Genomic DNA, 57,855 nt, shown 5'->3' with positions numbered 1-57,855 from the left:
TACCATAGCATATACATGGTACTGTATACAACTGGATCAAATTGACATCTACTTTCAAAAAAGGACATTTTCATTTCGGGTAACATTTGATTGGTTCTTGGAAACCCATAGCCATTTCTAGCCACATTTGTTAGTCTTCCCTGTGGTTATTGCAAGCGATTTCATAGCATTTTCAAAGCATTTCCAAAGTATGCACTGCTAATTATACACAGCATGAATAATATTCATCTAATCATTGTGCTTGTATAAATATAATATTTTTTCACTCACACCGCACAAATGAACTGACTAGCTCGGCTTTAAAACAGATGGAAATGATAAAAGCCGTTCCACATGCATCAAATTCACCCTGCTTATACTTGCTGTTGCTGTAAACAATTTTCTCCTTCCTGTGCGTCATTAGAGGCATAGTGTGGTGAGATCCAGTTACTGTATAGACTACTGCACCAGTTTTTTTGTTCAGTGGAAGAAAGGAATTTAAAAAATGGGAAAAAAACTTAAGACCGGGTGAAAAATTACTAATATTTGCATTTTCACCCGGTCTTAAGTTTTTGATCAGCAGTGAATATGCAGAATGTGTGGTGCGGTCCCTTTTCTTACTCATCATCATGTTATAGCTATGTTCAAGTCTTTCTTTGCCCACTGTATACATTTACATGTTTATGTAGCGACCTCTTACTGCTTCATTCAAGTACAATTCATCATTCAATATTCATCTACTATATAATAAGAAGCAGCTGACCTTAGAAAACATGTTTGCATAGCTGTCTCTTCATGTGTCCTCAGCCACAGGGAGGCAGTGTTGATCTGTTGCTGAGGAAAAAATAAGCTTATGGTGTAAGATGCTCCAGTATCAAGATGGTGAAAGCAGTTATAATAACAATGCATTTTATTTCATAGGCGCCTTTCTGTCACCCAAGGACACCAGTTGGACTTAAGTGTAGGGAGGATATAAGTACATGCATACATACAGATAATATGCTATCTTTGGCCACTCTGTATTCAACTCACAGCACAGTATGCATAGAATATAGTGCAGAGAAAGAGGGACCCTGAAACACTTTACAGTCAAAGGAAGAAAATAGTAAGGAGTAAAGTGAATAAAAAGTAATGGCAGCCATTCAGAGATTTATACTGCTAATAATAATAAAAAAAGGACAATTCTGTTAGACTGAGGCAAAAAATATGACCACTCTAGTCTCGCAGACCCATCTCCAGTGTGACCTCCCAAATGCAGGGTGTGAATGCTGCCTTCAGGGCTTTGGTGGAAATCAAAATCGTGATGGAACAACAAATGTGTATACTTCTGTAACACGATGCACTAATTAAAAGTGATGATTAAATGATAATAATTTTATGAAACATGACATTTAGAGAACAGGTAACAGTCGACAGACAGAATAAATGACACTGGGTAGATGCAGCTCTTGCTGATATTTCTTATGACACGCTTTTGTTTGAAATAGCAGTATCATTTGTTAGTCTTTGTTCTGAAAGCTATTCAGCTATTCAGCTAAAGCTTCAGCTATTCTTTCATTATTAGCCTATCTTCTATGACAGGGATGTTCAAAGTACAGCCCGGGGGCCAATCACGACCCACAGTCAGATTTCACGCAGCCCGAATGTTCTTTTTTTTTTGATTATTTTTTTGGCCTTTAATGATAGGACAGCTGAAGACAGGAAGCAGGGGGCAGAGAGAGGGGAAGTGACATGCAGTAAATGGCCGTCCGATGCAGGATTCGAACCGGGGCCAGCTGCAGCAAGGACTATAGCCTCCACACACGGGGCGGCCGCTTAATCCACTACGCTACCGACCGCCCCACCAAATCTTCATTTTTATAATATATTATTTATAGCCTGCTAGGACTGTCAGATACTGTATGGCTGAAAGATTTTTGCTTTGAACCTTTAAGGACATAACTGCTGGTGTTATATATCTGTAGATGTAACACAAAATAGTACTTTCTGAATGATTTTGTTTAAGACAAGAGCAAGAAGAGTGATATGTTTCAACTTAAATGCTAACAGACTTTGCATTACTCATCAAGCCATGTTTAGAATAAACATGATCTTAAGATTTGTATCAACTTGCATGCAAGTGAAACGTTTTCCATACCATTTATTGTTTGTTATCTGACTCTGAGGTGTGAAAGAAAGGAAGATTTGAAATTTGTTCATGCCTGATTGGCTTAGATTTTGTTACATTGTCATTAAAACAGTGCATTTGTATGTTTTTCATTTTTAAAATGTTAGTATTGTCAAATCTGGCCCTCTTCAAGTAAGTCCGGACATTCCTGTTCTACGGAGTGCCACAATTGACAACTGTGGCGGTTTCAATGTTTGTTTAGGAGTTTACGAGCGCACCTGAAGGCACCACGTCACTATGGTAACTCGACGCTGAGACTCGACTGAGTCGGCGAAGTGAAGCAAACTCAACGTGAGAGCTAAAAATACAGACACCCATGATGGACAAACACGAAGACTTCGAGGGTTTTTTGAAGAGTGTTGACGAAATAAGTGAGTGACAGCGATGTGAACTTTATTTACTAACGCTAGCTATTAGCTATAGGTTAAAGTGGCTAAATTTGTGCCATGGGGAGCAAGACTAACATCAGTAGTTATCTTAAAACTAAGCATAAGTAAGTGCCAGCAAATATAGAAACAGTTACAAACTCACTATTTTCATAAAACAAAGGTTAGACATCACCATTTACCAGTTAGCCCCAGCTAACAGATATCTTAATATAAACAACTCCATGTAAGAGAAAATACCTTATATGTGATTATATGTATATGTGAGTGAACACTGTAAACAGGTAAATGTATATCATTCACTCTTTTCAGGTGAGATAGTAAAGGATCTAAAGTCTTCCGAAGCTGGAGTCCAGCAAAAAGCGATGGAGAAAGCTGATTGCTACATTGAGTCGTTGGATAAACCCTGCAGGACAGAAGTCAACAAGACAAGAATCAACACAAACCCACCACTCCGGCCTTCCTCGGTAAAGACATGCACACACACAAGTCAACCAACCAAATACAGTCCTTCTGTTGCTCTCCATCTGTCTCAGTCTTCCTGTTTCTGTGTCTCCAACACAACACACTTGTTGTGTTGTCTATCTTGTCCCTTTTTTGTCAACAGGTACACAACAGGACAAAGCGATTTACCGCAAGTACACACAAGGGAGGTTTTTGTTAACGTTCTTTCAATTGTTCTTTTTCTGTTTTACAGGGTCTGCAGGATGAAAGTCCAGGTGAGCTAGTTATTTTGTTCTCCCTTGCACTAAACTGAAAGAGACTTATATGTCCTCACTGGGTACGGCAAGAAGAGTTTCTTAGGTTATCTAAGAAAACTGTCTGAAAGAACCAACGAGAGCAAGATGTTCACTAAAAATATACAAGCTGTGTGTGGTGAATGACGTGCCTTACTCCACTGCTGTATGTATTTTCCAGTATCCTGCATGAGCAAACGGTGCTGAAAAAGATGCAGTCCTTTCCACTTGCGGCCATGTGAATATCAACAACCTTGACTATGACGCACTCCAAGTTTCGGCTTATGTTAGTCAGTCTTTTTGATCATATAATATAACCTGTAGTCTCTGCAGTACATCTGATTTTGTTCATCATATAATAGCCCGAGTATTTTTTTTTTTTAACATTTGGGGCCTATTATTATGTAACTGCACTGAAGTTTAGTGCACATGTGACATATTCCTGAGGCGCAGTGAGATTTTATAATCAAGTGCGCCTGTTTGGCAGGTTGGTGACTCACCATGTGCCGTAGTAGAAAGAAAGATGTGGTACAAGATGTATTCCTAACATAACAGTGGCCCTCTTCATCTCGAAGGTGACCATGTTTTGCGACTTACCTGCTTAGACCAGTTCAGACGCCCCCACAGGTTTTGTGCTATTTTTGTCTATTTAGTTGGCAGAGGTTTGATACAGCATGCAACTTTCCCCATTGCATACAACTGGCTATGTTTTTTCACCACTTGCCTATGCTTCACCGTGGAAATACTTGTGCGCTGAGAGAAGCCATGCAAATAGGAGTCAGCTTCTCAGTGAGACGTGGCAGTGGTGATCTAAAAAGCTTGTATTACTTTCCCCCCAACATGTCTCTTTTATACATGTCATTTTAATTGCAGTACCTTGAATGTGGCATTCCGTTTAAAACAATTTTTCATCACCTCGACACCTCTTCCTAATTCTTCTGTGGGCAAAACTCAACACTGGCAGTAAAACTGCAAATTCATGTACCTTACACACCTCTGTGTGATACCACTAATAATAAAGTTGACAGATCATGCACTCAATTCACAAAATAAGGAAGAAAAAGTAATTCTGTGCTTGAGGCTAAGGGAGACAGCAAAACAGTTTTCAAATTACCTCCACTGATTTATTACATTGAACTTAGAGAAATACTGTATCTGTTTTTGCAAGAACATTTTTACCATTGACAGTCACAAGAACCCTGTGGAATTTCTATAGTCACCCAATATGACTTTGAACACCTAGTTTAAAAACTGCATTTCTAACACAAACAGTGTTGGGTGCCAGCACATATAGTTCTTAGAACAAAGTTGTTTTTTATGACTCTGATAATGGTGACTGATTAAGAGAGAACTTGAAGTGGAAATTCTGATGCTATGTATTGCCTAATGACAAATAAATCAACCGTTCCTTTGTCCTAGCACTCATATTCAAAAGTTTTTCTTTTTGTTTGATCAGAGAACTTCATGAAGATTATGGAGAAAGATGCTGAGGACAGGAGAGTAAGGAGGGTCGCAAAAGAAAAAAAGGCAACTGGTGTGTGATTAAGATGCTATTGGAAGTGAAGAGAGGCTCTACTTGCTGCTCTGTTGGCCCAGAATATGTCTCTTTAAATGTTGTGTCATATGTGTCACTGCAGCACTCAAAGACAAGGGGAATGAAGCGTATGCCCAAGAAGACTATGAAACTGCTGTAAAGTATTACAGTGATGGCTTGGCTGAAATACGGGACATGCAGCCATTGTACACCAACCGAGCACAAGTGAATATCTTATGTTATTCATACTCTACAATGAAACCACCATGTCATAACAAAGAAATGTTTTTAAGGCAACCTGAGGGTCGCCAGCTATTTTCTTTTCAGTCTGATTATGGACATGTGTGATTAATCATCAAAATATTACCTTTCAAAGACTCTGTGGTATTTTAATAACTAAATAATGCCACACCACTAATCACATTGTTTACTCTGTAAAGCCAGATTTATTGTTACCTCCTGTCTAATGTTTATATCTACTCAGGCCTATATCAAGCTGGGAAAGTACACAGAGGCCATCAGTGACTGTGAATGGGCCCTGAAGGTAAGGCCTGGTTGGGAACTGGGGTCAATCAGTTGCTACTCAAATTTGTCATAGTGTCATCTGAAGCACTGCTCTTCTCAGATCTCAGAGAAGATATGTTTGATAGGAGAATATAATAATAATAATACTAATAACAATACACTCTATAAAGCAACATGTTGAACCATTTACTGTAATCATGTCACTGTACCAGGTTTCCTGGAGTGGCATGTGTCTCGGAAGATCAAATTGAACATTTCTGTCTCGCTGTGCTAGTGTTATCAATGCAGAAACATATATGCAATGCACACCAATGTGTAGATGTGCTAGATACACTCCCATGATCATTTTCTCTCTATCAGTGTAATGAGAGGTGCCTAAAGGCTTATCTACACATGGGGAAAGCATATCTGGCGCTGAAGAGATATAATGAGGTGAGTATAATTATCTCTCATTACGTCTAATCAAACCTGTTTTTTTGCACATTGCTCTTGTATACAGATAGCTACGCTTGGCATTTCATCTAAATATATCATAAACACGAATATATTATGAAGGTCGTATACCTGGAATAGATAACTCATTTATTGATTTGAATGAAGTATAAGCACGTTGTATATAAGCAGTCTTAGTGTCACAGCTCTCTTCTGTCAGATCTGTCTTATAGGCATTTCAATCCATTAAAAAAAGGTCATATTTAACATCAATAACCGGTAACCTTAAATCATACAATTATTACAAGTCTTGCATCATAGTTTTCTATATACCACACTGCTGAAATAGTTCGGTGGAGTGGCCAAAATCATATTGATTCGATGAGTATAAAGAGAGCAGTGAAGCACATAACCTGGGATAAATCGAATCCTTCTCTTTTTCAGTCCAGAAACTGTTTCAAAAAGATGCTGGAAATTGAACCTGGGAAGGAGAAGATGGTGAAAGGTAGTGACAGTTTTCATTTTGTTTCAGAGGTTAGTTTAGAAAATCATTTCTGTGTTTAAGACCTTTTGTTATAATTGCCCTCAATGTCTCATGTTCATGTATAGAAGTTTTGGTACACATGTATTATGTGTTTGTTTTTTTTTTAATTCCATGTGATTCTGTTTTATTTTTTTATTCGTTGAATCATTTATAAATTGTTGAAAAATGTCTTGCCCTGTGTGGCCCAAATTAAAGTTAGGCTGAAGCCCATCAAAAGAATAGATGAGGCTCTCCGTTGTTATTGAGTGGGTTGTCAGTGATGTGTTCTCACTGACTGCAGCCCATTTAAGTGCAAGGCTTTCATGGCTACATAAAGCTTGATGTCACTCTGCTGTTGCCCAGTGTAATTAAGCTAAGCTGCAGTCTCCTTGCTATTGACATATGTGGTGTAGCAGAGAAGTAACTAAAAGCTATTTCTGAGTGCAAGCAATAGGGTGGGTGCAATGGTCATCTCAATATATCTGACTCTTAGTTCACTCTTTTCTGTGACAGTGCAACTACATTTACTGCTATAGAATAACTTTATGTCAGATCATATTGTGTTTTTTCTTCTTCTTCCCTCTTTTATCTTTTTTTGTCTCCAAGCAGAATACCTGACCCAGGTAGATCTGGAAGAGGAGAGAGATAGTCAGGAGATGAATGCGATGCAAAGGTTTGACAAAGGAGATGAGAAAGCCACAACAGTGCTCCACCTGCTGGAGAAGCTGTCAAAGGCCGAACAGATGCCCTTGTATTACTGTGGAGGATTTGAGATTCTGTCACAAGCTGTCACTGACTGTGAGTTTTCTTTTAGGATAATCTTTGCACAATTATCTCTTTCTGTCCACTCTTGACTCAATAACCTGCTTCACTGGTCCACCTTCCTTTCCCCACTTCTGTAGCTAAAATGGCCCTTAGAGCAGGAAGGTTAAGAAAACCTAAAGGACGGGAACAAAAGAGAGTTAATACCGTATACTTAAGTACTCACCAAGAGCATCTTAGGCTATGGCATCAGGTGAAGCAGGGCTGAATTGTTTCTTATCCGGCTCTGTGACAATGGAAGAGAGGGGGAGACCTTATGCTGTCCATCATGGTTTCTTTTCATGCTCCATTTGTTTGTCACAGTGGGCAAATTTCCAATATAGACTATAAAGCCACAGTGAAAGATCAAAACCTCAGTGCTACCTGGTGAACCACTATGCAGTGGGTAGGAATATTTTCCCTAACACGCTAAGATGACACTTAAATACTTTTATAAAAATTACTGTGCAGAACAAACAAATGTTCTTTGTTTTATTATCAGATCAACTTTTTTTTTTATTTATTTTGCAATGGTGATGAGCGAAACCTCCTGCTGGTGTGATTTGTGTCTTGTGTTTCTAATGATCTCAATGAGCAGAATTAGACATTTCCCTGGTGTATAAATGAAATGAAATGGTAATTTGATCGCTAAGCTGCTGAGTGTGCTGTTGCAAGCCAGCAGTGTCAGCTGTTTTGTCAATTAAGTGAAGTTAAAGAATGAACTTTAAGATAAAATAAAGTGTAGGTATAAGATTGTGTAGGCAATGTTAGTCGTATTTAGTGTTGAGAGCATGTATAGAGGGGGGTTGTTGTGGAATGACAGCAAACACTATTAAGCCTTCTGGAACTGTGGGTACAATTTAATAACACCTGTGATAGCAGGTGTCTTTTCTATAACCTCAGTGGTATACCTGCACTCAACACTGTCAGGTTTAGAGAAGGTAGCTAGTGAGTGGCGGTACCTGGCCAATGGTAGATTTATGACAGCCTAGCCTGAGGTCCTCTGTGCCAGGGATTATCAATGTTTATGTATATTTAAAGGCAGGAGTGAGCTGCTGTCAGGGCACCCAGAATGTCTTGCTATGTTCCCCTGTTAAGAAAAACCTGCTCCACACATATGTGTTCATAAAGGTACCACGAAATAAAGAGAGTTTTTCACAGCAGCATGATGGGACAAATGAGATCTAATTGCTTTGGCTTAGTTCTAGCACAGTGCTTGTTGTCAGGCACGAGATGTTTCGTCGCGTGTTCATTTTGTAGTGATGGCATCAGGCTGAAAAAGCAACTGATACCTCTACTGTATGAAAAGGGGCCACTGTAGACAGGCAGCAGCTGTTTTCCACCTGGTTGTTCACCCCTCCTCTGTCAGCTGCTGATATTTTTGTAAATGTTTTTGACCGAAGCAATGACTTTGAAACTCCACACCTCTAATACAACTGTTTTTAGCTATTGCCAAAAGGCAGAAATCGCAATCTTTTTAAAAAGTACAATTCATCAAGGTCAGTGGCACTCTCGGGCATATTTATTTTGTTGTGTTTCAGCTATGATATAAGCTGTTATGGAGTTGTTTTGACATGCCGTATCCCATTGCTGCTCTCTTACAGGCTTTGTATAACTTCATGTACTTTGACCACACAGCCATGGCTGATTAAATTGATGGAGTGAAGCTTGAAGCTTGTCGCACAGCAAACCATACAGCTATATAAAAAAAACCCACATCATAGTTTAGTCACTTTTTGTAGTGCACCATATTCTTTTGTACTGACTGCCTGCTGCAGAATGGCAAACATTTCTTATCATCTTTTTTCTTCATTTAGATGAATAAGAGTCTATTGTCAAATGATATAATGCCTGTCTCACAGTGCCATTCAATGGAAAAGGGCAAAACTTACATAACTCACTACTGAAAAGATCTCAGCAGGGCTGACATTACAGGCTTTCTCCCCTAAAAGTACCCTCTCACTGCTCTGCTCTACTTTCTGTATGCTCCAGCTCATTAATAGCAGAAAACAGACCATTCCTCACTGTACCTTACGCTCAACATATTTTATTTATCCGTTCCTCTACTGCCCTTGACTGTAAACAGTGAACAATACAAGCTAAACTGAAAGAGAGATGTGTTGTGTTTCTCTAAATCCTTGTGCCTACTTGGTGATGATATATAGTTTTCTGTCTTTTTACACTATCTACCGTTCTCGTCTAACAGGTACAGGCCAGACTCTTTTCAGACTGAACAATGGCTTTAGTATCATCAGCAGCAATGACATGGTGAGGAGGTAAGGAGACCAGAGGGAGAGGTAGCTGTCAGCCCTCAGTGGTGCTTTGACAGATGGACCCAGAGACAGGGGCATACAGAGACAATGATGGCCTAAACTAGAGAGATCATTCTCCGCCCTCCCTCTCTCTCTCACACTCTCCCTCTCTGTCTCTCTGTCTCTCTCTGGTTGCGTGATCAACCCAAAGAGGAAAAGACGATCACACTGAAGATTGAGATGAGTGCTGAAATAGGCAAAGGTCCTGTTTTTTGTCCCAGAGAGAGGGAGTGTTTTGTACAAGATACAAATTATGAGCCCTGCATGTCAGATGAATAAGGTTATTATTAACCTGTCACAGACTTCCCATGTTGTCCATTGTTAGGACTGTCATTATCGAAGTTAAAACACAGTGTTTGGAAAGAAAAAAGTGTGAAGAAATAGCATAGTCTGAGCTTGATGAAAATAGCCAACAAGGATATTGCTTTGAGTCAGTTAAAACAAACCGAAACGCTATGTAGCAAAGAAGGTCAGTGCATTGTTGCATGTCCTGATCACAATCTTAAGGCCACTCTTGAGTTAAAGAGCTAATAGTGGAAAAAGGTTTGACAAAAAAAAAGCATATAACCTTCAGTCAGGAAGTAGCAGCACATACAAGCTGCTTCAGGACAGAGACAACAATGACAGGTCACGTCAGTGGATAACAAATGACGTCTCAGGTAACGTGACTGATGGCCCAGTGACTTTGTTACACAAGGTAACTACATCAAATGTAGATAAATGACAGGACAAAACACATTAGGATGATTAAATGTAGTATCAGTACCAGTACACACTGTATGGCCACAAAACATAGTCTTTATATAGCTGTATTAAAATGAACTTCATTAATCTTAATAGTAGTATAGTGCGGAGAAACAGGACCTTGCTGCTGCAGCTTAATATCCACATGGAATGGCATCTTTCTCTCAAGAATTGTGTTGAATCATTCACTGTGTCTGGTATTATTACACTTTTAGTATCTGATGTGTAAAGGGAAACCCTGTTAAGATGACTTGGTTTATTTTCTCCACAGTTGCCTATTACAGAAAACAACGGACCCAGACAGCCTGGAGTTGTGTATGTCCGTTCTGAAATTATGGAGGGTTATTTGTTGTGGAAATGGTATGTAGATAATTGAATTACACATAATTTTATGTCTTTGTTCATGTAGCAATTTGCTCGCTGAGCTGGTAGGAAACAGAGGAGAAGATAAATCATTGAAAAAAGCATTATGATTCTCTGTTATGGTAATGTATCATTACTGCACAGCTTGTCTGTGATACACAAGTCTTCTCTTTTGTTAAGCCTTTATTTGTCTTTGGATCGCATAAGTTATGTGGGCTTCAGCACATCAACTGTCCATGCCAAATGTGATTATTTGTTTACACTACAGCAATTCACAGTCATTAATACCATATGAACAACAAAGCATATCTTGAGGATTAACACAAGTATGGGTTGTTGCCCACCGGGAACATGCTCATGTGTCCGTTGATTTGATTCTTTGTTTGCACATCGCCCTCTTTTTATTTTACTTTCAGATGAAAACCAGAAGATGTTGATGACTTGTCCAGTGAGCAGAGAGTCCATTGTTCACTTGCTAACATCAGAGCATGTTGCGGTACGGAAGGAATGCCTGGCATTGCTCTGTTTATACTCACAGATGCCACATAGAAGACGTTTGGCCATTGACAACTTGAATGTACACATGTAAGACATTTTATGTTATCATCAAATGCAATAGCTGGAGTAAAAAATACACTAAAATATAGACATAGATGGTAGGATTACTGTATGTTCTACATCTTTAGAAACTTTAAACATTTATTTTCTCCCATTTTGAGTAGGTATTGAAATGGTTTTGTATTTCACAGTGTCCATGCTAATTTAATAATTGGAGGGACTTAGGGTTAGCCCTGGGTCATATATTTGTAATTGTCAGTCCAATTGCCATATCCATTTAATAAGATTTAAAAAATGTTGTACATGATTGCTCTGGGACATGCTTTTAAAAATTAGTAGCCTAAGTAATTTCTTATTATCTCTATGTCTGATAACATCAGAGCTACAGATGATTGGTTTTTCAGAGTAGGAAGGAAGTATGAGTTTTTCTACATGTTGGCATTATTATCAAACTTATTTTGATGGAAACTGTCAGTATCAAGGCACAAAATATTGACTGATGTCCTGATGATATTCTTTAAGAACAAAATTGTTGATTCTCTTTTTTTTTTCTCTCTCACTCTCTGATCTATTACCCTGTCTTTTTCTTGCCCTTCTCTTAATCTGAATCTAAAGGTTAGTGAGGAACCTCATGGCGTGCATCACAAAACCGAATCAACAGCAGGAGAACTCAGCAGTCAACATTCTGGAAAACTTTACAGCAGAAAACAAGTATTGCTAATACACACCCTGCCTCAAAAACAAAACAAAACAAAACAAAACAAAACACCAGAGTTGATCTCCTCATACTAGAAAATGATTACTTTTTATTTCTGGGTGAGAAAATTCATGTTCTCAGGTATTCTGCACAGTCCATAGAATGACCCACAAGACGGTCTGTTACGCTCCCATACATCATATCTATGTACTGTAATTTAAAAGCATTTTAAAATCTCTCACCACATCACGTCAAGAGATGTCCCTTGAGAAATAGGAAGTGTGGCATCTTTAATAATTCAACATGTGCTATCCAAGTGTTAATGTCACTTGAAGGCAAAAGGCTGTTCTTCACCTGTTTCCCTCTCTGATGCCTCAAGAAAATAGACATGAAAGGACAACCGGGACTCTCGACACAGCAGGAAATAAGTCGAGGAGTCAGCGGTGAACTGGCGAGATCAATTTTCCTTGTCTATAGCTCAAACAGAATCACTCAACAACAATGTGTTATATCCTACAGAGGTTTTCTCTTCATTGTAGAAGCTTAACTGGGTAAATGTTGGGTTTTTATGGATTTTATTTTTCATATTTGTTCTGAATACAGAACCAGTCCATATTCCAAATTGATTCCAAGTCTGGCAAATTTCTCCTGGTATACTTGGCATGCAGGGATTAAATTCTTGTTTTTAGTCACGCTACCTTTGATGTGGATGAGTGACAACTACTGCCACTAAACTGAATTGCAATGCAAATGATATTTTCCGAGTCAGTCAGTAAGTTCATTTTGGGTAGACCGGATAGGTCGGTGGTGTTTGATGCACAAGGAACATACAGTATTTGTTCACATTTTAAATAGTTGATAGAGGTTTTTTGGGGCGCTGTGAAGAACCTAAAATTGAGGATTCAACTTTACTCACTCCCTCCTCACCCAAGCATCTGTGTTCATTGTAACACAACAGTGGAACACCTTCAAACATTGTGGATATTAATGCAGTCAAAATAACCATATACATAATGTGGCTCTCTTACATGAACAGTATAAATATTTTCATATTTTCTTACAGGTTTTGCATTCGATTAAGGGATGTGTTGACAGACTCTGTCATTGTGCCATTCACATTATTACTGGTAAGACATGTATTATGTATTGTATGCACTGAATATGTAATGGTGTTTTTATGTCTGTGTGTGAGTTGAGGCAATTTTACACATTTGTTTGCTTCTCTTTCAGGGAAATATCAGCACGTCCAATCAGCATGTCCTTCCCTCACTGATATCGGCTGTTGGCTGTCTGGCGCGAGACGAAGTCATCCGTCACCATTTTTCTCAGGATTCAGAATGCTGGAAGGTCTTTGTGGTTGCCATTGTTAGTATCCTTGTAAGATTGGTCTCTCTAAGACTGAAAAGTACAAACTTGCTCATGAGGTTGAATTCAGATGCCACAGCACAAAATGTTGTTTAAACTCACTGTATGCATTTTATCCAGTGTGGAATGTGTTGTCTGTCATTGCAGAAGCAGTGCAGTGAACGTCAATACAGAGAGGTGCTTTACCCTATCCTTGGTTTGATAATCAACATTTCAGCTATCACCTCTCCAGTGATTCAGGTAAGACTAGTAATGTGCGATATTTGATGTGTGGTATTTACTTTGCCTAGTGTGTAATTGTATGTATGGGTATGCTATAAGGAGCAAATCTAATCTTAGATAAAGTTTGAGCTGAACTGTCATTAAAGCCAACAGAAACACAAAACCACAAAAGCCTTCTAACCGTCCAAGTTAGAGTCTTATGTACATTATAATGAGCATCGAAAAATGATAAGGAATTAGTTTCAATACAAACTTGAAATATTGTCATTGACGTTTTTGTAAACGTTTCAGATTTTCAGTTTGAAGCTCTGACATTTATTATGCAATTCATTCTGCAAACCAATAATGAAAAATCCACAAAATAAAACCTCTGCTTTCAGTCAGTATGCCTCAAAGCCAACTTCTCTTTTTTACTACAATAAGATAAGATAAAAACAAACTTCATGCAAGCGCCACAGAAAGAAAAACATCTTGGTTAGTCTTTCCACTATTCCAACAATCGCCCACTCTGGTTTGGTCGATGTAAATCCTCAAACCACTGAGTTAGATGTGAAAATATTCTTGTCAAAGTTTTTGTAAAAAGAGTCTGGTCTAGCAGCTTTGAAAACTGTAGATAACGATTTCAGTTCCCCGTCTGAATGGAAAAGTAAAGCAATGAAAATGTTCTTAATACAGTGAACACTCAAACTGATATTGATTTTTTTAAGTGGCTGAAATAAGTTTTCTTGCTACGCTAAGTAAATTGCTTAGCTTCCGTGCCAGTATTCACAAGGGAGCTGTCAAACAAGATCTGCCACGCCTACACGGGTTCGAGAAATGGTCGAAACAGCAAAATGAGCTGTTGAATTAGGTTTTCAAACATTTATCTTCACTCTGGTTTTGTCGAGACGCTCAACTTTGATGCATTTCTACTATTTCAACCCACATTTCCAGAAGATCTAAATGTTGGGGCCATCTTGTTCCACATCGCTGAAGTTCAATAGATTAGAATATACTATTATTAGAAATATTAGAAGCCAGTGGACAAGGGAAGCAGAGGGATCATTTGTGTGAACTGTGATGTGTGACCTATTCAGTCACGTAATCAGAGGTGAAATGTGGGTGAAAATTGGTTTATCCACTTGTCCATTTCCTTTTTGTAGGAGCATGCTGTTCCACTCTGTGACTGCTGTCTGGGCCTGCTGAGGGATCGTGATGGAGGAGTCATAACTGTGAGCGAAACTCACTTTAGCACTGCAGTACTCAGGAGAGTTTAAAACAGATTTTTACAGTCGGACTAGGAAACCCTAACACATCATATGTGGTTGCTTTATTGTGTCAAAACTCCCACTAGCTTTTCACAGCCGTGTTATTGTATTAGTAAAGTTTGACAGAATAGTTGTTAAAGATGCTTTGCTGAAAACTTTTTCTTGTTTGTTTTCCAAACTCGCACACATAATATAAAGCACAAAACCATCCTTTCAGGTAACTAGACAAAATAAAAGACATTTGTCTTGAGTAATGGGTCTTTTTTTAGCGCTTGTGGTCTCATTGGCAATGTGCCCCAAAAGGTGGTAACAGCAATCCACAATGTTCAGAGGATCCTGTATATGTGTCATTATAGCTGATTAAAACTCTAGCTCCAGGTGCTGTTGTCTGTGCTAATGGCTGTTCTAGCAGTTTCACGCTGCCTATGCTATATCCTCAGCCCCTGCCAACCATCTGTCTCTCTACTCTGTTTTAGAGCTCACTCACTCACTGACTGGCACTTTTTTCTTTTTGCTTGTCACCTGGTGTCATCTTTTTATAAAAAAAAAAAAAATCCTCAATATTCTCCATTGTTCTTGTCTTGACTTGTCTTTGCTTCACCTACCTTCTTTTCTCTTTAATGAATCATAATGACTACGCTGAAGCCCTAAAGCCCCAATCTATACCATCCCCACTGCCCTAATTATCCTTGCTGCTTTTTTTCCTGTACATAAAACATTTCATAGGTTTAGTTTTCTTTAAATGAGGTGTGAGAGAGAAAAAGTCACTCTGATTAAACGTATCTTCTTGGAGCTGTGTAAATCCAGTATTTGTGACATTTTAGCCTTGATTTCTTGAGAAAAATGTCTTTAGCTGACGTTGTCTCCGTCTTCCATTTGGCACTGTGGAGCCAGTGTGCAGTGGGTTAATCAGAGCCTATTTTGTAAAAATGGCTGCCTGCTGCTTTCATGATGTGGCTGATGAGAGCAATGATATTATACTGAGAGATGGATTTGTTAAAATGGAAATGTTTCTTTTATCAAAAACCCATCAGATCAATGTTTTAAAAAAATATATATATATTTACTCAAATGACTCATTTTGAACCTTCAACTTACAAATACTGCACTCATTTCTACACTATTCATACTTATTTTGTTGCTTTTACTGAATAAATCATACCCTCACATTATTTCTGTGTAATAATAATGTGTGATCCAGCCTTCAAGAGAAGAAAGAAAGCGCCCACGTGTGACCCTTTTACCCATTTGCTCAGATTATTATGCCTGTTCTTTTCATCTTTTCTTTTTGTTGTCCTGTCCTTGAAAGTATGACTATAATTTTATGTTTACTCAAACACGTTTTCAGGCAGCTGTCTCACCATCTTTCAATCGACTATCTGTACTTCATTGCTGCAAACAAACAAAGTCCAGAACACCTACTGATTTCACATCTTGTCAACTGCAGTGCTTCACTTTTTTCCAACTACTGTACACTTCACCATTCACTTTGTCTCCAGTAGTTCTCTGCTAGCTTTTATTTTTTCTCCCAAATCAGTTTTCTCTCTATCCTCAGTTATCCTGTCTATTTCCCTGCTGTGTTTTCCTATCTATTTTTCTTATACTTTTTTTTTATCTTCTCTCTCTTCCTAATTATCTGTTTTCTAATACCAACATTCTTCTTTGTCTTCCAGAGAGTCACAGGCGTGCTGAGCACTGTCCTCCCTCAGTCCTCTGAGGCCGTTCAGCATGTTATTCGGGGTGATTTTGTCCGGACCATGTGCCGGCTGCTGAAGGTGCATGACTTTATTTATTGCCAAATTTCTGTGAAGACAGAAATCTACTTATTTGTTTGTGACTCAAATAATTATATTCTATTACCTAACCATCTTTAATTAGATTCATTACACTTAAAACACTGTCATGTTTAAAAAAGACTTCATTTGTAATTCAGAATAGTTAAAGGAGTATGGCTGTTATACTTTCTTTACTAAGCCTGAGCTCACTGTGTTTGCTAGTTTGTGTCTGTGAGACATACGTGCGTGATGCATTCATGTTTCATTCACACACGGCTTAAGTGATCAGCAGCATGTTTAACAAGCCATGTCGTAAAACAAACAAAAAAAAAAAGAAGAAGAAGAAATCTAAACCAGACGCTCCAGCTCATGCCTGCGTACGCGTTTCAACATTCATTACCATGATCTAAAGATACAAAGAAAACATGCGGATCATAACAATTTATGAACTTTATGTGACCTCAGTGTCTTTAGAATTCAGCCACGAGTTCTTCTTGTTTGAATCTAATTGTTATTTTTGTGTCTGCCTACCCAGGGAAGTGGGCAGACTGCCACTAAGTATGCCATCAAGACTCTGACAGTGTGCACTGCTGCCAGTCACTTGGCAAGGGAGGAGCTGCTGAAGTCTGATAAAAGTGAGAGGATTGACATGTTTGCATTACTTTTACTCTTTCATTAGTTCATGAATAATATTTGAGGGTTTGACCTAATATGCAAATGAATGTGTTTGTGTATGTGACTGCAGTGTGCTGTATACTTGTAGATTTTTATCCTATAACACATAAACGTTTTTGTTAATATATTTCAAAGTGCTATTCACCTTACTATTTTCTGTTCTATTCATTTATCGTTCCACACAGAACTGTCTATTTTACGTCATTTGCTGGCTTCCAGCTGTGATGAGATGGTGTCAGGAAATGCAGCCCTGTGCTTGGCTCACTGCCTTGAGTTAGAAGGAATTGCCAGCAACCTGCTGGGCACCGATATTGTGCCGCTGCTGCTGCGCCATGCCGCACAGGACGCTAAAAGGACAGCTGTGCAGCGAAATGCTGCGATTGCTCTTGGGAAGCTGTGTCGATCTGAGCCCAGGTGCCCTCTCACCTTACTCTATAAACCACATGCTGTTGATTACATCTAGAAACTAGCCCGAAGGAGCATTGATAGACAAGATGAAATACCTCTAGATGAAATGATCTAAATGCAATGTTATGGCTCTGGATAAAAAAGTCGGTCACACGTGAGGCACATTTATGATTTTTTGGCTCAGACTGACCTGAAATTATTAATGTTTATTATTTTTGCAATTACATCTCAAAGTTTTTAGTTGGTTTTATTTTTTCAAGCAAGCATCCATCACTCTACTAGCACAGAATCATGTACATGCTAATGTCTGGTGATAGCTATAACATTACCACTCTTTCTCAATAGTTCTGGTTTGTTTACTGCTTATTTGTAATGGATAGCCTGATCGCCAGCAGCAGCCTGAGATGTGTTTATTTCACTGACTGCATTTTTAGATTGTGTCTCCCACAGGGAGAGATAGCAAAAGGGAAAGAGAGTGACGGAGAGACAGTATTGACTTCATAATTCAGGTTTAGGGTTCTGGCTGTAGTTACTTTTTATTTTCGTATGATTATTAAATCGACGTCTAGACAGGGGCAGATCAAACTCTAAATGTAGTGGGTGTGAGGTATTTGTAGATATAAGTTTAGCCTTCCTGTGTACAGGAATATCCATTAATCTTTCAACAATTTTCTCAAATAATCTTTTTGTCAATAAATGCCCGGTGTAATTACCCAGAACCCATCTGTCATCTTTAAAGTGCTTATTTTGTCAAACCAACAGTCAGAAACCAAAAAAGAAAAAAATAAATAAATTCACATTGAGAAAAACAGAGAGAACAACAGCAGCTTGTCACATTGTAAAGGAATGCTTAATGCTTATAGGTATTAGAATGAGTAATTGAGCATTAAAGTAGTTTAATTAATTATCTGCCCATCGACATATTGTACAACTGAATCTTTAAGTGTAAACATCAGGGATGGCTCTTTAGTATTCTGGCTAACTCGCCTAAATAAAACATTTTATTCAAAATACTGCTACATATCACATGTGAGTATTACACAATAGCTTTACAATAGCTACCCTTACTTCATGTTTAGTATTTCCCTTTTTTGTTTTTATTTGGAAACGTTTTTATTTTATACTTGTTACTTACGTACTTTGTACTCGGGCTAATCTAAACTGATAAAGATTTTATTTCTACACTAAGTTGAGTTAAATAAAACCTGACCACATGTTTAACTGAACACTGATAGTGTGCTGCTGTAGGCCATCTCCTGTATACTGTAGCTCCTCTGTAATTATGTGGATCTAATTGATGTGTTGTAATATCATTAATAATGGATGGCAGCAACAGATACATGTCTTTGTTCCTAGAAACAACCTGTAGGCTACAAAGCTCCACTGTGACTGTTGTGGATAGGGCTGAACTTTAGTTACCAAGCTCACTAATTCATACAAGTGTGTTTTCGATCGAATGGCAATGCACTGCTTTTTAATACGCTGTCTTTTTACATTTCCAGACATTTGAACAAACTTCGCGAACTACACGGCCTGGAGATCCTGCACTCCTGTATGAAGGTCATCGCATGAACCAATGACACTAACAGGTTTTCACCTTTCACCTTTCACCTTGCTTGTCACCACTCTTCCTGTATGTTATTCTGGTATAAGGCAGGCTCTGACAGGTCAGGACTCGGCAGGCCGTTTGCACCCTCCCAACTATTTTCTCATTCAGACTAATTTAGCCTACTGCTTTTGTTTTTCTCACTGCAAAGCTTTACTACAGCAAAATGTTTTACCGCGTCAGTCTCAGTTTTGTTTACATGCACTTCGCCATGGGATCACGTAATGTGAGATCAAAACCGTGGTAGTATGTGTGTGCATGTATGAGATTAGAGAGAAAAACATCTGTGAGGTTTCTCCTTATATGTGTGTGATGCAACATGTTTTCAGAATCAGTAAGGGTTTCAAAATGCTGTAGTCTGAGCACACGGTTCAGACACCTACCCAACTATTGTGGAAAACTGAAAATGACTAAAGGAATTACCACATCATTTGTTTATCTTATTTTAAATGTATTAATTAATCCTTTTGTATTGGAGAAAGCATAGATATTAGCAACATTCTTGGCTTTTCATGCCTGTGAATTTATATGGTTAAGAATCATTAGTACGTTTGGTTGGAAGTGCAAGTCAGTTTTACCATCTTTAAGTGACTGTCTGACTGTGTCTAACAACAAGCACCCAGTTTAAAGAGTTCACTTTACTACAGGACAGAAGTAAAAAAGTAACGATTGGGTTCTGAACGATGATCGCGCAGTATTAACATGCTAACGGTGCGACACAGATCAGAGCATTCCTTTGGTTCAAGGCTTTTTTTTGAGATATTAATTTGACATGTATTCATTCATCTTGAAGTTCTTTTTCTTTTGTACCATAACCAAGTGTAATAAATGCAAACCACAAGTTCACAAGTTCTAATAATCTTTTTTACTCTGCCTTTGTTATTTTTGGGGTTCTTTACACGTGTTGCTGATTTTTTGCAGAAAAGGTGAATTTGAGTCTTATGTATATCTTGTTCCAAACATCTGTGTTTAGATTATCTGCGTTTTCTGGATGTCAGTACTAGAACAAATCATCTAAAAAATAAACAAATCTGCGTTTTAGAGACTGTTTACAGTTCTGGGCGTCTGCTAGATCTGCATGTCTTTGAAATATGAGGATAATTTGTAGACTCACAGAAAGGGCTGGGCTCAGGAATTTAATGTGTGTTTTCTTGCTGTGTGACACCAGCTCCAACCCCTGCAGCACAGGGCTGCTCTCTCTACTTGAATGTTGAGCCCAGCCACTGTAAGAAGGTCAGAGCTATAACTCTGCTAGCAATGTTTGCACACCCATTGCTATTGCTTGTACACTTGTACTGGGAGAGAGTCATGTAGTGTAGACCTTGTGGGTTAAGGCAAGGGAGAAGTTGTTGTGTTGTGTGAGTTAGAGATGCATACAGGATCGACTGGCATCAAAAATGTACAGTCATAGGTTGAGTTTTAATGACTTTGGTGACCAAATACCTACAAAAATAATGACATTACCATCAGCTTAAGTTGAGGTTGAGCATTTACATCCTCGCAGAGGCTTGTACAGTGTGTGTTGTAAGTGGTGTGTGTGCATGTAGTGTTGTGTCATGGTTTGTTCAAAGAGCCGACCCAAATGCAGACATTAAGGTGAAATTAACAAAATAAGACTTAATAACTTATTAAAGAGGCTGATGAGCACAAAATAACAAAAGGCACAAAAAGCTAGAACTAAGAATTACCTGGAATAGGAGCAGGAGCACACAACAGAAACAGGCTACAGAACCCATGAACATAAACAGTGTGACCTGACAAAGACAACAAAGGAACACAGACTAAATACATGAGGGGAGGCATGGGGAGAAGACACAGGTGAAGCAGAGAGGGACAGATAATCAAAAGTGGCAGCAAAAACACTAAACAAGAAACTCAAAACCACGACAGACAATTTTTTGTGCTTGTTCAACTCACAGAAAATAAGGCAACTTCTTTTCACTGTCACTTATAGCAATAAATATTTACATTTACATTGTTTTAAGCATACAGGTGCAAAAAGGAGTGCAGCAGTATAAAGATATTGATGGTAACTAAAATATTAATATCCTGTCAAAAGTTTGACTGATAGCATTAATATAACACATACAATACAATACAAAGTTTGAATAGATAAAATAATATTGTTCTCACAAACTCTTTCAGGGAAAATATGAAGAAAAACAGTGAGTCGTACTCACTTTCAGCAGAGCTTAATCTCCGCTAAAAGTTTTTATTTCCTAAAAAAGAGAAGTTAAAGAGAAGTTGAGAAGGTTTATTCATATCATATTTGTACCATGAATCAATAAATTTAGCATAAATAATATTAAAATATAATCCCTAAAGTATATTTACTATCCTTAATATATTTTCTACCTGTCTCCTACGTAGTACTTGCAGTGACTGTGAAAAGAACTGAGAAATCTAATCCATGCAGAGGACAAAAGCTCCCTGTAAGGGATGACACCATCTGTGTATGTCTGCAAACAACTGATACCGTCTGCTCTCTTGGATTAAACAGTAATAAGAACACTTATTCAGTGGGGCTTGAGTAATAGTAAACAAGACTGAGCAGAAATGAGGAGGCTTCACTGTATCACACTAGGATTTTTCCTGCTTACAGGTATGTTTGTGTTTATATATATTCTTTCGCTGAATTTTGAACTTGTTCTCAGTTATGAGATATGTAATCCTGATGATATTGACAAACAGTGATATAAATACTGAGGATGTTTTTCTGGATTCTGTTTTATTTTCTTCCACTTGAAAAAATAATTTGAAGCCAAACCCTTTTATTTATTATTACCTTTAAATTTTACCATTAAACATTAAAAGGTAGTAGTAGGTTTAAAGTAGGTCATGCTAAAACATGTTTAACAATCTAATGTTTTCTATAAAAATTATTATGTGGTGAGCTAAAAGGATGAATAAATAAATCTATGATTATACCAAGTGAAATATTCTAATAATAAATCATTAGGTCAGCTTCCCACTGGATGACATATTAGTTTGCCTTAACAGCATACACTGTAAAGAAGAAACTCACCTCCTACAACAGTGTTAATATAATAGATTATTTTGTCTCCCACACTGTCACTGATTACTGTTTTAATATAGCATCTTAAGAATACATGTATCATTTCTGATGTCTTCTTAGTCCATCAGTTATTAGCTCACTGACAAGATGAGACCCGTAAATTAGCTAAACAAATTAATTTAATTAGAAAAGTGCCTGTTCTTAGTGCTATTATAAACAGTATAAACATTTTACATCTTATCCATCAGTCACGCACCAAGGGCCGTCAACATCATTAACTTTTTTCCATGACTTTGTATCTGCCGCAACAGGGTTCAAATTATTAAAGGTACCCTGTGGAGTTTTGCATGTAAACCTTTAGTTTTTTTCTTGCATTCAACAAACCAAGACATTTCCTACAACAGGAAATTCTTGCAAAATCCCTGCTAACATTTTTCATGTTCATGCAGATGGTCCCTTTTTTTCATTTGTGCATCTCTAAATTACTTTGCATTACCTCCATCATCAGTGTGTATTTATATTTTGTGGTCTTTTGCTACACGTGCTGGTTGACTGGTGACACCCTACGCTGAACTATAAATCAGTCCCCATGCTCCAGAGAGCGTCTGTAGGATCACTGGAACATGTCAAAAGAGAGGCATAAATCCACCTTAAATCTACCCTTTCCTTTGTGTGGCCATCAAAGCCATTTGCAGACAGCACTCATATGTAACCTGTCACCCCTGTTGCAACACCTGTCACGATCAAAAAACCCCAAAGGGTACCTTAAGTTCGATAATGGCACTATTATGCCAACTGTGGGAAGGCTGGTGGAGTGGAAATTAGAGCTGCAGAGACTTAATCAGACAGAGAAGTAGAAAGTTGCACAAAGCTCCAAACTGGCATGCTGATTCTTGAGATGCATGATATTAAAATACCCAATAACACGTTTTTTTAATGAATTGTAGCTCCTTCTGCCACCAATTTTTGTACTGTAGCTGTACTGTAATGGTCGATGCTGATGCAGGCAGCTAAAAATACTGCCCAATTAGTATCCATCCTAATTTATTGGCCAACACTCACAAGTGTCCACAATCACTGAGGGAGATGAGCTCAAATTCAATTTAGCCTAATTCAAATTGCCCCCTTTTAAACGAAACTCTTTTAAATGACTAATGAACTTAAAGACTAGTTTTATGAAATGTTACTTCCTTAGGGTAATGCTACTTTTTAATATTGATCCCAATGAACTCTTCAAACGTTATCCATATGTCAGTGCAGAGTAGATCCACAACACTAATTAATCTCTTAGTTTTATCCTCCATGCTACTTATTAGGGAGGACAGCTTTCAGGCACTGATGGGGAGTGATATGTTTTGTGTTTTTTCTGTGTGTAGTCAGAGCAGAAAAGGACGATTTTCAAGGTTACCACCAAGCTGAACAAACAAAAGGCACGATTGTCACAAAAGATCTGCTTTTGAAAAAGGAAAACACAAGTGGTCATGGCACAGAAGCAATACCAACAGAGAGTACACTTCAACAGACTGCAGTGGAAGTGACTGCCAGGTTTCCAGAGGCGGTCTTGTTTGACACCAGGCCAACAGCACCTTATGAGACAACAAAAATCACAAGAGCATCAGCTATAATTGCCTCACAGAGCAAAGAGCGTTTTGTTTCCAGAAACGGGAAAATCTCTCTCACATCAATAAGAGGTAATCCATCAGCTATGAGGATTCACACTAAATCAAAAATCCCATTGATCTCTAATTATGAGAAGATCGTTTTCTCTTCGTCACAAGCTGCATTTGAATCAATGATGAATAGCACCTCTGAGCCAGAGGACCATTTGTCCGCAGATGCACCGAAAGCTTCTCTTTGGCTTCACACTTTGCTTGATAACAGGAATCAGAGAAACACTGACTCTATTACTCTCACATCTGCTGACGGAGGGCCGGGAGTTCCAGTCCTATCTGCATCTCATCCTCATGTAATTGATAACCCGGCTGCACTGCGTAATGACAATGATGACAAACGATCTCAAGGCAAGGATGAAAAGGGGATTTCAAACCTAGGAAGAAATGAGTATCCGTTCGGTACGATGCAATCCATCTTCCAAAGTGATACAGCAGAAGATTCAGTGAGAGGAAATACTGTGACAAACATGTGTTTGACGTGCCCGAAAGATCGAAGACCGGTGTCCACTGTGGCTCTGCCTACACTGTCGCCTGATGGATCCTCAGACTCTCTTAGTACAGACAAGGTTGCTTTAGAATTCAATCAATTTGCAACCTCTTTACCCAGTTTACAGCAGTCAGCTGGAGAACAAGAAGAAAAACCAAACAACGAGATCAGTCTCCAAAACATTACCAAGCATTCTAGTTTTGGTGTGAGAGAACAACTGGTTTACAATGTGACGTTTCCTTCCTTATCCCTCAATAAAATTGTGAATCATAGTCAAGGCATTTTGAATAATTCCCAAATCAAATCTTTTCTCTCAGATACAGGAAAAGTTGCTTTCGACATGCTGTCTCTTGCTAAGATGTCATCAGAAAGAGAAAAAGACACCAAGAAACAAGCAAGACATCCTAGTGAAACTTCAGCCTCAGAGAGACCAATTTCAACAACCACAGCTCTTTATCACGCTTCAAAGACACTTCATACTGTAAGGAAACTGGTGAAAACTGAAGAACAAGAGATGTTTCGAGAAAAGGTAAACATCGGGGATCCACAGTCAGAACTCATATACCACAGTGAGAATAACAAAAATGCTTCCCACAGTCTTTCAACAAACTTCAAGAATGTATTTATCCAAAACCAACCTTCGGACATCAGCAGTGGGTCAGTGAGCAGCACACCTGTCATCGCTGAAGTTCCCCACAGCAGTCAGAAAAGTGTACTTCTGGAAGATGGAAATCACAGCACTGCGTCACATTCAACTGCAAGAATGAGGATGATTGAAGCTCATAGTGCAATAACATCCCTCAGCCTTAGCAGGCCGACAATCCCAGTCAAACATCCTGAGTCTCACTCTCTGACAGGAAGAGCTGATTCTTTGATCTCTGTGTTGAGGAGCCAAACACCATCTAAACCAACATCTCAGACCAAAGAACCACTATTGACTTTGTTACTAAAGGATTCTGCCATCAAGTTTGCCTCTGTAACCACAAAGGGATACCTGACCAATACGCAAGTTTCTCACACATTAAACACTGTAAAGAGCATTGTTAAACAGTCTTTTGTTGATCCCTCTGCGCAAGTGAATAAACCGGTTATGAAAGAAGCAAAAACTCAGATCTCTACAACAAGAAATGTTGTTACGCCTGCGAAGTTGTTTATTTCTGAATCAAGACGGGACTTTGATGATGACACATCCACACTAAGTCTAACAACACAATCAAGCAAGTCATTCTCCGAGAGTCTGACAATGAGCAGACTTTTAGGGAGTAAATCAAAAATCACTCAGGAAAGGGTTCCTGATGTTAGGAATGATAAAAATGTGGCATCAACAGAGCAGTCTTTTGAAAAACATAACATGGATATAAACAGAGAATCCCTCATAGTACAGAGTCTGAAGCCAGGTGATAAAAATGAGCAGGTGTTGTCTGCAGTTGCAGAAGATGAGGACAAAAAGATTATCAAGAAGGAGGGCGAGGAGGGTGAAGAAATTAAAGAAACAAAAGAGATACTAAAGTTGCAGGAAAAAGAGGAGAGCGGGGAAGATGAAAAGTTGGGGAACAAAAGAGGAGAATTATTTAGATCAGATAAAACAGAAAGTGAAAAACGAGAAAAAATAATTAGTGGAGTAGAGATAAATCCCAAAAGAGATGGAGAGCATGAGGCCAAGGCAAGTGGAGAGGAAGGTGAAGGGGACATAAGAACAGAGGATGTAACACTGAGACAAAATAAAGATCCAACACAAGGGGAAGTGGGGGAAAAAGCGTCTTTGATAAAGGAAGGAGCAGAGGCTGGAAGAGAGGAAGACATTAAACATAACGAGAAAATTGGAAGAGAGGACATAACAAATGCTCCCCTTGGGCCAGCTACTAATTCTGAAGAACTTTACAGAGGCAAAGGGCACACTGTTACAAACCTGTCTTGCTGCTACAGTTTAAATAAACAGTTGGGAGCCACTGAGTACCGGGACATTGATCTGGGTGAAAATATCGCACAAATTGTGGAAATGAAAAATAAGCCATTTTCCTATGAAGTGACAAGCAATCACAGACCACTACACTCAACTGTAAGATCTCAGAGCCTGAAACTATCACGAATGACATCTTTTCCCAGACAGCTGTACACACAGATTAAACCTCATCCATCTACCCACAGGGTTATGCTTGCAAAGCATGGAGCTACATCTTCACTTACTAAAGAAAAAACTGAGAACAAAGTTGTTGAGGCCACATTTTCTGTGACTGGCATACCCAAAACGATCCCAAAACTATCTCAAACATTCAGAGTTGGCACTTCAAAATTTAGTGATGCATCCCACCCAACTATTTCCCCGCACATTGCAACTAAATCAGCCCATCATGTACTAAACAGTATCAGTAACGTGTTATCACTCACCAGCCCGCGATTGCCAATCACAGCTGGGTTCCTGCGAGCTCAGTCCCACTTTACCATAAACAGTTCTACTCACAGTGCATCAATTATTTACAGCATCTCGGATCGCAGGCATAAATTCAGTACTTCAGTTTCGAAGGCAAATCCAGTATCACAGCCTACAAATCAGAAAGAGCAGAACACTATACCTGCACATATATTTGAATCCGGCGTCAAGGACCATTTAACCTCTAGCATGATTGAAGAAGTGAATATATCCACTGCGGTGACTCCTGTTCTGCCCCAGCAGATGCATAATGACTCATCTACCAGGCCACCCACAACCGCAGCCTTGTCATTTGAGGCCCACGTTTCCGTAGACCAGTTGCAGCCTCACCAAGGGCAATCTGCCCCTCAGACAAGTCAGTCCCCCCCCTCCTCCTTTGACATGACTTCAGGCCAGCCATGCTCATTTAAACTGTCAGAGCAGACAGCCCATTCAGATGCTTTGCATGCTCCTGTTGATGATAACGAGCAGAGATCTGTACAGACCCTAATGGCATCAATGAGCCCTAAAGCAAAGAACGATCAATTTCCTCTCAGCAGCATGTCACCACTACTAAATTTCATGCCTTTTGGAGGTGACAGTTTACCTGGCATCTATCGTCTAACAGGAGTAACAAAATCAGTCTCAGAAAAAGAAATATTGAGGGCCAACTCCGATGCTGATTATGCAAATAGTGAAAGAGGCCGTGCTGAGTCCTTGTTAGGGACTGCTGATGAGACAAATAAAACTGAGGAGAATGCCAGTCTGCAAAAGGCGGTGACCTTGGCAGTAAAGCATTCAGATACAGTCACTGAGGAAATGGCAGAAAACAGAGATGAAGAGAACAGTTCCCCTTTAATAGCACAAGCAATTGGCAAGAGTAAACACCACGCCAGTAACACAGATGAATTCAACTCTTTGTCTATAATACAGACTGAGAAACTAGCAGAAAAAAACACTAATGAGAACAACCGCAATGACCTGTTTAATGTAGGAGACGATGACGATGCAATCAACACAGTGAGAAGTCCTCTCGAGAATAATCATCTCTCCCAGTTAGAAGATTATAATGATAACTTTATTTACACGGATAATGACACAAGTGGTAGGCCCATTATGTTTGGAATTTACACCACCCAAACGATTGAGCAGGCAGTAAATGAGGATTTTGTGCCTGTTACAAGTGATTTTGCCATACCTGTCCTTGACACAAATGATCGAACTAGCACTACTGCCTTTGTCGAATCATATAGTCTGGCCCAAACGCCCCAAATACAGACTAATGATGTGACTAACAATGCTATTTCTGATATGAAGCGTCATGCAGCAAAGACAACCGAAAAGCAGCATGATCCCTCCACACCACGAGGCACTCTGGGTGACAGCACTCTCCCTGTTACACACATTAATTTCAGAAGTCACCTTAAGGTCTCCAATATATCCACACAGCAGATTGCTGAGCAGATAATGAATGTTTCTTCTGATTTTCAGATAACCACCACTAAAACCAATGATTTTGTATCCCTGGCACCCACTGCAAGACTTATTGTGCCCACAGAAGCTCATGAATCAGAGCTGACCACTAGCGAGAGTGTGCAAGCCGTTATTGAAAAGTCATCTCAGGTTACACATGCTGAACGTATAGTACATACTGATAGTCATATTGAGCCTTTGTCACTGAGAGACACTCCCGCAACTCCCACTATGAGCAGACTCCAGACCCCTGCTGTGAAAAAAAAGACCACGACAGAAACACAACGTGCGCCTGAGCATGAAATTTCTATACAGCCTATCGAACAAAGCCAGCAGGCCCCACCTGGTATGATCGCAATAACACCTTCTATCAATGACCCCGGAGAGGTCGTCCAGGCAGGTTTGTTAAATGCTGCCTACAGAGATGGAGAGGCACATGACACAACACAGAGCATAATAGTGGAATATTCATCATTTAAAGACATCAAAGCAACTCTGACAACAAAGAGTGTTTTTGAAGCCACACGTCCTCCACACGAGAGGCCTCCTACAGTGCACACATTAATCAGAGCAGACCAACATAAGCATGCATTACCTGAAAAGACCTCAATAAGTCAAGTGATACTTGGAGCTGTGACTGATTCTGTACCACCTACGGGGATCTCGCCCATACAGATTATTAATAAAACCAGCTGTAGGACAATAGGCTGTGCTAAGTCAGCCGAGACAAGTGAAACAACAATTGGAGCACTTGAGATGGATCATATCGCTCCAGAGGAAATGTATGAAACAAAGGCTGGAAACACCAGGAAAGAATATTTTAACGGAGCACACGACACAAAACAAGAAGATGGCAACTGTAGCACTAACTGCCCCGCACCTGGAAAGGCAACACCACAGGTGACCAACCTCGACTATACAGTGCTTCCACCAGACACTAGTAAATCTGATCATCGGCATGCCACTGCAAATGAGACTGCAATGAAAAATACCACGAGTGTGACCTATGAAAGTTCAACAAAAACATGGAGAGTCCTTGTTGAAAGTGATCACTTAGAGGGGCGTGAGACAAAGAGTCAGTTTGTAGAGAAAACAACACAAAGACATTTTTACAGAGAGGCTTCTGAAGCTCAGGAGGCTATTGCAGCAGAGGTCACTTTATATGAACCTGAAGCAACTACTGTGCAGACCATTGTAAAGACTTCTGAGCGGACTCTGCTCACTGGAAAAAAGACAAAAACACAATTAAATAGAGGAGCAGCCAAAGCTGAGATATTTGAGGCACAAAATGCCACCAGGTCAACACGTGTTGTGTCTAAAGTGGAGTCTGGGCGCAGGCTGTTACTGCTGGAGTCTGAATCAGAGCTGCCAAGGCTGAATCACAGCAGAAGGACCTCACCTCATCTGTATCTCTCTGGGTAATCTTATTGTGTATTATATTATTCAATCATTATCTATTTATCATGCTTTAACAAATTAAAGAACCATACTGGTGATTGTGTATGATTTATGCAATGAAGTAGACGATCCATCACAGTGAACAGCTTTATTTTTTCCCCTAAATTAATATTGTCAAATGGTAATGTAGTTATGAGCAGCTACAGTTCTAAAAAGGTTTCCTGGTGATCCATTTAGGCCACTCCTGAATCCAATATTTGTGAGTCTGCTGCTTAATAGCATTGAAGTCGTGAGCTATGGTGTTGGAAGATCAACCCTAGAAGACAAACAATAATCAAACATGAATGTGGCCTCAGCATTCCCTTAACTTAAAGGTCCAGTGTGTAACATTTAGGGAGCTTTATTACACTATTTAAATGATTTTTTTTAAAAATATATTATATATTAAAATAAACTATGATTTTTATAAGAATTATGTTTTTTTTTTAATATTATCTTTTTGGCCGTTTATGATAGTACAGCTGAAGATAGACAGGAAGCAGGGGGGATAGAGAGGGGGGATGACACCCAGTAAATGGCCGTCCGATGCGGGATTCGAACCGGGCCGGCTGCGGCGAGGACTGCAGCCTCTACACATGGGGCAGCCGCTTAACCCACTATGCTACCAACTGCCCCAAGAATGATGTTTTGTTACCTTAGAATTAGCTTTTTATAGGTAGCAGGTCCTCATATTGAAACTGACTAGATGCCACATTGATCCTTTAAGCACCATCGTTCATCAGTTAAATCCATCTTATCTATGCAAAACTTTAGTTTATAACCACATACATGAAAAACTCAGGTGTACTTTGTGTATAATTAGCAAATCTTAACATGCTAAACAAAGATGGCAAACGTCTTACATATATCATACCTGCCAACATTTATTTCAGCATGCTGACTTTAGCATTTAGCACGACTGCATATGTGACAGCTTCTGGTTTAAATTTAATACGATGCTGTTTGGCAGCTCTTCTGAATCACCAGGTGTCAGATCATCCTTAAATGCACTTGCAGGGGCACTTTTAAAATAGAGCCTGCTCAACTTTGACAAAATATAGAAGCAGTGAAATCGTTCACTATGATGGATTACATCTCTCAAGAAAGTTTCAGCTCACTCAAGTTGATTTTCATACTTTAGCAAAGTGGATGGAAACAAATTACTGCCTCAAAGGTAAGAAATCAATTTGAGAAGTTTAAAAACAGCGAAATATATTCTTTAAGCCGTGGTCAGCAGTAGTATAATGTGTTATTCATGGTCTAAATCATGCTAATTACTGGTACAATCTTTAGTTAAGATCTTTATTAAATGGTGGATGGATTCCTGCCATTATTTCCTTTTGTAAATTGCAATAATATTAATCTATTGCCAGTGTGACAGAAGTTTCAGATGACCTGTGTGGCAGTGGAAACTACACAGCGGAGATGAGCCTGAACCTGGGGAGAGGTGTAGAGCCAGGTGACGCTGTGCCTGCCATGGGAAACCTCAGGGTTGTCATCAACCTGAAGACAAACAACAGTCGAATAAACCTTGAGGTCACCTCCTGTTGCCTGTCCCCGACCATCCAGCCTGAAGTTGCCAACTCCACCTGCTGCCTTTTCTCCAGGTACACAGGAAAGGCTGAAATAAGGTGACTGGGAAGAGATTTTGTTATTTTATGTTAAGAGGGGTATAGGGTTTGCTGTGTAATCATTTTAAGCTAAAATAATAATATGAAGACATGTAGCTCGGAAAGTCTGTTTTCCTGTAGTATTAAAACTAAATATAGATAAGCAGAGTCAGCAAATACTGCTGTTACACAGTTGGAAATTCACAGTACATTTACTGATCTATGTGCAGCCATCTGGACTGCATTTCATGAAAAAAAAAAAAAAAAACAAGCCCTCAGTCTTTCATTGAAGATTTTTTTTTTCTAACCTGGCCAGCCTTACAAATGTGTTTACTAGAGAAACAGTGGTACTATAACGCATATCAATCCAGGGAGTTGCAGGTCAGTTTTTAAGAGCTGAAATTTTCTGCTCTGTGGACTGCTGTAGGTTGATGGTGTTATCTCTCCGAGCCAGCATCACTCAGATAGATGGAAATTCAGTCTACTTCTGCACACTTAGAGAGGCAGCCGTATAAATGCACAACCTCTAAAATATGTCAAAATGTCAATAGGCTGGCTGTTGACTTTTACTGTGCATCTGAACAGAACACTTGTAAAAAAAAAAAAAAATTGTCTACACCTGAGACAAATCTCTTTAATATGTATCTCTCCTAGGAGGAAATGAAGAAAAAAAAAGGTAAAATATTCAACTCCAGACTGAAAACCTAACAAATCTCTCCTTAGATGCTGAGCAAACTAGCCAGCCATCAGAATACTGGTAAATAAATTCTAGATGATAATGCAGGATTTAAATACATATATTTACGTTATTATTATGCACCATGAGTAATGATATTAATCTGACAGCAACAGAAATAAAGGGTGACCTTTACCTAACATGGTTTCTTTTCTCTTAAGCTTTCAACCCAATTCAATATAAATTATTGATAGCTAGCTGGTCGGTGCCTTTTTCTGCCCTCATGTTTATTGATCAGTGCAGCTTTAATGGCTTTTGACATCTATATGGACACTTTACTTCCAGGAAATTCTCAATTTAACCATTTTTGCTTATACATGCCACAATTTCTTTTGAAAATGACTCAGCTAAGGTTATACTGTGTGTTTGTGTTGGTGCCTCAGGTTAGCAGCAGAGCCAGCGGGGATCACGTTGCTGCCCACTGCCCTGTCAACCAGTGCCAGCTTCACCATCAGTCTCTTTCAAATGATTAATTACTCAGTAGTGTACCTACACTGTGATCTCAGTGTCTGCCTGAGGAACCGCTCTGACTGTGAAAGGGTAAGACTGCACTGGGTTCACAGTGTAATGAATGCGAGGGGATGAGAGAATGAGCATTTGAGAGTGATTTAAATTTAGTGACACGGGTGTGACACTGTGAAAACAGGGAGACAGATGAGGAGCCAAAAGGCTGATGTAAATGGGCTCGGTAGATGAGCGAGAAGGGAGACCAAGGTGAGTGAGAAACTGGAGTGGAGGTGAGAAGAGGTAAATGAATATATGGCTGAATGTGGTAGAGAAACTAGGAGATGAAGGGTTATTTGCAAGCAAGACTATAAATAATCTTCCTGTATTAAAAGTGAAAAATGGAGGGTGTATTAGGAGGCCACAGGTATAGGAACCGGATTCTAAATGTGAAGAGAGTTAGATGTTGTGACGTAGGCTGACAGCCAAACTCACACCCTAAAGCATCTGTCATGTCATGTGCTCTGAAGGTCGGGTAAGGTCTTCACAAAGTTTCAGAATAACACTTGCAGAGAAGCAAAGGACGCTGATACCAACTGCTGTCTCCTGCTGTTGTGGGAATGAGGCCCCTGATTTAATGGGAAAAACTGATTCATCTGACAAGTACACATTACAGGGCAGAGGTGAAACAGAGGATAAACTCCAGAGACTCATTCTGATGTCTGCCTTTGTAATGCACTTCTACAGCCAGCTCTCTGTTGATGTTTCTAGTGTTTGAACGTGTTTTCAAGCACAGCAAAGGTCTCCGAGACCACGATTTGTTCTTTTTAGGCTGTGGGTAATGGCCAGTTTAAATTAATGATGTGCTTGCACTGTTTAACTCATGTTTCAAATACTTATCATCAGTCATCTTTAGAATATGTGTAACTTTCACCCATAATCTGCAACTTTTTTCTTGTGTGTTCTATTTTTTTCATTGTTTCCTTGAAATGGAAATGGTGTTTCCCACTTGGCACTTGATGTCAGGCTACATCTTTCCTAGAAACATTTCATTTACATAGAAGCTATACATTATATCTCAACTATCTTGTTTAAACTTCTCAAACTCAGAGTGGGCTGCTTAGATTAAAAGAAGGAGGGTTGCTTTCAAGCTAAAACCCTATTTCCAGAACTCTCTTTGAAATAGATGTTTCTGCTCCTGTCCTTTTATCCAAACAAAGAATATCACAATGGAAAACAGCTCTAAGACATATTTATCAGAGAAGTGCACCTGCATTATTATTCAATTACTAATTCAGTGCATTAATCCTGCTATTTCTGATGATAAACAGGAACACTATCCTTCTTCCAAAAATGTAATTACATCTCTTATTTATCTCATTGACATGCTATATATTTCCCTTGTCTGTTAATAGCAATGCCTTCAGCAGAGGAGTGCATTTTCCTTAGAGGGCCCAGAGGCTGTTGTCACCAATCTCAGGAATCGCATATCCTTTGGTCCCATGCTGAAAGAAGTGAAGAATTCTACCTTCCCGGAGGAGACGGGTAATTATTAGCTGTGCCTTAAAACAAAAGCGATCAATCTGCGATAACAGAATGCATACAGGCCATGCTGCAGGACAGGAAATGAGAGATGACCATGCCATTTATCTATAGTATGTGTTGAGAGGAGCCATATTGTTAAGTGGCTCTGTGTGCACATACAGTATATATAGGTCTACATGAGTTTACCATGGAAAAGGAGATGGAAAGCTGCTCAATACTCACTGTGCAAAACACGTTTGACTCTTTGGGCTCTTGTTGTACTCTGTCTAAATGTAATAAAGACATTTAAAACAATTCTACAGTGTTCCAAGTCCTTGTGAAACAAAAAGAACCTCAAAGGCAGCTCAAAGACATTTGTAGTTCAGTGAATGCAGAGTGACAGTGGATGGAAAACAAATCATGACTGTAGCCATGTGTCTGATTATTTCTCTGTTTGATTTTCAGACCCAGCAGAGCTGGACCTGGTTCTGGTCATCGTCAGCCTGGCGGTTGGCTCCTCTCTTGTCACAGTGACGCTTCTGCTGGTGTGGCTGGCCTACCGTCGCCGGGCAATCTGGCTGCTCCACTCTGCAGCTCCACCACGAGCCTGCTGTGGCTGTCTGCGGCCAGGAGATGACTTGATCCTACCGTGACCAAGGAGGAACCACTGCCAATTACACTGATCACGTCCTCACCAAAATAGCTGCCGACAATTACATTAGTCAACAGACAGTGGAGCAGTCAATCATATTAACCGTAGAGCAGAAGCGGCCAGTCGTATCAGCCAGTATAGGCCAGACTAGACGATGAGGAGCAATCCAATTCACACCTCCTCTCATAGGTGGCACAGCTGTTGCAGTCGAATTTCACACTTAACCATGAGCAGTCTATTATCATTCACTGAAAATAAACACCACCCCCAAATAGAAAAGCTGCTCTGATCCCTTTATGTTCCCTCAGTGGCAACAAATCAATACTCTTTGTATCCCACTTTGAGATTGGCAGATCATTAATATACTGGTTTAATAAAATGCATAATAATGTATTTGTGGCTTATGTACTCTTTAGGGGAAATGTGTCATTGCTTTAGGAAATTTTAAGCAAATCTATGATTACAAGAAAACATGAGGAACCCTCTGCAATGTTGATTGTGTTTTTTAATGTCCAATCGAAATGACTTGTATCGACAATAATTATTGTCTTTAATTCATGCTCTGAATCTCTGACTAGAATCTTTAATTATTACAATGAAATGTAAAGCTGTCTCATTCTAGCATTGTTTGTCACATCATGTACCTTTATTGATTTTTGAGTTATCATTGAAAGAACATTAACAATGAGGTTCTTCTTCCCTTACTATGTATGTAGGTTGCACAGCTTTGCAGAGAGCTAAAAAAAAAAAAAAACTTCCAATAAAGTCTGAAAGCAGCAGTTGGCCGTCAATGTTCAAACACAAACACATAGACCAAAGGCATCAGTTTTTCATCAGGACTGCTTGTCAGATTGTTGAATGGTTTTGGAAACCCGCTCCATGGACTTTCAGAGGTCAGAAGTTGGCCGGTTTCTTCTGACAATTTGTTTGTGTTTCTGAAACTAACAATATAACATTCACACCCACTTCACAGAGTGATTGGCAGGTGTGTGGAGCTGTATATTGTTTTTTTGTCACTCTAGTAGTACAACAACTGTACATCTTAGTACAACACTATGAATGCCTTACAAGGATCTGAAAATGGCTCACACCCTGCCCTTGAGAACTGTTTTTTTTTTTTTTACAGTACACCTTTCACAGAAAACTACAGATAATAAAATAAAAAAATCATTTGACAAAAGCCCCAATGTTGGCTTAAAGGTCCAGTTTGGTTTGATTTAGGAGACTACTGCCATGTAGGTTTCATTGACACTGTAGCTGATAGGAAAGAGACGCTAAGGTGAGGAGGATTAAATCCACTGGATGTCTAAATCCAGCACATAGGTACTTTAGGTGATAGCACCAAGTTACTAAAGGTTGTTACTAGTAGAAACTGAAACTATCCACCTGTGATTCAGAGATGTTTTACCTCATCACCATAGAAATGAATGAATCTTCTTTACATCATAAACATAGTCACACAGCAGGCAAAGTTTATCCACCTCGAAAAATTTATATCCAGAGAGACCCAAACAGATACTTCTGCATTATAAGTTAAGATTACATTTCAAAGGTTTCTAAATTAGATGGTGCGCATATTCTGACCAGCACAATAATTCAAACAGGAAAATGTTATCATATTACAATTTATTCCTCAAGTAAATCCCAAACATCCTCCAGTGACTATAACACAATCCCCCATGTTACAGCTCTTTCTCACGTACCTTGCATGTTTATAATTCTGAGGGAATGAATAAGATGCGTGCATAAGATAGGGATTTGATTAAAAATGGGCAATCCTCTTGAGAGATACACAGGAACCAATTAATGTTCAAGTCTGCAACACACAGCGTACATACTAAAGGCATTTATCACACTACGCATTAAACCGATTAAACAAACCCATTGACCCCAATTCCCCCTCACTTTGTCATATTGTTTGGTTATGTTTAGCGCTTTCAACACTTGCAGAATACGGTTCAGAGACAATGGAGTTAAGCTTGTTAGTTATTTAAGGTCATGAGGCGATGGAAAACCCATTGGCTCCAGCAAGTCAGTTCACCCAGCATGGTGGAGCCTGTTAATGTGATTGGCTGAGCTACGAGATGTAGTCTCCATGAATGAAGATAGACTTCTCCCCCTCAGGTAGCCGATCAAGAATCTGATCACGAGCGCCTGGTTTTCATTGGAGCATCAATCCATGAGTCTGTCCTAAATAATAGTGTGCGTTAGTGAAGCATGAAACTATGGCTGTCAGTGAATGTTAAATTCATCCATTACCACGCCTGCATACATAGAAAGAGTTGAAGGGTTAGGACGCTTGGGAGAACGTTGTGTTGCACGGAGTTCTGCAAAAGTATTCACCAATAAAAACACAAAAACAGGCAGTTTCAGTGTATACTCTGTATTAATGATGATGCTCTTTCATGTTTTTATTGGTTATTCCTCCTATTACTCCTCAGATATTCTCAAATTTTAGCTAAAAAGTTATGACAACCCATCGTAATGCTCCACAGTGTTGTAGCATGCTGCAAAATAATGAAACTATAATCATATAAAGTTTCAAGGCAATGCATTTACAGCATTTTCTATTTAGGGTGTCTGCAACGCAGACATATACTGTGAGCCATGGGACTAAATTGGGATCTAAATTCAAGTCATCCCGCAGATGTGCCTCCACCCTCTACAGCAACTCCACAGCATGAGGCATCAGATTTTAAAAGGAGCAGGGAGGCAAAAATTGTATTGAAGTCAAATTATTAATACAACTTTCTAACCGTCTCTTTGAAATGAAAGCCTGAACAAAGAGTTGGCTCAGAGCATAGAAGAATAGAAAATATGACTGAAGACTCTTGACCTACAGCCACTCTTTCATGAGACATACATTATGGACCAAAATTCTAATGAACTGCATTTACATTTACTATTTATAACAGCTAGAGAAAGGCAGACTCAGAGATGAGCAGCTGCCCAGTGCATCTTGCACACAATTGTGAGTTTGTGGCGGAGATTTGCGTCATCCTCTTAGCAGGAATCATATTGAATCTAAATGTGCTATCTACTAGGAATGAAAAAAACCCAAGGGAGGTGGCCCAAATATTTATATGACTACTAGTGACCCACAGGAACAATTTATATAAAAATGTTTGTCTATAAATGTACTTATCTGAGTTCTTTGCAACAAAACACCTTTTCCCCAGATATATTCAGCCGTAAAGGGGGTTGAGTGGTGGTAAAATATAACTGACTAGCCCATAAAACAGAACAGCAGGTGGGAATAAAAGGGAAGGTGGTCGAGGACGTCTTTATTTCTCTACCTTGTTGAATGAGCTTCTTATTACCCTAATCCTCTCACATCAGCCAGGCAGTTTAAATCTTTTCTCTCAAATGACACCCTGCTATAATGATGCAAAAGAAAGGAAGGAAGTCAAGTTGAAAGACAGTGAATGTTCTTGACACATTTTCAACTAAAATGGGTGCAGTTCACACATCACAGCCCCAACACTATCGGAAAAGACACGCAAAGCAATGCAAAATTTGCAATTCATATTAGGTAACTGTTATGACTCAATTTACAGTGTGCTGTAAAGTAAAATGAATTGCAAAGCACAGAACAACACAATATCCAATTTTAACTGAAACTATATGCCTGAACAGAGACACAGAGAGTTTAATGCAAATGAAAAAATAATTCCCTTATAGACAATAAGCCTCCACAGACAAAACAGTTCAAAAGCTCATTTTGTTTTCTCTGTGTCTCTGTGTCTTAAACAGAACTAGAAAACCAGCCAGACTGACTGTAAGTGATTAGTACGACATAAATGAAACTCAGTTATGTGTCACAGCAGATACCTAATAGATACTTTATATACACATAATGAATGCTTGGGCTTTGCCAGCCAAGTATTACAGTCAGTTTAGGGCTACCTAAACTACCAACATAAAACTGCTTCACAATTAACTTCAAAGGCTTTAAAATGCTGCCGATATCATGGATGAGTTACATGAGAAGATCAAGATACAGACAGCTGACACACCCTTTATGTTAAACAGCTAGCCTGGTAAAGTATCTTTAAATTCATTTCAGTTCAAAGACTCCTTTTATCCCTAGTGGGGCAATTAAAAATGTATTCAGCAGAGCCCACACATACTTATTGACATGTAATATCCCATTTGTTTAATCCACACTGACAGTTTATTACTTGCTGGCCAGGAACAGTAACTTGATTTAGTTGTCCCACGATAACAGTGACCCCGGCAAATTAATGACTAAGAAATAGACTGGCACACAACCCCACATAAAACTTTAGAGCTCTAAAGGTGCCAGTGGATATATTTTGTTGGACAAGGCCAGGCTAGTTGTTTCACCATCAAGACTTTATGCAAAGCAAAGCTTATAGTCTCCCGGCTGTAGCTTCATTATTAATTGACAGACATGACAGTCGTATCGATCTTCTCACCTAACCCTTGGCAAGAAAATAAATAACAGTATTTCCCACAATATCGACCTATTCCATTAAGGAGTTTGAAAGTTGACTACTTTATAAATAGAGCAGGACCATAACCATTTATGCACAAACACACACACACCAATCTGGACCCTGCTGCTACAGAGAATTGCCATAGTCTCAAACTCAAACTGCCGACTACTGAGCTGTTCCACTGTTGGGGGTTAAGTGCCTTGTTAAAGTGTAGTTTGATGGAAGTGGATGGTTCATTAGGCAGTTCATTTGCTGTATAGACAGACCCAAATTATAGTCGCCATATATACAGTATATGATATCAAATGTCACAGCTGATACTGTGTTCATGCTGAATCTACATATTTCTTAGAGACAGTTTTCCGCTCAGGTGGATGTGAGTCAGTCTTGGTAGGTGAAAGATAATAAGACTACACAGTATTTCTGCAAAACTGAAAGCCAACGTCAACAGTCTTGGCAGTTAAAAACCAGCTTTGCAACATTACAGTGCAAACAAGTTCTGCACCTCAACTCCTCCCACAGATCATCACTCTAGTATGTATGTGACTCCACATGCCTTTTACAAAACCAGTTGACAGTGATTTGATCGGTGCTCTTGTTTTACAACTTTCTCTTTCCCAGCATGATACGCGAGCTCCAGCGGTGCCACTGATCCATTTCTATCCAGAGGATAAACCCCTCTATTTATGTGTAGGATTAAACAGTGAGTGTGTTGCGGGCGCCTGTGTGGATCTCTGTGCTCATGGATTGCCTTGACGGATCCCTCGGGCAGTTCAGGAACTTCAAGAAGGACGACTTTGAGGCTGATTGGATTAAGGTGGCAGAATGCAGATTTGGTCAGGTGTACCAAGTCAAGCTTAAGGTCTGGCGGGTGAAATGCGCCCTGAAAAGCTTTGACACAGCCTTGTATCCAAACAGCTTTTACAGGTAGGACTTAAATTATGAAAACTAGCACAAATTCCAGATTATCCTGCTGGTGTGATTCAATTTACTGTCTGAATTTGCACAGTTTCCTAGCATATGGCACTTTTGTACATTGAAGTCATGTTTACAAAGACTACACAATGCTTGCCACAAAACAAAAAAAGCATACCAATTTAATTCCCAATGCTATTTTTTTTCCCATCACAGGAGAATAATAGATGAGGCATCCGACATAGCCAAAGTGAAATTCAAGTTCGTTGCGTCCGTATACGGATTGTGCAGTGATGCATCTGCCGTTGTGATGGAGTACATGAGTAATGGATCGCTGAACAATCTCCTAGCCAGTCACACTCTGATGTGGCCAAAGAAGTTTCAGATGATTCATGAGACCTCCATGGGCATGAATTTCCTCCACAGCTTGAAACCTCCGCTACTCCATCTTAACCTCAAGACATCCAACATCCTGCTGGACGATCATCTCCATGTCAAGGTCAGTGACACTTGGTGAGAGCAGCATAACAAGGCTATACATGCTCACAGTGATCTCTTGCCATTTCTGAGCTCTGCAGAGAAATGTATGCTAATTCTGTACTACTCTGGAATTCTTGTTTTTATACTAAGGTTTCAGATTTTGGTTTAATCCACTGTGAAGAGGGCATGAGCAAGAAGTTGTTCATGGAGAATTTGACAGCAAGAGGGAACATAAGTTACATTCCTCCAGAGACCTTCACTCAGTGCCCCGATCCTCCAGGAACTACCTTTGATGTTTACAGGTGATTTGCCAAGGGCGGTTTTGAAATTGCACTTCAGACTCACTCCTTTTTCAGTGCACAATTCATACAGTATAACCTTGCTCTGTACTGTATATATTTTTACTCTTATCACAGGTCATTGGGACACATTCTATATATTTTACTCATGTCGGACTCACTCTTTCTTACCCTTTTATATTCATTGGTTTTATTTAATATTAAGTGCCCTTCAGTGCTTTTTATATAAAAGATGGATTGCGCCAAAGGTCGCTGAATTCATGAGATGAAACAACAAAAAAACAATCGGACTAAAGTGCCTCTCTGTGATCATTTGCAGCTTTGGAATTGTGATTTGGGAGATTCTGACACAACAGAAACCATATGCAGGTAGGATTTTAATTTAAAATTGATCAAATCGTCATGTCAAATATAGGTGTCACTTCAGCAATAAGTCATGTAGTACTCACTTAAACAGCAGAAGGTTGAAGGCATTTTCATCTCAGTGTGTTTTTGATAAAATGATTCATTCAGCTACTAACCCACTATTAACCGGTCAATCAAACAGCCTTATGCTGTAAATAAGCAAAGTGCATAACATAAAAATGAAAAAAACATCTGGTCATGTCAAGCAGTGGGCATACATGTTTTTATTGAAATAAGATGCTGAAAGCTATAAGTGCAGAGGAAACAATAATTTATAGTTCATGGTATTCATGAAGTCATGTCCTTAGTCTTTAACAATCACAGCCCTGCTCAAGTAATTATCTAAACCTAAGCCTCAACTCAGCCCTAATAAATAGTGACAACATAAAACCGGAAATGGGGAAACAGCCTCTGTCCAAAGGCAACAAAATTGACCTGCCACCACCTCACTTACACTCACTTGTTATACTGTTGTACAAAATACAAAGTGTAAAAACCAAAACTTGTAGAACTATTCCTTTAACATGGCAAACAGGTAAACAAAACAAGCTCCAGAAAATCTTGCTTGATATTAAGTGGTGTAGACAACCATAAAAAAAACCCCAAAGCACTCACTCTTCAGGTGAGATAATACAATAAATTTATTCTTAGAGCAGAGAGGCAATGAAACAGACCAATGCTTATCGACTCTTGTCTTGCATGGGTGCAGACAGGTCTTGATGACCTAGAGTCGACACGCGTTGGTCTGTTAGATTGCCTCTCTGCTCGGAGAATAAATCTCTAACATTATCTCACCAAGACAAGGTGCCTTGTTTTTTTTTTCCATGGTTGCCTGCATGGATCTTGTTTTTTGTACTTTAATCTGCATGTCTGAAGAGCACCAGTCAGATCAACCATCAGAACCCAGAGCCTTCTTTCGTTATAAACTGTTGAGGTGGTGTTTTTGATCTTTTGCTGCTGTGGTTGCACTCTGCTTGAGCTGAGCTCCATTGAACCTTGTTTCTAACATCTGTTTTATGGACCCAGGGTGCAGCATGACCACAGTGCTCTTACAGGTGTCAAACGGTAAGAGACCCTGTGTGGAGTTGATACCTGACCAGAAGCCCCGGGAGTGTGATCAGATGATCAGCATCATGACACAGTGCTGGGACCAGGACCAGATGAAAAGGCCTCACTTCTCAGGTGCAAAAGTCAAACAGTTGATTTTTTTCTTTTTTAATTTGGATTTAAAACTCACAGTGAACCTGCAGCTCTCATGCAATGAATTCCCAAAGAAGCTGAGTTGATGCTTTTAATGAAAAAGCTGATTGCTCAAATGCAATTGGCAATAACAAAGAAAATCTCTTATAGTTAATGAGATCTAACATTTAGGGGAGATTTAACAATAGGAGAGAGTCTTGGTTACTCATGTGAATACAAATTAAAAATTAAGCTTGAGGAATTATATTTTAAGGGCTATATGACATACCAACATTTTTCATTCTTAGAAAGACTGATTTAAAATGTAAAAATATATTTGTGAAGGAAGAAGACACTATAAAAATACACACATAACAATAATACACACAATATCTTGGCTTCATCCATAGAAAGAGGATGCGTGATCAATCAAATATGTCTGATGTTGCGTTTAATTGCTTTTATCATTTCAATCTCTCATTAAAAGCAATATTTGAGTGTCAATGATGTCCGGAAATTCAGTAGATATCAGATATACCAGGCAGCACGAGTGCTTCATGTGTCAAGAGTCATTACTGTAGCAGCACAGGTTTGATTCAAGCCTGGGCTCTTTCCATCTCTCCAGCTGTCTCTCTAATAAAGCAGAAAATAGTCAAAAAAATAAAATTAAATTAAAATACCAATTAAAATGCCAAATGATTAAAATCAGACATTTTGATATCAGTGTTTGAATCTGCTAACATAAAAGGCATTTGGCACTTTGGCTTGGATGTACTAAACAAAATAAACACATTGTTCCCTTTGGCCTTCAATGCAATTATCGAGTCAACAGTCAATGAGTTGCCACATGCTCCCGGATCACACATTCGACTCCATGTAATGTTTGAGTGAAACATTTACACAAGAGGAAGTGTTGTTTGGACAAGCACTTATGGCTTGAGGGGTCACGTTAATGAATATAAATTAGTGTCATGTCTAATCATAACAGCAGCTATTCCAATGACACATTCCATATTCACAAAAACTCACTTGTGTTTCTGTATCTATGAAAAAATTTACCTGTGATCCATCCATGGCTTTTCATTCTTTGCAGTGATGGACTTATGAGAGGATGCCACTGGGGTTTTGAGTTGCGAGTCTAGGATTACATTTGTTTGATTAGGCTAATTCAGAACAGTCCTTTCCTTGACTGCTGTTTTGCTTGCAGATATTGTAAGGAAAACAGAGGCTCTCAGTGAAGTCCTGAAGATCCCAGGACCAATCCAATGTGACAAAAATGGTGACAAAGGACAGAAATCAAATTATCCTTGGATGGTTTCTCCGAAGGTTAGTTCTGCTTGACACTCTGCTTAAATGGTACTATATTATGAGCAGCTCAGTTCAGGTTAATGGTATTATAAGGACGAGTCTGGATAAAGGTAATGCAGTTAAAACTATAGAAAAATCTACACCCACACTAGAGGCTCTGTGAGGACGTAAACCTGCAGCAGATACAAGTTGTGAAGACAACATTAACATGCATTAGTAGCATTGCCTTAGCATTCATTTGGAGCAGTGTTTCTGGCCACCTTGGCTCTCTTTTAGCTTTGTTTTTACTCTCTACCTCTCTATGTCAGCTGCTAGTATGGCTTAAAAGAACATACTGTGCACATACATAAAATGTATCCACTTCATAACACGAGTGTAAGTGTCTACCCTTGAATGCTCAGACTGTGATTGATATATATGTGCATATTAAGAACATAATAATATAAGAATAAGTAATAATGGATGTCACAATTAATAACCTTTGTAGTATTTCCTTTCTTTCTTTTCCATTTTAGATTGCTTTTCCTGAGATGCCTGACCTTCCCTCTGGTAAACACATAGATAGAGTAAAAATGAAAATCATGTTCAATGCAGTACAAAGCCTTGAGGGCTGACATTTAAAAACGGCTATTCACAGTCCTGTCACATTTATAATATTACCTTTAGTACTGAGAAGCAGCGTCAACTATCAATGAGGAAGAATGAAAGACACCTTCATGCAGTGTGGTAGATCCTTTTCCTCTTTTAAATAGATGATTCCCAATACTTTGAATGCATTCCCTAATAAAGTGCAATAAAAGGGTAGGTACATTTGTTCAAACACTAATGCACTTGGTAAACATTTCACATATTCACTGAGCTCAAGAGCTGCACCTTCTGCCATTATCTACACAAGCACACTGCTGCACACAATGAAACGAGGAGTGTCAACTTTAATACAGCTGCAATTTTTAAATAATATAATTAGACTCACATAATGCCCTTTCATTTCACAGATTACCAACATGACAAAAACAGCATTCTGTTTCTGCTGTCCAAAAAGGACTTTGGTAGTTTCAAAAAGTCTGTGAGAAAAGAGCACGTGAGCTCGCAGTTTTCTGGTAAAAAGAGCCTCCTCCACTACACGGTAGCCAGCAGGGATGCAGAGAGTGTCGAGCATGTTCTGAAGTTGGGTGCTGATGTCAACTGTACGACTACCAGAGGTTACACTCCTCTTATTGTTGCTGTTCTGCACAGGTCTGTATGAAAATATATTAGCAGAATTTTGTTTTACTTTGTTTATTTGAAAGACATTAATAATAATAATGATAACAACCACAGCGTTTTTCTACGGAGCCCCTGAGGTGACATGCGAAAAAAACTTTGAAACTCGAGATCACGAGTTTCAAACTCGTGATCTCGACTTTGAAACTCGAGATCTCGACTTTGAAACTCGAGATCTCGACTTTGAAACTTGTGATCTCGAGTTTCAAAGTGTCAAAAAGGTTGTTTTTTTTCCTCATCTTTTTTTTTCCGCATGTCACCTCGTGGGCTCCGTATTTTTCTACTCCTGTATTTCAAGTAAAAAAAATAAAAAATACTCATGCAAGAGTTAGATGAAAAAATTAATACCACTCTCATGTTTTTATGTTAAATATGAGGCTAGACCTAGAACTTATTATTTGTTTACTTGTTATCTTGTCTTAGTATAAAGGCTGCAGTCAGAAATATTGTACCCTCTGAAAGAAACTTGTTTTCTACAGCGTTCATTGCATCATCTCTTTGTTGCTGGAACATGGAGCAGATCCCAGCCAGGGAGATGAGGACCAGTGGACAGCTCTCCATTTCGCTGCTCAGAATGGCGATGACCGGAGTGTCCGTCTTCTGTTGGACAAAGGAGCTGTGGCGGATGCTCGGGAAAAAGACGGTTGGACGCCCCTCCACCTGGCCTGCCAGAACGGCCATGAAACATTGGTGCGCCTGCTGCTTTCACGGCTGTCGGAGGAGGCTGTCGGAGAACGGGAGGCACAAGGGAGGACGCCACTCCACCTAGCTTCCGCCTACGGGCATCTGAATATTGCCAAGCTCCTCCTCGCTCGGGGAGCAGATCCCAATTCTACTGACTGCTCCCTTTCCACTGCTCTTCATTTATCAGCAGAGGAAGGTCATAACAGGGTAGTTAGACAGCTGCTGAAGAGTGGGGTAAATATTGACATCGCAACCAACAAAGGATACACTCCACTTCACCTGGCTGCTCACAAAGGTCATACGGGCATATGCAGGCAGCTGTTGTCCAATAAGGCCAGCCCAGATACCAAGACCATCCAAGGTTGGACCCCCATACACCTGGCTTCCTTGAGGGGGCATGAAGCCACGGTGGCCCAACTGGAGAATCAGGGTGCTTGTGTGAACGTCAGAGGTCAGAATGGATGGACCCCACTCCACCTCGCCTGCCATCAGAGTGAGTCGGAAGTGGTGGCAAAACTCCTGGCAGCTAATGCTGATCCGAACATGTCAGAGGACAGTGAAGGATGGACGCCATTACATATCGCCTGTACCAGTGTCAGTTTCCCGAGTGTCCTCCACTTAATAACACATCGCGCAGATGTCAATGCTGTAAACTCAGGAAAGGCGACGCCTTTACACCTGGCCGCCCAGCATGGCTCTGTGCCTATTGTAAAAGCTCTGCTGCTGAATGGAGCAGACAAGACTTTGCTGGACTCTTCTGGATCCACAGCTCTGAATGTGGCCCAGAAGTGTGAAAAATGGGAAATAGTACAACTGCTGGAGCAGTAGTTGCAATATAAATGGAAGTATTACAGTACAATGAGAACATGAACTACACAGCTAGAAGATTGTCTTCCCTTTGAGTGGGGCCCTCATGAAGCAGCTTAAAGCAAGTTTGTTTTAGTTTAATAGCATTCATTTAAGAATGATATTCCTCATTAAATTATAAACACAATTGCAGGTAAAACACACAAAGAGTGCTGCTACTGCTGGTTTTATTTTTTCCCCATTCTTCAGACATTTATGTCACAAACTGATGCCAAATCTGTAAAATCCTACAGAAACATTATTATGGAATATAGAGCCAACACATGATTACACACGATGACTTTTAGAGGCATTCATTTGATCAAACCTGTCAGATCCTATAAAGGTAATATGTGTCTAATAATGTGGTGAAAATATGGATGACAACAAAACCAGTCAATCATCATTTAGATGCATCTATCCAACTCCTTCCAACCATAAATATGTATATGCTTTATGACAAAGCAAAGTAACCCTGATTATTAGTCCTTCCCTGCAGACCGTGGGAGCTTATGCTACATTCATTTACCACAGTGACACCTTATTAAATTGGAATTAAATGCATGGATTTAGGAGCTTTATTGACCTGCATGTACACAATTTTTTTCCCCTGAAACCACATGAGAGGAATTGGACTGACAGCACTGAGCTGCATCAAATGACTGTAAATGAACAGAGCAGACTTAAATTGGACTCATACTGAGATTAGATTTATTTTTGGTTGCTGAGTGAATGTGTTTAAAAAGATCATTTTATTCCAAATTCCAAAAAGTTTAACTGGGAATATATGATGTATATATGTATATGTATATATATGTGTGTATGTATTATTAGGTGACGTCTGTTTTTTTTTTCTTGGGTTGTCTGCAACAACACTGGACCAACCATCCATCCTCCTCTAATCCTATGGGGGATTAGAAGAATTGGAAAATGCATACTGTGTGTGTGTGTGTGTGTGTGCGTGTGTGTGTGTTGGAGATTTAAGATTCACTAACATTATGCTTGTCTGCGGCTGCTCACCTGACCGTGTAAAACCAATCCGATTATAAAAACGTGAAAAGTTAAAAGTGTACAAATACAGATTTACAACAACCTCTAAACCTCAGCTAAACCTAACTAACGTCCGCTAAGTTAGGTCTTGCTACTTCACAATAAAAGTCATACACTCTACATTACCAGTATGATAGCATTATTTATTCTCTAGCCTTTTATTGTTTGGCTGAATTTTTCCACAGTTATACTATGCGTTCAATTTATTTTTGACTCATTTTTATACAGCTATCAGGAAGCTGTACTCACTTGGGCTGCTTTACATTTAGATAAGTGAAATCCTGATTTATAACGTCATACGGCTTATATCAGGAGCCTGACAAAGTAAAGTATCTGCTCACCCTGCTTTCACTGTAATTTATACACTAGAATTTGAAATGTAGCTATAACATTATGAAAGGAGGCTCTCGAGAGAGGACCATGATTTTCAGATTAGCTATGACAATTTATAGTTGAAAATGTCCTTTTTACTGCAGTGACTCCCATTTGGGATTTATGAGGCCTTCAATGACTTAAAAAATGCAAACAAACAACATTTGTGTGATTGTTATCTACAGGAAACAGTCTGATGACAGCTGAGCAGATGGCAATGACAAACATCTGTGGAATCCACAGAGCTGTGTCATTGACCAACCTGTCAAACAGTGTTTTTGTCCTCCCTATGTTCAAATAAAGCAAGCAACTTTGTGTGTAACTATACCATTGTTCTAATGCCAGTGCCTGAAAAATTAAACTCACTTTCCCCAAGAACATCTAATCAGGCTTACCTAAATCAATGGTGCTGCCCCAACCTTTTTACACATACAGTGACACGTCGGATACCTTCTATCAGCCGGTAATTGGGTTTGCAGGCACCTAAACTAATTTTATTTTCTAATAGGGAGACAAGCAGGAAGAAGATAATGTCATGTAAGTTGCTCGTACCACAAGCAACAAGAGCTGAGGAAAGAAAGAACAGGGCTGCAGTGTTGTTTTACTTTAATCTGAAGAGCCACAATATTCTTTAATAACATTACTTGTGTTACGTATATATCTTTCATATAGAATAAATAAGAGCTTTATAAAACAGCTGGTCCACCTTGTTGCTCTTGTTTATGTTGCAGAATTGTTTTAAATGAAACAGAAACTTTCTAATCGCTTTAACTCAACTCATAATATGAATCATCACAGAATACAGGCCACCGTGGTATTTTTCCACTTACACAAATTAAAGATGTGTTGCTGCATTCAAAGGTTCTAAAGGTTTTTGTTGCAAAACTCATCTCATCTCAAGCTATTTGCATATGTAATAGTGTTTCCAACAACTTAGACAACTGGATCAATTGGATATGGGCCTGCTATGGATGAGCTGTTTAGTCTCCTTGTCTGCTGTGACCGAAACCCCTACGTAGTGTTCAGCCTGTTTACACAGATGTTGTGTTTGCATAAAGATTTTAAAATGTTATTTTGTTCCACCAATGCCCCTGAGACACTGTTAAAAAGGTCTGTCTGACATTCACAGCTCTCATCTTAATGATAGGATGTAATCTGGCTACTCAGAGGTATATTTAGCTTCTCAGAGGAGAGCCATTACATGCTTTCTGCAGAGCCTCTCTTAACTGGCAGGGTTAAACTCACCACTGAGCTGTGCCCTGTGGTGTTAAGCAGCTTCAATCATGACTGATGCAGCTGTGTCTTTTGATCCAGGTGTGCCGCCTCAGCAGGGCCAAGCAGGCATCTAGGCAGGCATCTCTGGTCCTTGCCACAGTAATTGATTGAGTGATCTATCATGTCTCCCGAGGGCTGATTTTTTTCCGGTGTGATGATATGGAAAACATTTTTCGCTGCTGTCATCTCTTAGCGACCTCTCACTCTGCAGTATGACAGTGGAAAAAAAACACCATAGGTCGATCTTTCCAAATCCCCAAGGTTGTTGCTGGCTGATGTGCAGGTGAATGCTCTTTTTCACCTGGGTGAACCTACGTTCAGGTGACTGAGTGAAAGCATTTGGGGAAATCCTGCTAATTACGTCTTCGTCAAATAAACACTTTTAATAAGAAGCCTGCATAAAGACTCAGCAAACACTGGCTTTATGAAGAACACCCCGGAGGATTTTAAAATGATAATCTATACTACAGTGTTTTCTCAGCTATTGAACTATTGCAATTGAATGGCCTTGTTTCCTCCAGTGTATTCTTATTATCTCTTCAGCTCCTTCTCCTTGGTGTTGTCATGTTGCTGTGAAATGATTAATGGTGGATCCCATCCCTATCTCGCTAGCACAGAATAGAAACCCCCCAAACCCTTAGTAACTTTACACTGCTTGAATACCATATACAGTACACTTGAGTTTGGCAGCATCTCACACAGGAGAATTGTATGTCCCATCTTTAGTAAGACAAGTGGTTTGAAAGAAAGAATGAAGAATGAAAGATAAACAAAGTCTCTGTGTGTTAATTTCATGCATCACATCATTCTTTCTTTCCTTTATTTTATCTTTCAGCCAGAAAATCTCATTTAGGTCTTTAATAATAAGTAATCTATAATGAAAGTAAAGGCATGAAAATTATTTGTGGTTCAAAGAATAATAAATCCCTGAATTAATTAAAGTTAAGCAGTTTCAACTCTATATCTATACAAGATAATATAGTTGTTGGGCTTGCACTCAATTAGCAACCATTTAATGAGCAGTCTTTCAGGTGCTTTGGTGGTGCAACGTGACAGTTAAATGTTTTGTGATCCTTTGAGATTAATTTGCTGGTTTTCTTCCCCAAGCCTGTAATCGAGTAGCAGGGTAAACTTTTGATTACAAAGGCTTTAAATATTTACTCCAAGTGCTCATGGCTATAGTAGAGCACTTGGTAGCATGATCAGATTAGTTAAACTTTACTCAAACTTTTCTCTGACCAATTCAGGAGTTTTTGTGTCAAACAGATGAGATAAATCTGATTATTTTTTATACAAGTAAGTATGTTTTCAATAGTGTATAATCACCTGACTAATAAAAAATGTTTTACCTTGAAATTACCTTTTTTGTTTACAGATTTTGTGTTTTCCAATTTCCTTTCTTTCAACCATACATAAAGAGAATTTCAGCAACTTTGACCAAACACTGACCAAAAGTTTTACTCTGCAGATTAATGGCAAAAAAGATATATTGCTATTGTAGAGCACACCAATACAATATCATAACTTCCAAACACTTCTCTCCTTGGACAAACTGCCAGGAGGACCAAACCGACAGTGAATTAAACACCACTCAGATATGTATCTGTTTCATTTCCTCCTGCCTTCACCTCTTGTCCTTCAGCCTTCAGTAAAGATTACATCCAACTTCTGCAGATGAACGAGAATTGTTTTCATCACAAGCCTCTCCATCACATAAAAAACATACACACCTCAAACCACAAGTTAATGCAGCTGCTTCTCACTTCCTGCCACTTTTAACAAACTCTTCAGTCACTTACTATATCCATTATTGAGCACTAGTCAGGAGTGGTGTGCAGGCATGTCAAACAGCGTGTATGACGGCAGACACAAATTGACTGCACTGCATGACATGGGACAGCCTTTAAAATATATACAGTGGCACAGCATGGTTCAGCTCAGCTTAAGATGTCAATAAGAAATGTTTCTGTCACAACAGGTGAATGTGGATTCATTTGGTGCAGGTTGTGTTCTGAAAATTGACTTGTATTGCTGTGACAATGAACACCAGTGGAGCCAATAATAATACTTTCCTGCAGGGTTTAATGTCACATATGCATTTGTTTACATTTGGGCTAGAAGCTTATTTAGCTACATTAATTACATCAAACAACAATTCAGTACAGTAGATTAGTATACTGTAGGACACATCCTGAATTAATATTAGCAACAAGGAGTTTGTTTATGAAATCAGCATTTACACTACTTATTTAGGGAGGAACATATTCCTGATGTGGAAAATCATGAAAACGTAGGAAAGCATGTTTCTGTTTGTTGTTAATTTGCAGCTGCAGTGTACAATTCCTTCAATGGTTTGGTTATGTCCAGCTGGCAGAGGTAAAAAGAAGGTTACCTTCACTTTCTAATAAATTTACAGTAAACCCATAACCCATTTTAGCTGTGTTGATAACACTGCAATCTCTTGGTTACATTCATATGTATAATCCCAAGAAGGTCAGGAGTTATTGGTTTTGAAATTTCCATTGAAAGCTCCATTCAAAAGCACCACTGATATCCTCTTGATATTCTCTGCAGTAAGGCAGAAAATATGAATTTAGAATAGGTTATCTGCTATAGCCCCTCCAGCCTCCTAGCTAGACTAGCTAGGACCTAGAAGAGTAAATGAATCAATGCAGGTGCAGATTAAGGTGAGGCTGGTGTTTCAGATAATTGGAAAGAGCTTAAAAACTTTAATTGGGCACTAAACCCACTGCCTGTGTAGCTATAATGTATTATTAAAGATTTCCTCGTCATTTCTAAAATTCGGGATGATGGGTATTAATATGAAGTACTCCCCTTTTTATGTTAGGAAAAACATAAAGACTCACATTGAATCATTCAAACATGAATCTCTCTGTTGTATCAGGATGTCACTTGTATCTAGGTGACAGTTATGTCATGGTAAATCACTCAGTCACTCTTAATGACTGTCAAGCAGTATCTATGATGGCTCAGCCTTAAGGATGTTGATGGGGGCTCTTGGGTCAACAGCTGACAACGGAGCAATGACTCTAAAACTTTTTGCTAAGCACCCTCAAAGGATCTGCAGTGTGCCTAAGATGCTGTGCGGGCAAGCAACAGTCAAAAGGATGTTACAGTCCTTTCATTAAATTTTGGTTTTGAAATTCTGCTGATTCTGCACAAAATATTAGAGACCTTTTCCGATATTACATTGTAGACTAATCAGAGAAGCAGCCTTCTACACTCTGGCTCTGATTCATCTGCTTCTGTTTTACTGTCCTCTTTTGTGAACAGTGAATCAATGAGGAATAATTGCCTTTACCTTGGTTGACCTTTTGGTGAGAAAAAAAGGATTGGCGAGCTTCTCCTTGACCCGTAGTCAAGTGGAACGGAAAAGAGTCAACAGGGTAGCAAGAACTAAAATACAATTAAATTGGAGCAAATAGGTTTCATAGAAATAGGCAAAGTTGCCCACTATGCACATTTGTCTCATGAATTCATATGTATGAATAAAAAAAAAATGAGTTGACCTGTATGGAGGCGCTGGGAGCCAGGGTCATAGATTAACTGCGGTCACAGGTTTAAGTCCTGTTGCTGAATTAACCCAAAGTTGACTGAGGAATTAAAATAACTGATGATTTTATGAACAGCGTAATGCCAAAATGGAAAGTTTTAGGCCTTCTGCCCAAAATGCACATTGGGATTTGTAGTTAATTTCTAATACTACAGAGCAAAGAGACACCCATTAAAAATACAGTTAGAGGTAGCATTTACCCCAAACCAATAACCTAACTAACTAACCAAATACAACTAACAACAAAATGTGAGTTTTTCTATGTCTGTGAGTCAGGTGCAGCACTCCAATGCTTCTCCTCTCTCTGATTGCAGAGGGGAAGTGAAGAGAGGAAAGGAATTGGGAGTGCAAAAGCAGAAAGTGGAAGACATTAAACGGGGATAAAGTGGAGACAGAGAGAGAGGGAAGGCGCATCTCACGAAGATTGTGATTATGACTATCTGCACCAAGAGGGCTCTCCAATCTCTCACATTTACTCCCATCACAATTAACAACATATCCCACTGCTCCAGACCCAATCCCTGGCTCCTGATTTGATAGATTGTGTTAAGATTTAGATTGATACTCGCCCTAGGGGGAGAAATGATTACAAATGACCCATCTTCACAAACCTCGGCTAATGCAGTAAAGAGCCAGGTGGAATCAGTTGGTTAGAAAGAAAAGGGAGGAGGGGGCTGAGTTGAAAAGCTCAGCTCACTGTACTTCAGTCATTTGCTTTAAGCTTTGTACTGTCATTGCATATCAAGCAAAGTTTGCAGAATCAGAGCGGAAACAAGATGTGAAGCATATCCAATCGATCCAATCATATCCACTGCAATATTTTTCTTGTCTCACAATTTCCCTTCCTTCAGGCACATTCTGAGATTAAATGACTTCCACGTTTTGAAGCTTTACTGTGTTCTTGTTTGACACTTCTCTGCATGCATTAGACTTACTGGTGCCACTGAGGAATGGGAACTGCTTCATCCCTAATGGCGCAAAGAGTGTTTCACTTCTTATGAAGACCAAGTGTGAATGCAGATGAACAGGTAAATCACAATTACCAATTTTCCTGACAAACACTTGTCAATAGTTTGCAAGGTACTCATTACATCGAGTGAGAAATGTTCAATGCAGACATAAATCCACTAAGAAATTGTTATTAATTAAGAAGTTAGGTTATTCACACTTTTAACAGGCATTTCATTCAACATCCAAATGAATGAAATAATTTAATACATGTTGATATCCTGGAGAGGTGCTCAAGCTGTTGGACAGCTATTGCAACAAACACATATTTCAAAAAGGTCATGATAAGAGCTGTTCAGAGCACTGTGAGTGTCTCATTGAAGCAAGAGAATGATAAGAGTGCAAGGTTGCTGTGCTTCAAAGGGGCCTTCTTCAAATGGCATATCAGCTTCTTGATGATTAGTGTGGGCAGAGCAACTGAGTGCTTCGCTGAGAGCAACACAGTGTAAGTAAATAATTCATACTCTGACAATTGAGATAATTAACATTGATGACAGTAGAAAGATGCTACAAATATAAGTTATCGCATTAGCTTTTCAAGAGGGCGGCACACAAAAAGTCCCAAAGCTCAAGTTCCCACGCCGATGCTAGAAACCTATTAGACCTCTTGTACCTCTACAAGAGGTCTGAATAGGTTTCTATCGTTTCTAGCCTCTTGTAGAGGTGCTCATATGAAGCGGCCATTGTAATAGTAGTCTTAGCCTTAGATGCAATGTCAAATGCATGCAGTTGTTGCATGCTGTCACAAAAAATGCTCAATTGACTTTCTCAACATTTGCATAAAACATGAACAAACATCAAATGATCAATTAAATGTATGATCAGTAACACAAACAAGATGTTGAACATACAATTGAAGCATGACAAAGGACAATAATACAATAATTCTTGTAATTTATTTCAAATAGCTTATTTTTAAGTGCTCCATGGACCAAAATAATGTCAGAAAAGTCTGGCTTGAAAGTACATCTGAAGCCCATCCCCGAAAGAAAGTTCCTGTTAAATATTCAGACATATTTTTGTCATTTCACAGACTGCCTTTTAAAAAACCTCACAGAAAAAACAGACAGATAAAAAGGAAACAAAACCACTGTGGTGAAAAACTAAAACAAGTGTGAAAAAACATTAGGCTACAACTAAATACAGTTCTAAAGAGTGAGCGAGTAGTGGCGTTGTTGTTTCAAACCAGCGTTTCTTGAGCAGGCAGAACAATTGTGTTTGCAACTCTTTGACTTTTAGTAATTTCTACATAGGGTATTACCATATTGTACCACTTTGTCTCACTGAGCACATGGCCATCAAGGCTCTACAGAGAATAAATGTTGGTGGTTGATTGTCAGGCAGTAATCACACTTAAGGACTCAGTTCCTTGGTAGACGAAGATTTTAATAATTCAGTAAGGCTATCATGAATGAATCAGTTAATTAAGAATCACCTTATTGCTTGAACATGCAGTGCACGCAACCCCACCTCTGTCTAAACTCCCCTCCTTCGACCTGTGGGACTATTTTCGGACATGCCTGTCATTGTGTTTTGCATTGCTAGAGACAGAGGTAACAAGGAAAAATACCCAGTGGAGGTTGAAGGGGCAAGAGAAGAGGAAGACAGGCATGAGAAAGACTCTCCTCAGAGACCCTGTGTTTCATGCTACAGCATCTCTCTTCATGCACAACTGACAAGGTTACCATGTTTTTTATTGACATTGCCTTTGATATTCCTCGCAGCAGAATCAATGATATGGTGTGTAACATTATAAATCACAGATGAGAACCACTGCTTGGTCATGTGTCATTTCAGGCGCGGTATTGAGAGACAGCTCAGAGATTGACAGGGACTGGGAATGGTATGTTCTCTTTGCTCTCAGAGCATGTGTAGTTGTTGTGGGTAACACCAAATGGATCTTCAGTATATCACTGGTGCTTCAGTAGAAGCCCTAGGGAGCGGTAGAAGCAGTGACACTGGAGGCAGGCTGGCCACCATTCAGAGATTTCCCCTGATGTAATCAGAAATTTAATCAGAAACATGGAGCTGCCCAGCGGCAACAATGATAAAAGAGGGATCAAAACCACAGCTGTTTATAGACTGACAAAAAACGAATGAGCACCAAAAGACTGCATTAACGATGTGAGGAAAAATCACTTAACATTCTTAAACATGTGTGCCTGTGTGTCTTTGTCTGCATGCTGTTGTTTGTCACTGTGCATTAGAGTGTCTTACATATAGTATTTCATTTACACAGTTCACACTAACAAGCTCTTGATTATTCATAAATTCAGATGCATTTCTGCTGTTTAATCCCTCGTGAATTTTTTTACTGGTGCTACATTTAGATACATGTCAATGACAGTAATGTGTTTATATTTAAATACCCAATAAAGACACTACAAAAGCACTGTCAGATGCAAATGACTGCTTTAAGGCTATACTGTAGTTTTATGCATGAACTGTATGATCGATTTTTATATAAACAGACCTACAAATTGTTAACCAGTACAGCTGCTGTAATTAAAATGATTCAGTAGCTATTATGAAGAGAGAAAGTGCGCTAACAGCACAGAATATCCCGTATCTTGGTGTGGGGAAATTCCCTGTAGGGATTTTTTTATGGAATACTATATATACATGTGTCACACAGGACAAAGGGAGATCCATATCTAGCAGACAGTGTACGCATAGATCATACATGAATCTTTGCCAGTAAACCAGACATATAAACCAGTGTTGCATGCAACTGAATAGTGCAATGTGACATACAATTTACACATAAATATTTCAGACAAGTTTTACACCTCCTGGTCTCCCAGTGGGAGCACTTATAGTGAAATATGTGACACAAAATCAGATTCCATTGGCTACGCTAATTGTTTTATTCTTTTCATTGTCCTGGCTCCTCTATAACAACTTAGCTCTGATCGTGTTTTCCAGGGGGCAAATATAATCCAAAAGTCCTAGGAGATGGTGGAAGTCCATTAAGCTGTGTCACAGAGTATATCACATCAGTCAGCCGCTGCCTGAAGGGACTCTGAAACTGACAAAACACCCTTTCTACTGATTCTTTTCGACAAAGAAAAGAAGAAACGAAAAGAGATTAGAAAGTTTTGAGCTGCAATCGGGCATTTACAATAGTTTGTATTCCTTTCATGTTGTCACTAGCTGCCTGCTCCAATAAATAAAATATATCTGATTCCTTGGGGTTACAAATTATATATAATCTTCACCACTAAACTCAACTATAATAAACGTGTCAATTTGAAGAATGCACCCATTCACTTGCAGAGAGTTACATGAGAAGATCAATGTCACATTAATTGTTTTTTTAATAAAACTGGCAGCAGGCGGCAGCTTAGCTTAGCATAACGACTGGAAACAAAGAGAAGCAGCGAGCTCTGGGTTAGGGTTAGTTCTGTCGATAGATTTTGTTTTGTCCAAGATATTGTCTAGCACATAACTCCACCTAAAACTGTTACTTTTGTTTTTCTTTTACACCTAACACAAACAAGACTAAACCTAAATAATAAATAAATAATGAATTGAACACTAAATAATGAATTTCAGAGGTACTTTTTTTATTACATTGGGCAGAAGTAGGCTAGGTGTTTCACTTGTTTTAGAAGAAGATATACTTTATTAATCCCTCAATGGGGAAATTCTTTTTCTTTTACATGCATTTTAACCCGGACACACACATGCAGTACAACGGCATAGACGTGGAGAGAGATGGTAGAGTGATGGGCAGCCAGCCAGACCAGCGCCCAGCGAGCAGTTGGGGGGGGGTCGGTGCCTTGCTCAAGGGCCACCCTCCGGTTCCCAAGCCAAGTCCCTATGGACTGAGCTACTGCCATAAGTGTTTATGCTAAACTAGGCTAACATCTACTGTCTCCAGCTTTAGATTCAGCTTCTCTTTGAACTCCCAGAAATAATCACTGTCAGAGATGTGAAACTACTTTAAAGCCTGTGCAATCTGTTATAACCTTCAACCACAAAGGCAATGAATTATCAACGTAAAACAATTTAGTTTTTTTGTTTTTTGGTTCGAATGCATCACAATAAGCCTTTTCTGTGTATCCTCTGCTAACATTACTCACTTCGAGTGATGAATTGCCTTGAAATTTAAAAAAAACTTTTTATTTTCTCACCTTTGTCTTTCGAGTTGGAGTTATTGTTAACAGCATTATATGACTATCATGTTGTTGTTGTTGTTGTTGTTGTTGTTTTTGTT

General features: G+C 39.1%; 3 protein-coding genes across 5 annotated transcripts; all 3 read left to right on the top strand.

Annotated features, from left to right (window-relative positions):
* Positions 1–2,377: 2,377 nt before the first annotated feature.
* On the top strand, positions 2,378–20,092 carry ttc12 (tetratricopeptide repeat domain 12). Of its 3 annotated transcripts, none has more exons than XM_027280034.1 (21): positions 2,379–2,517; positions 2,845–2,999; positions 3,230–3,251; positions 4,726–4,803; positions 4,907–5,028; positions 5,288–5,347; positions 5,689–5,760; positions 6,205–6,265; positions 6,893–7,081; positions 9,291–9,360; positions 10,412–10,500; positions 10,920–11,088; positions 11,677–11,772; positions 12,822–12,885; positions 12,989–13,123; positions 13,271–13,363; positions 14,488–14,556; positions 16,266–16,367; positions 16,903–17,002; positions 17,228–17,456; positions 18,953–20,092. In XM_027280034.1, exons 1-21 carry the CDS (start codon positions 2,463–2,465, stop codon positions 19,020–19,022), a joined length of 2,100 nt encoding a protein of 699 aa, XP_027135835.1. In that variant the 5' UTR covers positions 2,379–2,462; the 3' UTR covers positions 19,023–20,092. The 3 variants fall into 3 exon arrangements, with proteins under 3 accessions (XP_027135836.1, XP_027135835.1, XP_027135834.1); XM_027280033.1 differs by having other exon boundaries at positions 6,890–7,081; XM_027280035.1 differs by lacking the exons at positions 9,291–9,360; positions 10,412–10,500 and having other exon boundaries at positions 2,378–2,517; positions 6,890–7,081.
* Positions 20,093–24,490: 4,398 nt separating this feature from the next.
* Positions 24,491–34,897, top strand: LOC109138110 (uncharacterized). The gene is made up of 5 exons (XM_027280082.1): positions 24,491–29,533; positions 30,926–31,159; positions 32,282–32,438; positions 33,758–33,887; positions 34,332–34,897. Exons 1-5 carry the CDS (start codon positions 24,573–24,575, stop codon positions 34,517–34,519), a joined length of 5,670 nt encoding a protein of 1,889 aa, XP_027135883.1. The 5' UTR covers positions 24,491–24,572; the 3' UTR covers positions 34,520–34,897.
* Positions 34,898–39,571: 4,674 nt separating this feature from the next.
* Positions 39,572–47,892, top strand: ankk1 (ankyrin repeat and kinase domain containing 1). Its single transcript, XM_027280112.1, has 9 exons — positions 39,572–39,905; positions 40,110–40,392; positions 40,524–40,675; positions 40,992–41,041; positions 42,104–42,259; positions 43,464–43,582; positions 44,080–44,113; positions 44,560–44,800; positions 45,307–47,892. The coding sequence occupies exons 1-9, from the start codon at positions 39,721–39,723 to the stop codon at positions 46,337–46,339; spliced, it is 2,253 nt and encodes a 750-aa protein (XP_027135913.1). The 5' UTR covers positions 39,572–39,720; the 3' UTR covers positions 46,340–47,892.
* The last annotated feature ends 9,963 nt before the right edge of the window (positions 47,893–57,855 follow it).

The sequence above is a fragment of the Larimichthys crocea genome, chromosome VII (genome assembly GCF_000972845.2).
Source record: "Larimichthys crocea isolate SSNF chromosome VII, L_crocea_2.0, whole genome shotgun sequence".
NCBI classification, from domain to species: domain Eukaryota; kingdom Metazoa; phylum Chordata; class Actinopteri; family Sciaenidae; genus Larimichthys; species Larimichthys crocea.
This window is presented reverse-complemented; position numbering and strand designations above follow the sequence as displayed.

Bases quoted from the DNA above. Each gene is read 5' to 3' on its own strand.
- ttc12 (XM_027280033.1), top strand. From the start codon at position 2,463: ATGATGGACAAACACGAAGACTTCGAGGGTTTTTTGAAGAGTGTTGAC. The intron at 6,266-6,889 runs GTAGTGACAGTT...TTTGTCTCCAAG, and splicing joins GAAGGAGAAGATGGTGAAAG to CAGAATACCTGACCCAGGTA. The intron at 9,361-10,411 runs GTAAGGAGACCA...TTTTCTCCACAG, and splicing joins AGCAATGACATGGTGAGGAG to TTGCCTATTACAGAAAACAA.
- LOC109138110 (XM_027280082.1), top strand. From the start codon at position 24,573: ATGCTGTCTCTTGCTAAGATGTCATCAGAAAGAGAAAAAGACACCAAG. The intron at 29,534-30,925 runs GTAATCTTATTG...ATCTATTGCCAG, and splicing joins CCTCATCTGTATCTCTCTGG to TGTGACAGAAGTTTCAGATG. The intron at 32,439-33,757 runs GTAAGACTGCAC...GTCTGTTAATAG, and splicing joins ACCGCTCTGACTGTGAAAGG to CAATGCCTTCAGCAGAGGAG.
- ankk1 (XM_027280112.1), top strand. From the start codon at position 39,721: ATGGATTGCCTTGACGGATCCCTCGGGCAGTTCAGGAACTTCAAGAAG. The intron at 40,393-40,523 runs GTCAGTGACACT...TTTTATACTAAG, and splicing joins ACGATCATCTCCATGTCAAG to GTTTCAGATTTTGGTTTAAT. The intron at 43,583-44,079 runs GTTAGTTCTGCT...TTTCCATTTTAG, and splicing joins CTTGGATGGTTTCTCCGAAG to ATTGCTTTTCCTGAGATGCC.